The sequence below is a fragment of the Canis lupus genome, chromosome 24 (assembly GCF_003254725.2).
Source record: "Canis lupus dingo isolate Sandy chromosome 24, ASM325472v2, whole genome shotgun sequence".
Taxonomy (NCBI): domain Eukaryota; kingdom Metazoa; phylum Chordata; class Mammalia; order Carnivora; family Canidae; genus Canis; species Canis lupus.
In genome coordinates this window covers 41,995,661-42,067,000 of record NC_064266.1, presented here as the reverse complement: position 1 = coordinate 42,067,000, position 71,340 = coordinate 41,995,661, and the positions used below count along the sequence as shown (strand labels likewise).

General features: G+C 50.9%; 1 long non-coding RNA gene and 1 pseudogene across 8 annotated transcripts; one reads left to right on the top strand and one right to left on the bottom strand.

The window, feature by feature from the left end:
- Positions 1–5,058: 5,058 nt before the first annotated feature.
- LOC112674311 (U2 spliceosomal RNA) lies at positions 5,059–5,197 on the bottom strand (annotated as a pseudogene).
- Positions 5,198–21,385: 16,188 nt separating this feature from the next.
- On the top strand, positions 21,386–50,399 carry LOC112674157 (uncharacterized). 8 transcript variants are annotated; one of them, XR_007405579.1, is made up of 5 exons: positions 21,386–21,655; positions 30,954–31,021; positions 31,308–31,457; positions 31,757–32,805; positions 32,915–33,006. It is a non-coding gene; the product is annotated as an uncharacterized LOC112674157 (long non-coding RNA). The 8 variants fall into 8 exon arrangements; XR_007405578.1 differs by having other exon boundaries at positions 21,388–21,655; positions 31,826–32,805; XR_007405576.1 differs by having other exon boundaries at positions 21,389–21,655; positions 31,829–32,805.
- Positions 50,400–71,340: the final 20,941 nt, after the last annotated feature.

Sequence of the window (71,340 nt, the reverse complement as noted above, 5' to 3'; positions counted from 1 at the left end):
AATTGTGGTGCTCGCGTGTACCGGTTAGCCTCTGCTGCATAACAAGTGATGCCAAACTTAGTGGTGTGAAACAGCAAACGTGTTTGTAAAACTTTTCATGGTTCTTGGGTTAACTGAGAAGTCTTCTTGTCCGAGTCAACTCAGACAGCTAGCTAGTCTGGAATGGCCTCCCTCACATGTCTGGAGTCATGTCCAAGACTCCTGGGATTGTTCTCACGGTGGCAGGAGGGTTTCAGGAGGAGGGGGGAATGGCAAACCCATTGTTCCCCAGTAGCCAAGTGGTATTCACGCAGATATCCACTCTCTACTCTCATGCCTGGAATGAAACACAGTTGAAGAGAAGCAAATCGCCACCACTCAAGTATCTGGCCCTCGTGGAAACTGAGGAAATGGAAATCTCCCATTCTGAGAGAATTACACGGCAGGAGCCAAGAATTCACGGGAAGCGCTCCTCCTGCTTCCCATCACTTCGACTCCACTCAAGTTTTCCAGTTTGGGGAAAATCCATTTTCTGCCCAAAGTTTTCTCTTCTCAACATTCCAAAGTCACTATTGTTGACAACTAAACCAAACTTCTCACGAAATGCAACCATATTCATCTGTCAGAGAAAAGCCATCCTTTCAGACACCTTGACCACCTTTTCATCACAATCTGTAGGCATCTGTCAAAATGTACTGTACCTTATAAATATGTATAATGCCAGTTCTCATATTTTGTGCCAGGAGAGAGTATCAATGCTACAATTAATTAGTCTAATTTGCATTCAAGACTATACATAATTAATTTCTTCATTAAAAGCTTTCAACATTTCTTTGCGGAAAGTGCAAAAGATCATCGATGAGGTTTGAAGAAGCAATTAGTGATAAAATATGTCAATGCTGGGATGGGAGGATTATAACAGGACAGCCCTATGCCATTCAAAGCCAGGATGATCCTGTGACTTGAAGACACTTGTTTTTTCACCGTATTTGTTCCAGGTTGTCATTTTCAGGTAAAGACAATTCTTCCTATTTATTCTTCCACCCAAGCTGTTTTTCTCATATGTGAGTGTCTACAAAGTGCTAGAGAAGAGCTCTAACCAGAGATACCTGACAGATTAGGTGGTTCCTGGCCTATCCTTAATGGATTCTGATGGGCGGGCTGCCAGAAAAATCAAGTATGCTCCTCCTCCTATAACCACTATGATAACACTGATAAAATAATAATAATAATTAATAATAATAATAAACATTTATTGGGTGCTTGGTATTTCTCAGGCACTGCTGAAAGCTTTCTATTTTATTTTATTATTTCATTTAATGCCCACAAAAGAACATTCTGAAGTTGCTATTATAAATCCCTATTGCACACGTGAGGACAGGAGTCAACATACTTCAGCCCATAGGCCAAATCCAGCCACACTCATTCATTTATCAATGATGGCAGGGTTCGAAGATGTTGAAAGCTTTGAAAGAGAACGTGTGACCCACAAAGCTGAAAAGATTTCCTACCTGACTTTGTATGAGGTTCCTCTTGCCACTCTAACAAATGACCACAAACTGGGTGTCTTGAAGCACCAGAAATGTATTACCTTATAGTTCTAGAGGTCTAAAGTCTGAAATGTGCCCCGCTGGACTCTAATGAAGGTGTTGGCAGGGCTGTGTTCCTTCAGGAGATTCTGGGGGGAATCTGGGTCTTTGCCTTCCCCAGCTTCTAGAGGTGCCTACATTTCCTCGCTTGTAGCCCCTTCCTCCATCTGCAAAGCCAGCAATGGCCAGTCGAGTCTCTGTACACCGTACTCTGACATTCTTCTCCTGCCTCTCTTTTCCCTTGTAAGGACCCATGTGGTGAGAGTGGGACCACCCAGGTAATCCAAGATAATCTTCCTGCCTTATGATTCTTGATTTAATCACATCTGCAAAGTCCCTTTGACAGTGAAGCAAAACATATTCACAAGTTCCATGGATTAGGATCTAGACATTGGGACCACTGTTCTGCTGACCACAGGCCCTTTATAGAAAAAGTTCCTGGTTAGGAAGCTGTTTAGTTAGTTGACAGTCTTATAGCCAGGAGCACATATCTCCTGCAGCAAGCAACTCTGTTAATTTTGCTTGGTCCCTATGTTGTTTAACACAGACACAAGGAACTCTGTTGGTTTCTGTTGGAAATGCGTAGTATGTAGTCGGTGTTCTATTAATTTTTGTTGAGTAGATAGATGGATGGGTGGTTGGGTGGGTAGATGGATGAGGACAGCATGACTTGCCCAAGACCCCATAACTAGTTACTGGAGGAAACAGACTTTGAATTAGAAAAGCAGTATTTCCACCCCCCTCTCTACTTATAGTTACGTGCCACTTATAGTTACTTTAGTCTGACTATTTTCCTATTTAAATTTGCAACGGACTGGGATTTTGCTGTATAACTCACAGACAGGAACAGAAAAAATTCTCAATAAATGCTAATTGTCATTATTGTTGTTATTAGCTAATTTCTGCATTCTTTAGGACAGAGATGCCATCTGGCTTAAGGGATGCCATAAAACTAGAGACCAGGATGACCTGATGTCACCCATGCCCTCTGCACACCTCCCTTCTCCCTTCCCTCTGATTCTACGATGTGTTGCCGCAGAAGCTCCTACAGGAAGAGGGTGGTTCCATTTTCCTTGTCAGTCTTTTAACAAATCTTTGCCCCATGGTCAGTAAATGGGCGTTCAAGTACCCTCTGTCTCGCTTGCTGCCACACACAACACACTTCCCCTCCCAAGTCCACAGGTGGGAGGGAAAAGAGAGGGTGAAGATCCTGAACTCTCCCAGAGCAATGTCTCCTGCTGCTTGTCCTTTGGAAGAGTGTAAATAAACCACTTACCCTTCTTGAACCTTCCTTTCTTCCCAGTTAAAAAGTGACAATTGTGTCTCATGGTGTGGACATAAAGACGCCCTCCCTCCACTCCATTTTAAATCAAGTTTCGATTGAAGTGTAATATCCAGAAAGCCTACACTATGGTCAAATTGAGAGCCAGCAGGGAGCCCATGGAAGACATTCTGGAATTGTGATGCTCTCCATGCACTCTTTCCGTCTTAAGAGAAAACATCGTAAGTGAATTCTGCAGGTTCCTGCTCTGCAATACGTGGCACGTGTCTATACACATTATACACTCATAGACACACATTACAATGCAGGTCTGAGCACACAAACCAAGCACTCTAGGGATTTCTCAGAGATTTGGAAGGCTAACTTTCGTCCTAACAGCATTTGCTTCTCTCGCCAACCTCAGCTCTTAGCCTAGTGTTGTGTGCTACCCGGCTAACCCTGCACCTGCCCAGGCTCATATGCACCAAAGACAAGGGCTCTCTGCTGGACCTTTTCTAGCCCATCCAACTATCAAAAATCCCTGACAAATATTTTAATTGAAATAGATGCACCGTCTTTGCATATCAGGGAGGCATTTTGGAGAGTCGAGTCATTCAGAGGGCAACACCTGGCTTCAGGCAGACCTTGCCTATCTCATTGTAGCTGTGACGCAGCCCCAGAATGGTGCCCAGCCCTGGCACAGAGGAGACACTCTGAGGAAATGGAAAAACTGAGGAACAAAAATCTGTTGGACGGATGGATGGATGAATAGGTGGGTGGGTAGATTCCTTCAAAGCAGGAGCTAACTGGCACTTAGAACGAATGAAATGAAGACAGCTACAGATTTAGGATTTTATGCACCAGGAGGTTGGGGGAATAAAGGCAATAGTTGGTAAGATTTCTGGGAATCTCATGCAGCAGAATGAAAGAACAGGAAAGATCTGGTAAAAGGGCAGATGCGTGTCTCCAGTTGAGGCCACGCCTTTCACAAAATCCCGGATGATTTGACTGACAGCCTTAAGAGACTCCTTCATTGTCCTTGGAGCTAAGAAGGAAATTACAGGGTTCTCTCCAAAGCACCGAGCCTTCTGCCCTGGCTATTAGTGGGCCTGCATTCCAACTGCCTCTAGCCCCTCTTCGTAAGAACTTGTGGCCCAAAGGGTTGGAGGGGATGTGGGGTGCTGTTAGCCACTCCATCAAGAAGACTCTCTCCCTCCACAAACACGCCAGAAGCCTGATGCTTGAGCTGCTGGAGAGAAAGACAGAGAAGCATGAAGCCCTGGAGCCAGACTGAATCTGGTGCACACGTCCCTGGCCTGTCTGCACGTCAGGTTCCTCCCCTGTGGACCCAGCGACAGACTCGCTCATGGATTGCCTGGCAAGGTTCATGCCGCCTGCCACCAGGAACTTGGATATTGGGAAAAGAGATGATTAAGAGATGGTCCCTTCCCTGGGGACAATTTAGAAAAGTTTGATTGTTTATTTACACAACTGAGATTCCATTTCTCAAGTTTTGCCAAGTTAAATAATCTACATGAAAAGCTTTAAAAAAAAATCAAATAGGAACATCACAATGAGTGGTGGGGTAGGGCCAAGAGGTGACCTTCCAGTGAAGTCTAGAGTACACATGAAAACCCAAACCGCAGCCGCACCCCACCCCCGCCATTCCTAAATAAAACAACAAATAGCCACAAGCCACATAAAACTGAGAAGCAATGAGCTCAAGTCCCTGCTCAGTCGGAAGAATTTTCCAGAAATAATCCTCTGGCAACAGCTTCTCCACTGAAGAGAGAGATTATTTGGTGGGAACTGAAAACCAGCCCAGGGTCCCGGCAGCCCTCAACCCATACACATTACTCTCTCTGCCCTTGGAAGCCCTGGAGAAGTACCCCCAAAGCATACACTGCTCGGACTTTGTTAGCAATTAATTTGCAGCCCAAATACAACAGAATGTGTGAGTTCAGAATTTGGGGATCACTGAGTAGACCAAAAAAGATGGGGAATAATTCTCAACAATGCATAATCATGATGTTCCAATTGACCAAAAACCCACTTAAACAATAAAGGAATTCATTCATTGGCTCAGAATATGACAAGTCCAGAGCTAATTAGTTTCAGGCGAGCTTGATCCAGCAGCTCCTGCCATATCACCAAGGACTTTATTTCTCTCGACCTCTTCTTCCTTTGGTACCAAAGTGATACGCTCAGTTTTTAAACGCTGTGTACTTACACTCTACATATCCTAACACTCTAGCACAAGGGTGATTGATTTGCCCAGAAGCCCCAATAAATATCATTTCATATCAGATTTTTAAAATAATGTATTTTTTATTTACACTTGATCTTAGCCAAAAGGCCGAGAAGCGATGTGTATTTTTTTTTTATTTAAAATAGTTTTGGATTTATAGAAGAAATCATAAAGCTACTACAGGGAGTTCTCATACACCCCACAGTCTGTTTCTTCTATTATTAGCATCTTAATTTTTAAATTTTTTAAAGATTTTATTTATTTATTTGACAGAGAGAGAACACCAGCAGGGGATGCGGGAGAGGGAGAAGCAGGCTTCCTGCTGAGCAGGGAACCTGATGTGGGACTTGACACCAGGACCCTGGGATCAAGGCCTGATTCGAAGGCAGACACTTAACCTACTGAGCCACCCAGGCACCCCTCTTATTAGCATCTTAAGTGAGGATGGTACATTGCCATAATTAATAACCAATATTGATACAACATTATTAACAAAAGTTTAAAGTTTATTCAGATTCCCTAGCTTTTACCTACTGTTCTTTTTCTTGCCCAGGATCGCATCCAGAACATGACATGACATTGAATGTCATCTCTTCTTAGGCTCCTCTCGGCTGCGACAGTTTCTCAGACTCTCTTCGGTTTTGGTGACCTTGACAGCTCGGAGGAGCGTGGCTCTGGTATTCTGTAGACTATGCCCCAGTTCAAATTTGTCTGATGTTTTCTCATGAATATCCTGAGGTTGTGGGTTTGGGGGAAGAAGACCCCAGAGATCAAAATACCCTTCTCATCCCATCCTATCAAGGACATATATTATCAATGTGATTTATCATTGTTGGTGCTGAGGTCACCTGGCTGAGGCCAAGTTTGCCGGGTTTCTCTGCTGTAAAGTCACTCTTTTTCCCCCATTATGTGCTCTTTGGAAGGAAGTGACAAAGTGCAGACCACTCTTCAGAGATTGGGGTTCTTGGGGGCACCTGGGTGGCTCAGACGGTAAAGTGTCTGCCTTCAGCTCAGGTCCTGATCCCCTGGAATTGAGCCCTAGGATGGAGCACCCCTTAGGGCTCCTGATCAGAGGGGAGTCCTCTTCTCCCTCTCTCTCTGCCCCTCCACCTACTTGTGCTCTCTCTCAAATAAATAAATAAATAAATACTTTTTTTTAAAAAGAAAAAGAAATGAAGATCTGGCCTCCAGGTGTGCTATGGCTACTGGCGTGTCATCACTTCTAGGTCCTCGCAGCTGACAGAGCAAGGAAGGGTGCGCACTTTTCCTGTGTGTTTGACATGGATTTGATGATGCGCACATCCCCTGAGCCAGTCTCTGGGTCCCAGGGGTGGAACACGACAACCGATCTGAGCCACTCAGAGCCTATCCTGAGACAGGCATTAGGACACCCCTTGACTTAAGATTCTGGGCTGAGAATAGAGGAGGTGTGGTTTCCCCAAGAGCACTGGAGGTGCTGATAAGGAAGAGGGCAAAATTGATGTTCAACAGCCAGGACTCACATCCATCACCAGGGGAGGACCCCAACCAGGGACGTCTGGAAAAACCACACAACCTCTTGAATCCTAACATCCCATGAGTGCCCCTTCTTCTGGACTAAGTAACCCAGGAGGATGATCCATTCCTTGAGCACCTCCTCCCAACGTCACGTGTGCATTAATGACATATTTTTAATCTTGTCCTTCAAACCAGCCAGTTTGTCTCCTAATAGATTCCAATTAAATCCTTTTTTTTTTTAAATTACATTGTTGTTAAAGACTTTGCTATCTTTACATGTTGTTCCCCCCCCCACCCCCACCCCCGCCTGTTTTGGCCCCGATCCTCTCAAAATTGCCTTGCCGCCCCCTTCCCTATTAAAAAATGGAAAATTGCACCATCCACCTAATTAGTCAAATTTGAATTGTATGTGGCTATCACAGCCCAATGGTTGAATTTCACACACCATTTGAAAAGATACGGTAGAAATGTCACTGTTGATTTCTTCCCACACTCCAGTGGTACTATTCAATTACAAAAGGAATTATTTGGCTTTCTGTCATTGTGAGGCTCTAGCAATATGCTATTAACCTTTATTGATTTTTGCTTAAATATATTCAAGATGGGTATATTTTTGCAAATCTAATGCGCTGGTATTTAAACGGATATATTTCATTAAATGGATTTTCATTTTAAATGAAATTTGCCAAATGATTATAAATGACAGGGGATGGGTTTTGAACTTAAATGAGATGTTGTGCAAAGGTTTGAGAAGGAGGGTTGCTGTGCTACCCCAGGGGCCGGGGCAGTCAGAGGAGATTTTGAGGGGTATACACATGGCATCCAAGGAAGGATTCTTGCCTTGATGCGCATCTCGGTCAGTGAACATAAAAACAGGTCCTGGCGGAGGCTCTTGTGGGTCTTGACTGGCTGGTACAATCAAAGATGATGATAATCTGGGAGCCCAGGTAGCTCTGTTGGTTAAGCATCATCTGCCTTTGACTCAGGTCATGATCCTGGGGTCCTGGGATCAAGTCCCATATCAGGCTCCCTGCTTAGCATGGAGTCTGCTTCTCCCTTTGTCCCTCACCCCACTCATGTTTTCTCTCTCTCTCTCTCTTTTTTTTTAAATTTTATTTATTTATTCATGAGAGACACAGAGAGAGAGAGAGAGAGGCAGAGACATAAGCAAATAGAGAAGCAGGCTCCACGTAGGGAGCCCGACGTGGGACTTGATCCCAGGACCACAGGATCACGGTCTGGGCCAAAGGCAGGCGCTCAGCCGCTGAGCCATCCAGGCATCCCTCTCTCTCTCTCTCTCTCTCTCTCTCAAGTAATAAATAAAATCTTTAAATTAAAAAAGAAAGATGATGACAATGATACATATTGGCATCTGTCAAGTACCACTCGTGTCTATTGTATATCAACACTAAGAATAGTTTTTTTTTTTTTTTTTTTTTTTTTTTTTTTTAAGAATAGTTTTAGAAGAAATGTCTGCACTTTGGGGGCTCCTGGCTGGCTCAGTCAGGTAAGAGGCTGACTCTTGATCTCAGTTCAGGTCATGATCTCAGGGTTGTGAATTCAAGACCCACGTTGGGCTCCATGCTGGGTGTGGAGCCTACTTTAAAAAAAAAAAAAGGCTACAATGTGAGGGAACCTCACAAAAAGTACAGCCTGCTGTACTTACTGAGCTGGAAACACCAGGGATGCAGCTCTGCCGGGGTGAGACCTCTTCTCCACGGCCCCCCTCCCTCAGGACCTTCATTTACAATTTGCAAAGAGTCCTTACCTTTTGAATAGTGGTGTGTGTGTGTGTGTGTGTGTGTGTGTGTGTGTGTGTGTAGCCAGTTGCCTTTTATTCTTATTCTGTGATATTTAGGAAATGCTTACCAAAGAAGCTCTATCTCAAACAGGGCATGGAGAGAACGCAAGAAAATATTCTGATGGATTTACACATACTTACACATACACCTATGGGCACTTCACATATTCTGCTCTAGCACCATTGGGGGGGGGGAGGGTGGCATTTATATGGAAAATTCGAAACACCAGGTGACCTGCCCTGTTTGGTTTGTCCTTGGGATCCATTAGGTATGAACATGAACTGGGCAGTGGGAGAAAGAGCTGTTTTCCAAACTGCCTTAGAATTTGCACATCTGGACGATCTAGTAAAAAGACGGATGGCTTTTGGCACGTGCCACGAAAGCTGTTTTCTACAGGCATGGACCTAAGTGATTCCTCCTTTGTGGGGCAAATCGGGCTTATCCTTGCTTGACGGTTTTATTCAGTCTAAAACCCTTTGCCTTCCTGAGGCCGGATCCGAGCTACCTGAGGAGCCGGGGCTGGTGGGATTGCTCTGCTGAAACCAAGGTGACAAAATGGCTCAGTGACAAGGACCGCCAGCGGTGTGTTTCCTCTGAGCCCCATGTCTAGGGAAATGGCTGTACTTTGACCTAGTGCCGCACCCTCTCTTGTGCCCCTCGGGGTGCTGGGCATGCCCAGGGGCTGCGGCTCCAGAGGGCACCCAGGATCTGACCATCTCTCATCACCGCCACCATCCCTAACCCTAAGACCCTATCACTTCTCATCAGGCCTCCTCGGCCCCCCAGCGGCCCCCTATGTTTGGCCCTGCCTCCGCCACCCCTCGGCCGATGCCTTCCTCATCCAGCAACCAGTCCGGCTCCCAGGTCGTTTCCCCTCCCCCCACCCCCCACCCCCCTGGAATGAACGGCAAGGCCCACAAACACCTGCTGGCCCAGCGTCCACCCTTCTCCAGCTTCCTCAGTTGCTATGGCCTTGCTCCTCACATTCCAGCCACACTGGCCCTGAACACCCACATGTCTCCTTTCTTCTCTCTTCTCACCTCCGCGGGGAGCATTTCCCATCCTTGCTTCCTAAAGCAGCACGCACAGCACCCTCCCATTCTCCATGCCGTCTCCCTGCTGAATTTGTCCTAAAGATCACATACTACCACGAGGGACACACACCTCTTCACCCTGAAAATTCCCACCGACCCGCCCCTTGAAGCAGGTTCTCCTATCATACCCATTTTACAGGTGAGAAAACTGAGCATTGAAGAGGTCAGCAACTTGAGGGGGGTCTCCCCCCACCGGGCGTTTGCCTGCAGAGGGTGGTAGGTGCCGCGAAGCTGTGAGCACAGCACACCTCCCGCTGGGCAGCTCGCTCCTCAGCATCAGTGTGTGGGCTGGCTGCCTCTCCACCAGCTCAGAGGGGCTTTGTCAGCTTTGTTCTCAGTGGAGCTCTGTGGAGCTCTGTGGATCCAGTGTTTGGCACACAGTAGGTGCTCATTAAGTATTTGCTCGTTAAGGGAATGCCAGACACCAGGCCTAGGGAGTACCTAGCACTCATTCACTTTAGCCCTTCGGCACAGGTACAGTTTGAGCTCTGTTACAGTCAGAGACCGAGGTCCGGGAGGCTTTGTGATTTGCTGTCCACGCGGTCGGTGGGGCCTGCAGTAAAAGCCCTCAGTGGGCTCCGGATCTGGGCTCTGAACCAGGAAGCGCCCCGTCCACAGACCTGGGGCTGGGGTGCCAAGCTGAATGGGATAGCTCCAGCCCCTACCCTCAGGGAGCCCCAATTCAAGAGGGGCTGAGGACATTAAGAAATCATCTAGGGAAAAAAAAATCATCTAGGGATGACGGTGTTTGACTTTTAACCAAGAAAAGTGGCCAAAGGAGGGGCACATGAGCTGGAGGGGGACTTATGGCAGCTGAATAAGTATCATTCACTCCAGGAACCCCTGGGAGTTTCCCTGGGGTTAGTGTTTAGAGAGTGGAGATGGACAGTTCAAAAGTCCTGTGGTAGGAATGGGGGATGCTGCCGAGCACAGGGTGGTGTGGCAGGCAAATGATGAAGAAATGGAGCACAGAGAGGATACTGTCAATAAGCCGTGCCAAAGGCACTGGCCTTCCCCCTAAAAGCACTGGGAAGCCAGCAAGAGATTTTCAACTGTATTGAAGTTGAGAAAATTCCCACCGACCTGCCCCTTGAAGCAGGTTCTCCTATCATGGCCTTCCCCCTAAAAGCACTGGGAAGCCAGCAAGAGATTTTCAACTGTATTGAAGTTGAGAAAATTCCCACCGACCTGCCCCTTGAAGCAGGTTCTCCTATCATGGCCTTCCCCCTAAAAGCACTGGGAAGCCAGCAAGAGATTTTCCACTGTATTGAAGTTGAGAACGTTCACATCTTGAAAACTTACCAGTCCTCACCTTATGTCTCTAATCGTGCACTGCCGTCGGGGAAGGACTCCATAAGAACGCGGAGTCCCAGACCGCACCTAGAGGGTCTCACTGGGAAGCTCTGGGGTGGGCACTGGAGCCTGCATTTCCCAACAGTGTCCTGGGTTCTTCTGGTAGGGGAGGTCCCTGTAAAAAGGACCCTCTGGCCCCAACTTGCTTCTTGTCACCCCACAAGTTTTCCTGGAGCCCCTTCCTATGGGAGTGCAACTGGAAAGCTGGCTTGGAAGAGACATGGAGGAGAAACGAAAGGCTCAAAGCCAACACTGAGAGTGCTGGGGGCCACCCGGAAAATGGTCCCCTTTTCTTCTCCACTTCTCAAAGTCAGCACAGGATTTCCTCTCCTGATTTGCAAAGCAAGGGGCTCTTAAGCTCCTGGCAAGGCTCAGGGAGCTGGAGGCTGGAAAGAGGCCCCCAATTTCTCATGAGTTGGGTTGGGCCAGCCTATTCCAAGGGGGTCCAGGCCACAGGGCAGAGACGGGGCTGCTGAGGCTCCAGGCCCATGGTGGCTGAGTCTGTGCTCCTCCAGCAGGCCTGGATTTTTCTGTCTGGTGCTCCTTCCCCTCCCAAAGCCCCCAGCAGAGCGGGGGATGCGTCCTCGGCATGGACTGTCTAAGGAGGCGCCACAGGTGTAAGCATTCTGCTGGGCCCCAAGGGAGCCTGCCTGTCCCCAGGGTCCTCACTATGGTCTCCGAGACCAGCCCAAGGGGAGGAGGTGGAGGTTTCTCAAGCGACCTGTTACCCAGCACCCAGTGGACATCTTCCATTGCTGGCACAAGGCACCTTCGGGAGTGGTGCCGGGCGCCTACCTTACTGGTGGTGCGTGCAGGCCTGCACGGGGACAAAGGGCTGGTGTGGCGATCGCGACCCCAGACAGGGTCCCCTGAGCCCCTCCTGGGCACGAGGTGCTGGCTCTCCCTTTACCTCTGGTCACCCCCTAACCTGTAAAAGAGCCCTCCCAGAGAAAGATCCAGAATAACTGTGGAAGCACAGAATTGGGTGCTGAGTCTCGAGGCTGGGCTAGGAAAATAGCAGGGCCCCTGTCAGGTGGGCACTGTAAACCCTCAGGTAGGCAAGATTTCCACGGGGACAGAATCGTGGATGGGGACGTGAGGCTGGGGGCCTGCCCCCACCCCGAGGTCCCCTCGAAGCTCTGCCTCAGGTCGGCGGCTGACCTTGAGCGACCCACGTGGCCTCCAGGCCTCCAGTCCTCCCTGGTAAGGACCGAGGCCTGAGGACGGTGACGAAACCCCGGCTGCCAGGGCTGGAGGGGGAGCTCCATGCTGGAGGGGGACACTGATGCGGCTTCACTGCCCCTTTTTGGAGAATAGTGCGCCCCGATGATCGCCTTTGAAACCCCAGTAGGCAGAGACCCCGGTTGCCGCGCCTCCGCTTCCATCCCGCCGCCCAGCGTTGCTAAGCCCATGGCTCCTTCCTCTGTCACCCGATTACTGCCCTAACCCGCCAGGACGTTGGTTCCATCTTGTCACCTGTCAAAAGGCATTTTATCTGCTGCCAGGCTCCCTGAGCAAGCCGCGTACCAGGGAGAGACGGGGAGAGACGGGGAGAGACAGGGAGAGACAGGGAGAGAGCCAGAGAGACAAGGGGCGGGCCATGGCAAAGGAGCTGGGGCCAGAAAACCAGGTCTTCACTCGCAAAGCATCAAAACAGCCCCCCCCCCCAATTAAAAAAGAAAAAAGAAAATCCCAGACTTTCAGCCCATAAATAGTTTCCTGCTGCCTGAAAGTTACAGATCCTGTGTTGTGGGATTAGATTGCGGGATGCCCACTTGGGAAAAAAGAAGCTCACCTTTGTTGGAGAGCTGGGGGGATTTCCTGCTGGAAAACCATCTGTGGAAGGGTCTTGGAAGGGGCCCGTGGCTGCGATTCCCTCCTCCGCTCCCAGGGCAAACCCACGTGGAGAAGGCTGGCGGCCCTGCGGTCCCTGCAGCTCCCTGCAGCTCCGAGCTTCCTCTGTCTGCCTTCAAATTCACCCCCTCGTGTGTTCCCAAAGCACAAGAAGCCACTCAGGTTTGAATTTCAGATAAACGATGGATCCATATGTATATATATTTTTAAACATAAGCATGTCCCACACAATACCCGGGACATACCTACACTTAAGATTTGGGCATAATAAATTTGGAATTTAGCATAATAACTTCAGAATTTTGGTAGAATGATTTTAGAATAATTTTTTAGTGTGAGAATGATCCACGTACTATTGGGGGCAGACTCCTACTCAAAACTTATTTGTGGTCTCTCTGCCATTCAAATTTCCCGGGTGCCCTGTGTTTCTGTTTTCAAGTCTGACAACTGTAGGCAGCATGTGCAGAAGGGGCTTCTGCTGCGTTTGGCGCTCGCAGCCCCAGATGCACGCACATGCCCTCTGATCGGGGAAGGGGGCGAGGGAGCCCCCGGGGTTGTGGCATCTCCCCTCTGAAAGGGGCATTTGTTCCAGCCCTTACCTGCCTTAAGGGCTCCTTTGGTGCTGTATCCAGGGCTGGGCCCTGGGTCATCCAGGTGTCCTTCCTTCCAAAGTCACCGCGGCAGAGACACAGGAGCTGGGAGCAAGTTCCTCTGTGCCAAGGATCTGCAACCTTTTCTGTAAAGGGCCAGATTATAAATATTGTAAGCTTTGAAGGCCCTGTGGTCTCAGTCAGAGCAACGCAGTCCTGCCCTTGGAGCAGGAAAACAGCCCCGAGCCATCCAGGAGCATAGGGGTGTGGCTGGCTTCCGGATAAATTTATTTCCAAAAAAGCAGGCAGAGGGCAGGATTGGGTGCTTGGGCCACAGTGTGAGCACCCTGCTCTAAGGGCCCAGGGTCAGGGTGTGCGCCACGGGGCGCTCGAAGTCACAACGAAAACTAGTGTGGAGTGGGATGAAAGCCTCATGTGGCTTTTTTTTTTTTTTTTTTTTTTTTTTTTTTATGATAGAGAGAGAGAGAGAGAGGGGCAGAGACACAGGCAGAGGGAGAAGCAGGCTCCATGCACCGGGAGCCCGACGTGGGATTCGATCCCGGGTCTCCAGGATTGCGCCCTGGGCCAAAGGCAGGCGCTAAACTGCTGCGCCACCCAGGGATTCCCCTCATGTGGCTTTTTAAGGCAGTAAGTTTATTATCCCAGACGGAGTGGTGCTTACCACACCCTGTCTTACAGGCCAATAAGAGCAGTGGTAAAATTAGCCCGAGTTCAAATTCCAGTTCTTCTGTGTTCTAGCTGTGTGACCCTGGAGAAGTCACGAAGCGCCCCTGAGTCCGTTTCCTCATTTGTTCAATAGGGCCGATGACAATACCACTGTTATTAATACTAATTCCTACTTCGGGGTGCTTGGGTGGCTCAATCAACTAAGCATCTGACTCTGGATTTCAGCTCCAGTCGTGATCCCAGGGTCGTGAGATCGAGCCCTGAGTTGGGCTCCAGGCCCAGCATGGATTCTCTCTCCCTCTCTGTCCCTCCCCCTTCTAAATAATAATTATTATTATTCCTACTTCAAAGGGTTATTGTTAGTTAGGATTACATTTATTTGCAAATGGAAGGAGCTTTAAAGAATATTCAGTCCCTACGTATTTAATTTCCTCAACCTGCCCTGCAGCTAAGGACAGAGGAAGGAGCTTGGAGACTGGCCATCTGACTCTGAGCTCCTGTGTGCTCACTGGGGTCTGCAAAAGTGGTCCCTGGGGTCCTGAGCAGCTGGGGCAGGAGCGCGGGCAAGCGCTGGGTGAGCAGTGGGGCCAGAGGTGAAGCGGATGCCACCTCCCTGCTCTGGTGGCCTTGGCCCCCCACATACACACACATACACACTGGCCTCCCCCGGTTCCCCAGACACAAGCCAGGCTTCCTCCCTCCAAGTCTGCACTCTTGCTATTGTTCTGCTGGGAAAGTTTCTCCAGAAACACACACGCACACCCCTTCACTTCATTCTTGCTTCTTCTCAGGCTGAACCCAGACCACCGGGACCACTCAACCCAAGTCATTCCCACCCCATCACAATCCTCAGGTTGAGCCATCCCATTCCCTGGGTGCAGGTGTCACCACCTGCAATTGTCCTATTGACTGGGCTGTTCTCCTGTCTACTGTCTGACTTCGTCACCAGAATGCAAGCACCCTGAGAAGAGGGACCTAGTTGAAGCAGCTCACGGCGGTGTCACCAGGACCTAGCACAGCGGCTGGCATGATGTGGGCACTCAGTAGATATTCCCACCGAGGATGAATAACCAAACACGAGGGGAGGCGGAAGCAGGGAGCTGGAGTTGGACTCCCCGCAGCTCGGCTGCACCTGATGGGGCTGGGAAGCGGCAGCACAGTGCTTCCCATCTCTGAGCTTCAAATCTCACCCCCTTGGCTTCCGGTAAGAACTAGACAGTGGACAGAACACAAGTAGCAGTGATCTGAGGACCGTGAACAAAAGCTGGCAGCAACGGGAGGGACACACAATGAGTCTCCCATTTTTTATAGTTTGGGGTCCATCCTCGTCTTTGCAGTCTGAGGGATTGAGCTGGGGTAGAAAAGCTTCCTGTGGTTATAAAAACGCATCGAGTTTTTGGTGTGTCTGAAGCATTTTCCCTGCATCATCTCAGTTCATTCTTCCAAAACCTCTATGAGGAAGAGCCTGTTGACATCTCCAGGTGTGGGCGCAGGGGGGGGGGGGCGTGTAAGAGACCTGCCCTTGGCCCTTTCTCTGATAGTGGTGGGCCTGGGACGTGAGCTCAGGCAGGCTAGCTTGACAGTCATCGGAGAGCTGAGCAGGAGTACTAAGTACTAAGTACCTCAGAGACCTCTCTTAGTACCAGACTTCACAAGTTGGAGGGGACCAATCTGGCCCATGCATTTCTCACGCTCACTTACATGCCCTCTCTTTCTCCAGCAGGAGAAAATCGAGATTCCAAATGCACACAGGCTGCAGCCCGGGACTGCTTATTTTGCAAAATCAGCAAACCGGGAGGCTGGGCAGCCTCTGAGTCAGAGCAGTGACGGCACCACCTGCAGGGCAGCGGCTGGAGGCCCGCGAGCCTCACCCTGTCTGCAACCCTGGGTGGAGCCCCCGGCCAGACCGGCTGCTGTGCCAGCTGCTCCCCTGGCTGCGCCGCACCTGGAGACGCAGGGCAGGCGGATTCCTGTGTGGAGACGTCGAGGTGCTGAGAGACGTATGCACCGCCCTTCTCTGCTCTCCTGCACTGAGGCTGGCGGGTTGGTGGAGGCGGGTGGGCTGGTGGAGGCTGTTGGGCTGGTGGAGGCTGTTGGGCTGATGGAGGGAGGTGGGCTGGTGGAGGGAGGTGGGCTGTGGAGGCAGGTGGGCTGGTGGAGGCAGGCGGGCTAGTGGAGGCTGTCAGGCTGGTGGAGGCTGGGGGGCTTGTGGAGGCTGGGGGGCTGATGGAGGGAGGTGGGCTGGTGGAGGCAGGCGGGCTAGTGGAGGCTGTCAGGCTGGTGGAGGCCGTAGGGCTGGTGGAGGCTGGGGGGCTGGTGGAGGCAGGCAGGCTGGTGGAGGCTGGGGGGCTTGTGGAGGCTGGGGGGCTGATGGAGGGAGGTGGGCTGGTGGAGGCAGGCGGGCTAGTGGAGGCTGTCAGGCTGGTGGAGGCCATAGGGCTGGTGGAGGCTGGGTGGCTGGTGGAGGCAGGCAGGCTGGTGGAGGCTGGGGGGCTGATGGAGGGAAGTGGGCTGGTGGAGGGAGGTGGGCTGTGGAGGCAGGCGGGCTAGTGGAGGCTGGGGGGCTTGTGGAGGCTGGGGGGCTGGTGGAGGCAGGTAGGATTGTGCAGCTCCGCGTGGGAGCTGGAGTAACCTGAGCTCCAACTCCTGCTCTGCCACTTCTAACATCTGGGCCCTTAGAAAAATCCCTTGATCTTTCTAAGCATCACTGTCTGTATCTGTATCTGTACAACGGAACAGCGGTCACGAGAGAGCTTCCCTCAGGCCCCGGGAGACGGGGATGGCGTGCTCAGAGCACCCAGCAAGCGGCCGGCCACCTTGTGCGTCCCAGTGACGTTCCCTTCCTCCTCTACCCCTGCTGCGGACTCCTGCCAGCCCTGGTAGCAGATGCCCTTAGGCCCCTGCCCAGAATCCCTCTGCAGACGGCACACCCTCCCCCGGCTGCTGGGATGCTCTGGCTGATGGCTTTATGTGCAACCTTTTTTTTTCTTTTTTAAAGAATTTATTTATTTATTCATGAGACACAGAGAGAGAGGCAAAGACCCAGGCAGAGGGACAAGCAGGCTTCTGAGTGCAGGACTCTATCCTGGGACCCTAGGATCACACCCTAGCCGAAGGCAGATGCTCAATCCCTGAGCCACCCGGCTGCCCCCATGTGCAACCTTCTTGAGAGAATTTTCCCAGGTGACGGCTGCTGCGTGGCCTGGAGCTGCCCAGGGAGAGGCATTCCCCACCCTCCCTTTATTTCTTGGGCATGTAGCACCCAGGGTAGTTACTCCTGAGGGAGGGTGGCTCTACTTGACGCAGGGACACAGGGCCTGTCTAGGCCGTGACCCTGTGGCCACACAATCCACTAGGAAGACGCTGCCATCTGCACGCAGCCAGCAGAAGGGGAGAGAGACACACCGCTTAGAAGCCTGGGCCCCAAAGTGACACTTCTCACCTCTGCTCCTGCTGCACTGGGGACAGTCAGTCACCCCACAACAACCATTCCCAAAGCAGGCCGGGTAGCTGTAGGACCCGTGAAAAAGAAAATTAACTTTGGAAGACAGCTAACTCTGCCACAGGTCCTCCCTCCCTCCCTCGGGCCCTGCCTTCCATGAATCGTTACAGGTGCCATACACCGTGCTACGTGCTGGGGACTCAGTGTTGCCTTGGACCACACGGGGGTCCCTGTCCTCTTGGAGCCTATGGTCTTACTGATTGGTGGTGACTGCCCGGAACTTTCTCCTGAGTTCTGAGGGTACATTCGGGCTGAGAGGGAAGTGTCCTTGGACCATTAGTGATGTCTCCTGTGAGCACAGGAGTGGGGTGGTGACCTGGGAGACCTAGCTCCCAACCCCGACTCCACCCCTCCACCCTCATCTGTATGAATTTGGCCATGTTTTCTGCTTTCTTGGCACTTTGGTTCCCCTGGGGCCCATGTGGGTTTGAGACAACCTGCCTCTCGTGGTCATTTCATGGGGACGTAGAGAAACTGCATGTAAAGACTGTATGTAGTTCTTGCTGAGTCCTGAAACATAAAGCAACAGAGGATTAAGGCCAAATGAGATGAAGCTGAGTGGGGCACAGAGGGGCTCGTGCTCTGGCGTCTTGGTGGCGAGGCCGATTCCTGGACATCCATTCTCCATCCAGCTGGGTAGTCCGGGGAGGATGGACACACCTGGTGGGGGTGGGGTGTCTGGACACACCTGGCGGGGGTGGGGTTGGGGGGACAGTTAGGGAGCTCGTCTTTCCTGGCCTGGCCGTTGTGCTTCTGCTCTTCCATCCAAAGCAATCCCAGCAATGCAGAAGAGCGGGGTCGGCCGCAAAGGACACGTGCAGCCAGCCTGGGGCTGTTAGAGATCATCCAAATCGGGGTGTCATGTTGAGCGAGAGCCCTGTGCTCACCCTCTGCGCAGATCAGGGCTGGCGGCCAGGGCAGCAGCCCGTGGGGACGTTATTTTAATGACTGTGGACACCAGGGCAACGGGGACGTCACTGCAGTGAGTGATGCCCCGGAGGCGCCCCAGGATCACGGAGCGGCTCACACAGGAGCTTTGGCGGCCGGGCCGCCTCTGAGGACGCGCGGGTCACCGGAGTGCAAGCCGGCCTGCCCTCGGAGGGACATCGGAGGGAAAGCAGACGTTTGATCCAAACGAAGGCCGAAGCCCCTCTGGAAATGGGGCACAGGAAACCCACAGCTGACGTGTCTAAGGAGACATCCCTTCCAGTCTCCTGAGCTGTTTCTCTGTTTTATCTTTTCTAAACAACAACACAAATTACACAAATGTCTGCTAATAGCATATGTACACACCATAAAGTCTCAGACTCAATATAAAATGTTATACGGGGCGAGGGGGATGTAAGCCCCCTCCCCCCCGAACCCCCCAGGGTCTCCGCTCCCTCCCAGGGATGAGCCGACCACTGTGATTAGTTCTAAGACAATTCTCTTCAGTTGGCTCCTGTTTCTTACAGACCCACCCGTTTATGTTCCCTTTTGCCCGTGGCACCGAGGGTGGTGTCTCGTCCACCCCATCCCGCATCCTGCTTTTGTGCTCCATACAGCTCGGCAATATTCCCAAATCAGCACAGAAAGAACGTCCCTGTTCTTTATTTTATTTTATTTTATTTTATTTTATTTTATTTTATTTTATTTTATTTATTTTATTTTTTATTTTATTTTATTTTATTTTATTTTATTTTATTTTATTTTATTTTATTTTATTTTATTTTATTTTATTATTTATTTTTGTCCCCGTTCTTTTTTAGAGCAGCATGGCATGGGGCTGTGCAGATGCCCATCTCTCGTGACCTGATTCCCGCCCACCCGCGGCCACTTGGGTTGTTCCTGTCTGCTTGCTGTTAAAAGTCATGCTACCGTGAATAACCTTGCGTGTTTCATTGTCACGCCCGCTCCTGAGGACACCTGAAGGGCGCTCTTGCTGGGTGGGGGGGGGGGGGAGTGTTCTCTAGACACCTGCAGAGATCTGTGGATACAGAAACAGATGCCGCCCACGTGCCCACCTAAGCCATTGCCTTAAAATGCTCCCATCCAGATGCCGCGGGGACCCCTTTAAAGATGCAGCCTGGAAGGGTGACGTCGCTGGAGCATCCACTACCCAAGGCAGGGGGCTCCGGTCTTCGCAGTTAGACCCTCTCTCTCTCCAGGGAGCGTCCCAGCTCTGCCGCTTACGGCTGATGAGAACTCGGGCGAGTTGCTTAGCTTTTCTGGGCCTCGGTTTCCTCATCTGTAAAATGGGAACGTGATCAACTGCCGCGTGGTGAGGCTGAGATGAGGGAGTCCGGGATGGGACTGAGATGGGGCGCCCGTTGGAGCCTGGGCTCAGGTGTCAGCCGTTAATCGTCGTTGCCGTTAGGATTATGGGCATAATCACAGGACTCGGTGGCAGGTACCCAGCGCGTCATACGTTGTCACTCTTACCTTGAGCTTGTTTTCTGACGTGTGCGAATAGTTAACGACTGAAGCTGGTGCCACGGGGGTGGGGAGGTGGTGCATATTGGTGATGGGTAGCCGGGAACACAGGACCCCATAGCAAGGGGTAGAGTGGGGGCGCACGGCCTGTCTCCGCTGCCTCGTTCCCGTAACGGGGAAAATAAGACCGATCTCCTCCGCTGCCAGCACTAACTCAGGCTTCGTGTGTCGCTTCAACGTAGGCTCCCCAGAAGCCCCCCACCCCTTGCCCTGCCCCTCCGGCCTGACTCACCCTGGAACTCTGACCGCACCTTCCTCCGAGTTAAATGGAGAGTCACCTCCTACTGGAGATTGATAGGGTAAATATTCCGAATTTAGCCCCAGATCTCATCATCACTGTCACCTTCTCCTGGACATTGCCGTGCTTGGTGGACAGGCTCCTACAATCCAGTCATTTCTCTAACTTCTCACGATGACACACTACAAACACGATGCGTTTTGGGAACATTTTCCTGCATGCACCGACGCTGGCCAGGGATTTAATTACCCAAGGCGCATTTGGCCCTAGTAAAGCCTCCCGAATGTGGACGCTGCTATTTTTTAAAACTGCATTTACCTTCGGTCATAAACTCCCAAAGCCCTCTTCCTCTGGTGGGCAGAGGCACCAGGGCAGCAAGGACAGGCAGGCACCTGAAACCTGGCCAGCTTTGCGCGCAGACCCTCACAAGGCACAGCTTGTCTGTAGGGATTCCGAGTTGTCCAGGTTCCGTGAATTGCCTTCCGTGCCCATCGATTGGGAAACCACGGACTGATTCTCGAACACGATTCCCAACGGCCACACCTTGGTTTTGGCCTTGTCTGCACATGCCTCCCACCCCCTCACTTGTTTTGGCATCCTGTGTAGCCTCAACAAAAAAATATTTTAGAAAACCATTTGAAGAGCTACAAGTTGCCTTTCCCGATTCTTCTTGGCATTCGTTATATTTACATGATCTTCCCATCTGTTTTCCCATGGCAGATTCTGCGTCTGGCAGCAGAATTACTTTCTAGCCTTTTGCCAGACAAATTAATTTCCTTTATTTCCCACTTTAGTTAGAAATTTCTATCTCGTTGTCACAGGAACTAAATCAACAGGGGTTGGACCCTCCGGTTATATAAGAGGGTGGGATTTGGACACTGACGTCCCCACCAATGCAAGGAGAAAATGCTGGAGATGAGAAACGCCAGGTGAACGTGATCAAAACCGAAAGACAAGCCACGAGATTCGCCGTTCAGGATTTTGTCGCTGTTATTGATTGATTCCGACCCAAGCAGGGAGACAATGAACGGAGTGCACCTGAGGGGGGAAATGTGCCTGGTGGCCAGCTCCAAGGGGGCTCCCGAGGATCCTGGCCTCCTGCGTGGTTCCCCTCACGCTGAATCAGGACTGGCCTCAGTGACCAGTAGAGCACAGTGGGAGTTTGTGACTTCCAGGGTGAGGTCATAAGATGCATCACGGCCTAACCTCATTCTCTGATCACTTGCTCTGGGAGAAACCAGCCACCATGTTGTGAGGTCACATAAACATCTCCATGGAGACACCATGGAGAGAAACTGAGGCCTCCTGCCAAGAGCCACCACCAACCTGGCAGCCATGGGACCGTCCCACCTGAGAAATGGAGCCTCCGGCCACAATCGAACCTTCAGATGATGCAGCCCCAGCTGACATCGTGACTGATGCTGTATGAGATTCTCAGCCAGAGCCACCCAGCGAAGCTGCCACCAAATTCTCGACCCAGAAAAGCTGTGTGAGTTCATAAGTATTTATTGTTGACCAAAGCCACTAAGTTTTGGGGCAATTTGTTATGCAGCAATAGGTAGTCACCTACACAGAGCCTTGGTTATTAAATTATGAGACTTTTTATGAATCATAGATAAGTAAGATTATCCATTGATCTTAGTGGGTACAGGAGAACTGGAAGGGACAGTGAAGGAGGGGTAAAAGGTGAAAAAAATAGACACGTGGGCTCTGTTTCAATTTCAATAACAGCAATTACTGAAAGCTAGCTTATTGTGGCATCTTATTGTCCATCTGCTTCCTTGCTATTTTTCCCAATCTGACCCCACTTCAGGAACTTGGCATTCACTGTTCTTCCCCCTGGACCATCTCCCCAGATCTTCACACGGCTCCTCCCCTCTCACCATTTGGGCTCAGCGCACACAGCACTTTCTTCTCTGACCACCCTTGCCACCCGTTTATTAGCTTAGTTTTATTAGCTACTTTTATTAGCCTAGTACACCTGTCTTCGACACTGATGGGACCCCTGCGGAGTCAGGGTACTAATGTCTCCTGCCCACCGCCCTGACTCCTGCCTGGCACAGAAGGGGACGTTGGTGCTGTCCACGGCCAGGCACCCACTCAAGCACTTTACGTGCATTATTTTATGTAATCTTCCCAAGAGCCTGAGAGTCAGTCCCATGATTATCCTTTTTTTACAGGTAAAGGATCCAAGGTTGGTCATACAGCCAGTAAACATGAGAGTTGGGATTCCAACCTCAACCTGTCCACCTTGACGCTCAGCCAGCATGCTGGGTGTGAACCGACCATTCAAACGGGGTGTGCTGAGGAAATTAAGGCACAATGTGGGAGGCTGAGTCTGGGATTCACGGGGCAGGGTGTGGGGATAGGGGTTAGGCAGGCTGGCATGACGGAAATGAAGAATCCGTGATTATTTGGGTTGTTGGCCCTTCTACAAATTTCATAATTCCTGATTCTATGCCTGAGAACACTTTCAGCTTAAGAGACCTAAAATGTTGTTTTATACACTAAACTCCAACAAATACAGTAGGTGTCAGTAAATGTACACTCATTTGGTCATTTATTAACTGTCTGCTGTGTGCCAGACATAATTCCAGGCACAGGAGATACATCAATAACCAGACAGACAACATTTCCTGCCCTCGTTTCCATCTCCTGTCTTGCCTTTGAGGGAGAGAGAACGGCAGAACAATGAGTAACCAAAGAAAACAAATAACCATATAAAGGAAATAGTAACAGCTTTCAAAAGCCAGTTGGATGAAGCCAGAAGGACTCTGTGGTAGGAATCTCCAGGAGAAATCTCCTTTAGGTGATGTGATTTGGGAGGTTTTTGCCAAAAAGCTTTAACCAGGGAAACGGGGACCAGTTGTCATAGGAGTGCCAAAGGGCCAGCATGTGTGCAAATGCCCTGAGGTGACAAAGAGTTAGACCTGCCTCAGGATATGATGGAAGTCAGCATGGCGAGATTAAAGCCAGCAAACCCGAGCTAGGCGGGAGAAGAGGTTAGACAGATGGACAGGCACAGGCCACGTCAGCCTCTATAAGGACAAGGCAAGGACTTGGGATTTTATTTCAAGTTTCAGAGGATGCCATTGGAAGGTTTGGGGATAGATATGATTTTTTAAAAGATTTTATCTATTTTTTCATGAGAGGCAGAGACACACAGGCAGACGGAGAAGCAGGCTCCATGCAGGGAGCCTGATGTGGGGACTCCATCCCAGGACCCCAGGATCACACCCTGAGCTGAAGGCGGATGCTCAACCACTGAGCCACCCGGGTGTCCCTTCTTTTTTAATTAATAGACTTTTCTATAGCAGTTTTAGGTTTGCAGAAAAGCTGGACAGAAAGTATAGTATCCCCATACCCCTGCTTCCCCCCACCTTGGCCCCCCTATTTTTAACAGCTTGCAATAGTGTGCTACGTTTGTTACAACTATTGTACCAATCCTGATGCATCACTATTAACTCAAGCCTGCAGGGTACATTAGGGTTCGCTCTTGGTGGTGTCCAATCTGTGGGTCTTGGCAAATGGATGATGACATGCGTGCACCTTTGCAGTATCGTACAGAGCAGCCTCACCGCCCCCCAGATGCCCTGCGTGCCACCTCCTCACCCTTCTCATCACCCCCTGCCCCCCAAGTCCCGGCAACCACCGATCTCACTGTCTCTGTATCCTGCTTTTTCCAAAAGTCATATAGTTGGAGTCGTACAGCAAGTGACCCTTCAGACTGATTTCTCTCACTTGGCAACACGCATTCGAGGTCCTTCGCTGTCTCTTCGTGGCTTGAAAGCTCATTTTCTTTTTGCTGAATAATTTTCCACTGTTTCTAGGTCCCGCAGCTTGTTTATCCCTTTGACCGTGTGCTGTGTGGGAAGTAGGGGATCGACTGACTGGTGGGCACGCCTGTGAGGAAGGGGAGAGAGTAGGCTGGGCAGAGTGAGCGAGCGGCCCAGCGACCAGGCCGCGTTCCTGTCCCTGAGACAGCTGGCCACACACACCCCCCGGTCCCCTTGAGCCATCCGCTCACTGGACACAGCCCCCAACCGATGGCAATCAGCCTGCCAGCCCTGGGTTCTCACAGCCTCTCCTGAGGATGTCAGAAGCCTGACTTCCCATGAGCCCCCATGGAATGACAACACAATGAAAATAAAAATACAAAAGGGGCTCTTTATGATGAAACTGTCCTCAAAACCATTGCCACATTCGAAAATAACAATCAGTCAATTTTTCCGCACTCATTCCCAACCCACAATCGTGTCTTGCTGGAAACCCAGAGGACAGGACTTTGAAGATCCCTCTACAGCTCTGGAGGGTGATTCAGAGTTGGGTTTGGTGACTGTGTGTGAGCATGTTTTCAGACAGGCCACCAGAAGCTCCGCATTGTTTTAGGAGCCCTTCAAACACGGGCAATAAATCAAACTCATCCAAGATGCACACTGGGGAAAGGCGCAACCCGATGGGGGTGGCGCTCTTGGCGCTAAGCGGCTCTCATCATAGTGCTTTAGATCAAGGGCCGTGAAGTGGGGTGGGGGTGGGGGGTGGGGGGACTCTCCCTGCTTTTCCATTGCTCAACCCACTCTGTCAGCTTGGGTGTTTGCCACCCAGGCTGGGAAGCAGAGCAGGACTGGACTGATTGGCAGACAACAGACTCCGAATACAGGAAGCAGGGAGGGGCTGCCCCAAATGTCAGGGCTCCGGGCCTGCAGACTGTGAAGAAGCCGCTCGAGTGACAGCAAGTCCAGCCTAGTGGGTACCGGCTCCAGGGCAGGGAGGTGACCTTCAGGAAGTGACGGGGCCCTCTCTGAGCCTTGGCTCTCAGGTCTGTGAAGTGGGAATGGTAACAGTAGTGCCCACCTCCTGACTCTTGATTGTCAGGGGAGATGGATTTTGTGCTCACCTCCCACTACCACCAAAAAATTTTAAAAAGTTTTATTGAGGTATAATTAAGATGCCATGAAATTCATCTATTATAAGTGTGTTGTTCAATGAGCTTTATTTAGTGCATTTGGACAATTGTGCAGACACCTCCCCAGCCCCATTTAGAATACTTTGCTTGCCCTGTAAATTCCATTTAGCGGTCAATCCCGCTCTCACATCCCCTGGGAGCAACCAGTATGTACATAGGTACATTGTGAAAGTGTCTAGGATTAGCAGTATCTTCTTCCAGGCAGGACCATTTACATCGTAGCCCCCAGGCTGGGGCATTACACAACTCCAACAACCATCCACAGCAGCCTGTTTGTGTGCTCCCGTCACTGGCAGTGACTTTTCCCTGCAAATTGTATTTTCTGGGGGGAAATGCTCAGGATACAACAGAAAGTGAAACGGAACTGAAAACTCTGAGAAAGTATGGTCTTCATTCGGTTAAAAATGTGCACATACCCTCAAGTCAAAAATAAAGAGACTAGCAGGAAATACACCAACCTTTTTATAGTCATTGTCTTGGGTGACAGATTTTAGGTATGATCTTGATTTATGTATACTTTTCTGCGCTCTGTAAGACACGTGCTATTTTTATAATGCATGACTTATGTGATTGGAGAAGGAAGGTGATGAACGCATTCGTTTTTCCCTTCCTAGACAGGCAGATTGATTTCCTCTGGTGACATAGTCAAAGAAACTTTGCGGATCCTCACCTCAATTTTGTTTCTGGAGAAAAAGCAGGACGTAATTAATGAAATAACCCACGTCTCTGTTTTGCACATGAAAGCGTGTGCACGCACGCACATGTACACGCTATACTAAATAAGGCTTTTTCTCAAGATGACTTATTACGTTTGGCCAAATGAGATTCTGCAAGACAAATCTTATTTGTCCAATTGCATTAAATGTCCTCTCACTTATGGATTTTTCCCAGACGAATCTGAGAACAAAAAACTTCCTCGTTCTTCAAAGGTCACTTCTTTATTTGTAGGAAATTAGAAATTGTCCCACAATAAACTCTCTGAACATGGCATACTTTCATTAAAATCAGTTAGTCATTCGATGAATAAAATACCTATTTCTGAACCGTCTCAAAGGCAGTCATTGTTCCCTGCAGGGTATCCCTATCTGTGACGGGCTGCGGCAATTCGTCAAGAGCTTTCTCTATTCATCAACAACCGTTTCTCGAGTCTGTTGGGAAAGCTCTCTTTATATCTGATATGGAATAGTATCCCTCAGTCAGGAAACTGGTGGTTAAAAAAAAAAAAGAATAAAAAGCTTAAATTTCCCCAAAACCCCCTTTTTTATTAAATAAAATTAGTAACACAAGAGCAAAGGTAATGCAAGGCTAATTGTAATTAAATGCCATGGATGTTAAAATGTCAGGACGTACACACAAACTCCAACCACATGGAATGGAACATCAGCTGTACTATTATTGCTAGTCCTCTTGCTTAATTAACGATTTTCTTAAGCTGGAACTGTTAAAAAAATGCCATCACATATAATTCCGTATCATAAACTGTAGTTTGGGCTCTGTGGATGCTTGGGGAGATACAAGATGCTGCTTCTGAGAACTTTCTAGAACTTTCTAGTGGTTTGGTTCCTCTACAGCTAGTGATTTTGTTCCCCAAGGACACTCATCTGTAGACGATTTTTGGCTGTCATCGTCAGGGGTTGGGGTGCCAGAGATTTCGGCTGGCATCTAATGGGTGAAGGCCAAGGAGGGCGTTGGGCAACCTGCAGTGCTCAGGACCACCCCATAGCAAAGAACTATCTGGCCCACACGTCAAGATTGCTGAGGTTGAGAAACCACATTGTAAAGGAAATAAAAATGAATTTTGTAAAAAAAAAAACATTAAAATTAAAATATTCACAATTTGACCTCCAGAATGCCAATTTCCTGGAAAACAAGTTCGTACTCTTGAAAAAAACATCAAAAATGACAATCCGTTTGGTGGGGGAGGATCAAGTAAGCCGCATTTTACCACTACTCATTAATCTGATCCAAGTTCTCAAAATCAGAAACAAAAACGAAAGCTCATTCTCTTCACACCTCACCTCTCCTTCGGCCCCCGAACCAGGAACAACTGCCAAGATTCCTGGGTCAAAGCCACCAATGTGCAGCTGAAATGGTGAAATGGTGAGCTGGGATTCATCCCCCCACTTCTGGGCTCTCGAGTCCGGTCCAACGAGAGACCCCAGAGGCCTCCGGTCATGTCTAGGAGGTGGCCTATGAGTAGCATTGATTTTTTTTCTTTCTGATTATCTGCATTTCCTAAACTGACTACCATGAACGTGTTACTTGTTAAAAAGAAAAAACAAAAAAGTTGTTTGTTAACATAAGTCCGTCCCCTCCTCCGGCTGTCCCAGAATCCTCCAAAGACTGCTTCTGCCAACACGAGACAGAAAGACACGACATACAAACTTGTCCCCGGCTGGGTCCCAGGGGGTTAGTCTCCTTTTTTTCATAAGCAATGAGGTTAGAATGGGGATTTTTTAATAAAAGATTTTATTGATTTAAGAGAGAAAGATAGGGAGAGAGAACATGAAGGGGGGAAGGGGAGAGGGAGAAGAAGGTGCCCCGTTGAGTACGGAGCCCGACACGGGGCTCGATCCCAGGACATTGGGACCATGACCTGAGCTGAAGGCAGAGGCTTGACGGACTGAGCCACCCAGATGCCCCAGAATTGGGACACTTTCAGGTTCAGCTGTGAAAGGCAAAGACCTAATGACCACCTGGGATGAGCCCTGATTTCTCCTCTGGCCTCCTGGGGACAGCCCAGCCTGGGGCACCTGCAGGAGGTGGGACACAGGGAGGTTTCTGCAGGGGACAGAGGAAGCAGATGGATGCAGAGATGGGGCTAAAGCCAGCTCCTCAAGAGGGAAGGGGAGCTGCCGGTGGCAAAGGGGGCGTAGGGAAAGTCAAATACTCAAGGATGAAGCTTGTTTGGGCCTGTTTGGGAGTTTGCTTGGAACGAAAGGGGTTCCCAGGTCACAGGACCTCCAGTGCAGAAATGGGCAGGAGACTCTCAGCCAAACCGGGACAGGTTGGTCCCCTTCCTTGCTGAAAGTCACAGTCCCCAGAGCGCTGGCTGGAAACTAGCACCCACCTGCCTCCCCCCGCCACGCTGGGCAGGCTCTCCAGCCTTCAGCCGAGGGGCTTCCCACGTGGGGATAAAGGGGCATCTCCTCATTTCTGTTCTCCTGGAAACCCCTTCTGTGATCTACGCGCAGCCTGGGGATCTGCCCCCTTCACTTCTTAATAGAGTTCATCTGAACCCACGCCAGGAACGTTAACGAATTTAGCCTTGCCCATTAAGACGCAGATAATTGTTTGAAAAAAAAGCATCTGTGTGTAGCAGCTCCATTGTATTCCTCCCCGCTAAGGGTGGCTGCCCCACCCTTGGGGGCACTAGTGAAAGTCCCCCCCCTACCCCATCAGCACACACCCCCTCCCCCCCCCCCCCGCCCCCCGCCACCGCTGGGCCCAGAGAGGGAGTAACATGAAGCCATGATGATCCGAACCAGGTCAGAGTTGGAAGCCTCTTGAAGGCTGGCCTGATACAAGTGAGACCTAGAGGATCCTGGGGGTGCAGAGGGCTGGGTGTGGGTAGGGAGGGAGGGGGAGAGGGAAGGAACCCGAGAGCAGAGAGCTGGGGACCTGGCAGGTGGGAGGGTGGAGGATGCTGGTCACAGAGGTGGGGTGGGGCTTCCCCAGGTAAGGTCAGAAGGGGGGGCATCTGTTCCTGAGCTGGGGAGTGGGACACACAGAGTTGCATTACCAGACGAGCCCCTCCCTTCTGGCAGGTTCTCATTCTGCATCAGCGACAGGTAGAAAGGCCCCATCTTCCTTTCACTTATGAGGCCAACTAGGCGATTCCGAATAGTCCCAAAGAGGGAATGGCATGGGGAGGCGGGCGGCGGCCTTGGGGGCCTTCATGGGTATAGCCTAGGGTAGAAGAGCTCCCCCCTCCAGGAACTGCTATGTGAGCTGAGGCCCGAGGGATGACGATCCTGTCCAGTTAGAGCAAAGGGGTGGCGCCGTGGGCCGTCCTCCAGGCAGAGCGGGAGAACAGAAGTAGAGGAGCAGAAGGAAGGCCCAGGAGCCCAGGAGCGGCCAGGAGGGAGAGAATGAGGGTGAGGTCAGGCAGGAGGCGAGTCTGGGTGAGTCAAATGATCCAGAGCAAAATTAAAAGGCAGACCCAGTGGGTAAACTTACTAAGAATTTCAAGACAGAGATGACAGTGTTTAAATTAGGTGCAGGGTTTTTCTGAGCGCGGGCCTGTGTTACTGACTGGGTTGTCTGTCCACGAAGCTGGTTCTGGGTTCAGACCCCCAGGCTCGTGCAAACTCACCAGTTCACTTGCAGTTTAAGGGCCACTGGAGGCCTTGGAGGAGCCAGACAGGCAGGGGCAAGACCTGACCTGACTTAAAACCAGGAGGGCTTCCTGGAGGCTGTGGCCTTTGTAGGGTGAGAGGCAGCGGTAACCTTGACTTGGACCTTGAACCTGCTGACGTGTGGTGTAGTGAATGGACCAGTCGGACAACAGCCCTGCCCAGACATGCTTGAGGATGGAGCTCCTTTCCACAGAGCATTCCAAGGACCCGGGTTCCACGGGGTCCACTTTGGGAACACCAGTGCTGAGAAATCCCTTAAAGACCAGGCACCTTGGGCAGTCCGGGTGGCTCAGCGGTTTAGCACCACCTTGAACCCAGGGCCTGATCCTGGAGACCCGGGATCGAGTCCCACGTCAGGCTCCCTGCATAGAGCCTGCTTCTCCCTCTGCCTGTGTCTCTGCCTCTGTGTGTGTGTGTGTGTGTGTGTGTGTGTGTGTCTCATGAATAAATAAATAAAATCTTTAAAAAAAAAAAAAAAGACCAGGCGCCTGGGTGGCTCAGTCAGTTACGTGTCCAGGTCAGGATCTCAGGGTCGGGGGATCCAGCCCCGTGTCAGGCTCTGCACTGGGCATGGAGCCTGCTTAAGATTCTCTCTTTCTGCCTCTCCCCTGCCTGTTCCCACTTGCTCACTCTCTCTCTCTCTCTCTCTTTCTTTCTAAAACAAGAACAAAAAAAAAAAAAAGAAAAAGAAAAAGAAACCCCTTAGAGACCAATACTGTCTCATGTCTACAAGGAGAAACAGGCCCAGAGAGGGGCCGGGGGTCAGCTGAGGGCACACAAACATGACAGATGCGGGAGCGAGGTGGTTGCCTTCGGGGTCCCCCCTCGGGGTTCTTTCTGAGCCCAAGGCCAGCACCCGCGGAGCACGTGCAGTCACAGGGCCTGGAAACCGACCAGGTGGCCCCAAATGTCACACTGGACAGGCTACGAGCTCAGACGGGAGAGGGGAAGGGAAGGGGAGGCGGTCGTAGGACATCTGAGCTTCGGGCCCTCTGAGAACAGGCGGATGCATGTGTTCCATTCAGAAAGAGGCTCCAGCCCCCTTCTTCGGGGCGAGCTTGGGTGTGTAATTTAAATCTTATTAAATCATGAATCTGGGTCAGTGGTAATTTATAGATTACCTTCATTAACTGGATAAAAATAATCACCAACTCAACAGTGAGTCATAACAGCAATTTAAAAAAAAAAAAGAAAAACAAGGCACAGCTTAGCACTGGTTGGGGTGTGAGGACATGTCTCCAATTATTGCCCGAAGATTCTGGAGATTGGCAAAAAGCAACACGCACTTGGCCCGAGACAACTCCCTTTTCTTCCCCCTCCCACCTTAATTTTTAAACCCTTCAGGAGAAATGTAATCCATATGGTTTGGATTTGCTTATGTTTAAATCATCAAAACAGCGTTTCTAAAACAGTATTTGATATTTGATGTCCACAAACCCTTTTCTCTTCTTCTTTTTTTAAAGGCTTTTGGTCTTTGAACCAGGAAGTCGTTTTGTGCTGAGATGAAAGGGGGCTGCCCCCCCCCCCTCCGGTAAGAACGCTGGCTGGGCATCCCCTCCCGCCTTCCCAGCCGCCTTCCTGTCCTGGGGGTCGGCCAGGGTCCCCAGCACTGCCCCCCACCTTGGGAAGGCGGCCCCAGAGCAGCTGGTCTCGGTGGAGACGTCCCCTGGGCTCCTGTCCCATAAGTGCGAGTGGCAGCCTGAGTTTAGCGAGAGCTGCCAAGTTCTGAGCCCGGTACAGAGGTCTTATCCACAGCGCAGTGAGGCAGGTGCTCTTATCATCCGCATGTTTTTAAATTGGCAAACTGATTCCAATAGGGATTGAGCCCGTGAGCACAAAGCCAGAGCATGGCTCCAGAGTGGAGGAGAGACCTTAAACATTTTCGAGAAGGTATCTGACGCGGAGATAAAGGATGCAAATATTCTGGAGGGTATTAACTGCTACGCACATGGAGTCACATCACCCCGGTGAGTGGCCTGCCCTCCCTCCCGCTCTCCTCCCCCTTCCCCTCCCTTTCCTGTATTTATGTTTTATTTTTTTTAAGATTTTATTTATTTATTCATGACAGACCCAGAGAGAGAGGCAGAGACACAGGCAGAGGGAGAAGCAGGCTCCCTGTGGGGAGCCTGATGCGGGATTCGATCCCAGGACCTTGGGATCACACCCCGAGCCAGAGGCAGATGCTTAATCACTGAGTCGCCTAGGCATCCCTATTTACGGGTTTAAGTTGCTTTTCCTATGACTGTTTCTTGATGTTTTCTTTCAGCCTTTTCCCTACATTTATTTCTACACAATTGTGACCATTCTGCCCATATGATTTTTTTTTTAATTTAAGTAGGCTCCACACCCAGCGTGGAGCCTGACGCAGAGCGGGGCTCGAACTCATGACCCTGAGATCAAGACCTCAGCTGAGATCAAGAGTTGGATGCTTAAGGGACTGGGCCCCCGGGGCACCCTGCACGTACAATTTTGTATCCTTCCTTTAGCTACTCAGCCTCAGCACTGAGAATGTTTTCATACTTATCAAGACATCTCCTGAGTGTCCTTCAGTGACCACGCAGCCCTCCTCCCCACACTCTCTCACTCCCCAGCGTGCGTGACTCTGCCCTTTTGGGGGAATATGGGCTCGTTCCCACATTTTTGTCGTTGTTCTAGGACCAATGGCCCGTGAATATCTTTGTGCACAGAACCTGAACAATGTGTTTTGGCCTCAGTTTTGATTCTGACTCAGCACCCCTGGGGATACATTTCAGATTTAAAAAAAAGTAAAGAGAGTTAACATTCACGGAGCACTTACCAGGTGGCAGGTGCCCAGCCGAGTGCTTGCATTTGTTGTTTCATTTAATCCCCACCACAACCTGGTGTATTTTGGGCTAGAATCCCCACTTCACAGAGGAGAAAACTGGGCCCGGGGGAGCAGAAGTAAGCTGTATTCATCTCCTGAGGCCGCCCCAATAAACCGCCACATAGTGGGTGGCTTAAAACAACGGACGTTTATTCTCTCACGGTTCTGGAGACCAGAAGTTCAAAATCAAGGTGTTGGCAGGATTGGCTCTTTCTAGAGGCTCTGAGGGGAACTCAGGCACATGCCTCGCTCTGGCTTCTGGTGGTCCCTGGCTCCCCGACTTGGAGACACATGGCTCCACTCTCCACCTCCATCCCTACCCGGCCTCCTCCCTGGGTGTTTCTCTGTCTTTTCTCCTCTTCTGTCTTGAGGATGATCTCATCTCGGGATCCTTACCATAATACCATCTGCAAAGACCCCTCCAAACCAGGTCCCATTCTGAGGCTCCAGACGGATGTATCTTCTGGAAGGTACCACTCAACTCACAAGAGTTGCATTGTCCCGAAGGTGGTCCTATTGGAGAAGGGGACACCACAATGCAGTTGACCCACAACTTATCCTATGGCTTTCCTCCCACAGATGTACAAGGACCTGTGTGATCTCACCTGTTCATCTTATGTGAACCTTCTGATATGTACCCTATACCCTCTGATAAATACTCTTATCCCAGACCTGTTTGCTCATCCGTTAAGTCTTTCCCAGGCACACACTCCTAGGCTAGGAATTGTTGGGTTGATGAGCAAACGTGCCTCGAAGGCTTTTGCTGCGAACTTTTACAAGGCTGCAGGGCAGCTCAACAGGCAGCCTGATTAAGTCTCAGTAGGTGTTTGACCTTGGCAGTTACACCGTCTTGTTGAACCGTAGTGTCCTTCTCTGTGGATTGGACCTAATAATGGTTGTCACCTCTTCAGGCAGTGGTGGGATCTACAGCATGAATGCAGAGCCCACAGCACAATGACCGGCACCCAGAAGCAGTGTGGTTCTCACACAGCCCTCGGGCACTATCCTATCATCCCACTTCCACACTCACAGCAGCGGGGGTCCCAGTGGCCCTATTCCCTCTGGAATGACCAATCTCATTCACCTGTGCCAGTCAGATCACTAAAGCTTTTTTTTTTTTTTAAGATTTTATTTATTTATTCATCAGAGACGCACAGAAAGAGAGAGGCAGAGACACAGGCAGAGGGAGAAGCAAGCTCCCCATGGGGAGCCCAGTGCAGGACTCGATCCCAGGACCCTGGGATCACTCTCTGAGCTGAAGGCAGATGCTCAAACACTGAGCCACCCAGCTGCCCCCTAAAACTGGTTTTAATTGGTATGTATCAAGGGATCTCTGCCAGTCATGTGAACAAAGAGGTGGTTTACATCTGGGAAGGGAGAGGGTCGGTACAGTGATGGCTGTGGGATGGGCAAATAATGGGCCTGCATGACTGTACCCCCTTCATGTAAATGCCTAAGAAAATTCATCTTTCAAGAATCCCGAGTGTTATGTGACCACATATGACAGAATGGTATATGTACATATATACATACAGATTTGTAATGTGTATGTATTTTACAAATTTTATGTTATAAATATGTATATAGATTTTAAGCAGCTGAAAAATGAAGTGGTTTACAAGCTGAGCTGCTCAAGAAAACCCTATAAATGTTGTGGCTGCCTATTTTAGTCAAAGTTTCTCTCCATGAGCTTTTATTGAGAATGTGGAAGTGGACCGAGTGACAAAAATAAGGTGAGATTCCTGCCGCACAGCATGTGCTAAAATTTATTCCTGGTGGACCAAGGATTAAAATGTTAAGTAATTAAATAAGCAAATAAGTTAACGACATCATGGAATTCAAGGACTGGGAAAGTAGACCTGAATGAGTATCTTATAATCTTAGGGATGGAAAGAATCTTTTGAGGTATGGCACTGAAGATTGAAACGATAAAGAACAGTGTTGAGGGCCTAAAAATTAAAAGAAAAAACTCTGAACGGCAACTAAAATAAACAAGTTGAGGGTAACAAAATTGGTAAAATTAAGAAAAATATGAAAAATGTGACCTACAGTGTGGAACCTTAACATATAAAGAGTAATTGCTATTCAATAAGAAAAAAAGGGCCAAATATACGAATAGGATACTAACAGGTGACTAGACAAGAAATGCAAATGGCAAAGAGACACTTCATCCAGTTCACTGCCTTCCACACTATAGATGTTCAGTGAAATGACTGTTTGATCCTGAGCCTGTCCTGAGTCACTTAATAAGTGCTCACTAAGCCCTTCCCTGAGGACCACAGAGTCAGGACAAGCAGAGAACTCAGCTCTGTCCTCAGACCTGCAGAACGTCAGTGTAGTCACAGCGGCCACCGGGGAGGTTCCTGTCACTTTTGAACTGTGTGACTTCGGCCACGTGCCTCAACTTCTCTTCGCCTGATGAGTAAACAAGGATAAATGAGGACAGTGTTAATACCTACCTCACGAGGCTGTTGCAAGCATTCAGCAAGTTCGTACACGTCAAGTGCTTAGAGAACAGTGCCTGGCTCATCGTAAAGACTCAGCACTGTACTCCGCGGCGCAGAAATGGAGCTAAGATGGGGAGCAAGGAAACACCCACCATTCACAGATCTGTGCATTCAACAAATCCCTGGCCGGTGCCAAGTACATGCCAGGCGTTGGCAGAGCCACGACAAAACGCTCCTTAGATATTAAAACAGAAACTGAAGCAGGCCCGGGGAAGGGGAGACGAGCTGTGGCGGGGGAAATACCCAGGTGGTGGAAAGGAGCCCAGGGTCAGGGCCTGACTCAACTCAACTGCCGGGGATGGGGTGAGGGTGGGGGTGGGGTGGGGGGTGCTTCCTGGAGTCTGCAGCCTGGACACACGAGGAGGAGCTTCCCAGGCAGAGGTTGCTCCCGGAGGAGAAGGCAGTCAGAATCCAAGCTCTCAGGTGTGCAAGAGAACGCAGAATAATTTCAGCCCGTATTTTCTCACGGTGTAGCCCTGTCATTAGGGGGCGGGTTCGGGAGCCAGATCGCCCGAGTCATATCCAGGGTCTGCCAAAGCCCTGGTGCCAGTGTGTGTGTGTGGGGGGGGCGGGCAGGGCACTCTGTCTTGGTCTCACCTGTGGAATGAGGACAACAGTGGTATTTCTGGTGGGGTTGTGGGAGGTTTGGTGATCGCAGGCAGGTGAAACCCTCGCCGGAAGGCTGGCGCGTTGGCAAGACACACGCAGGTGGCCTCTCAGCCAGAAACCCGGGTGAGAGGGTTCTGCGGGTGGCCTTTTCAATGGGGCCACGTAGCTGAGCCCTGAAGGCCGTTGCTCAAGGGTCAGGACTTTGGACAGCTTGCAGCTGGCCTTCCCAAATTGGTTTCGGGATGATTCTACTTCAGGTTTCTCACTACTGACACCTGGAGCCAGAGCGTTCTTTTTTTTTTTTTTTTTTTAAGTAGACTCTACCCAAAGGTGAGGCTCAAACTCATGACCCTGAGATGGGGTCTCGCGCCCTGCTAACTGAGGCAGGCGGGCCCCTCCCGATCACTCTCCACCATGGGGAGACGGCGGCTATCTTGTGCGGTGTAGATGCGCAGCAGCCTCCCTGGCCTCCACTCAGCTGCCAGTAACACCCAGTTTTGATCATTGAAAAGGTCTCCAGACATTGCCAGGAGTCCCTCGGGGGCACAAAGTGGCTTCGCGGAGAACCACTGCTCCAGGTCAATGCAGGGCTTTCTGGGAACAGCCCAGCCTGGTAGGGAAGCCCTTTTTCCACCACAGAAAATATATACACCACACCGGGTGTCCACAGGCCAAATTCCAGCCCTGGGTGTGTTTTGTTTGATCCAGGAGACATTTTAAATCTCCTTGATGAGCTGACAATAGAGTCTTAAGAGTCAGGACATTGCACAGAAAAATCCAACTTTCTGGCTTCGCTTGAGAAATGGGATGATCTGATAACCCAGGGTCTGCATTCCAGCGGGGGCAGCGGTTGGGAAGACGGGAGCTGCACCTGCCCCCTTCGGATGGACCTGGCTTCCTGCGTGGCACACGCCCCACACTCTCCACTGTCCCCCAATTCCAAGGGCTGTCTACCTACCCGCTTCCATGTCCTCAGTCCTGCCAGCCCTTGAAAGGGTTTGAATTTGGAACTTGGTCTAATGTGCTTGGCGGGCAAGCATGCGCACACGCACGCAGACATATACGTACACACATGTACACACCCACACACGCACACGCATGCATAAAACATGTATAAAATGTGTGCATATAAACGGACACACATGTACACATACGTGTGCACGCACACACACGCACATGCACCAAACTCACCTATGCCCACCCCCCACAGCCCAGGACACAGTGTCCCTGTTGTGCACACCTGGCTACAAGGCTCTGCCCTTTGAAGCCATGCCTTCCTCCCCACAGGGAGTCTCTGGGTGTCAGGCCCGATTGATGGATGGGACAGCTCGGCTCTCAAAACTGCCGCATGTGTTTATTATGGCGATGAGTGTGGGCCAGGCCGCTTCTGGCTTGTGTAAGTGTCAACTGGTGACAACATGTGCTCTACAGAAGGCAGATGTCAAAGCAGACTGGGGCAGCGGATGGCCGCCTGCGCGCCGGGACCACCCAGGGTCAGCGCCCAGGCTGGCCGGGACTCTGGTCACCGTGCTGCTCCCCTGGCCTTTGGCGACAGAAATAAGAGTATGGAAAGTGACACTGGGCCACCAGGGCAGTCCGACTGGAAGACCACAGCCCGCTGGGCGAGTGGGGAGAGCTGCCAGCCGTGGCCCCGGGGCCCAGGCCAGCCCTGGAGGAGCCCGGGAGCCTGCACAGTGCCCCTTTGGCTCTCTTGGGAAGGTTCTCTGGCCCCATCCAGCCCCCTTGAGGCCACAGACACAGACAGAGGGACTGTCACACCGCCGTTTGAATAATAGTTACGCACTGAGGTCTGACTTGGTACCGGGCACTTCCTATTCACTTCAAGGACCTTATCACCCTAACTCTATAAAGAAGGCAGCTTAGTACCCAAACTTGTTGAAGCTCAACAGGTTGTATCAACAGCTAAGGCTTACTGCCACGTAGTATGTGCTGAGCGTGTGCTGGGCGTAAGGCTAAGCACGGAGCACGTCCTGTCAAGTGATCTTTGCTACAATCTTATGAATGATGTTCTATTAGTCCTGCTTTATGGTTAACAAAATCAAAGCTGGAAGGTTCTCTCCTCCTCCTCCTCCTCCTCCTCCTCCTCTCTTCTCCTCATGGTTACTCTTCAGGCTTAGCCCTACGGAGCCCTTATATACACCAGGCCCTGTGTCAGGCGCTCGGCTGCCCCCACCTGAGTCAGTGCCTGCCCCCCACCCCGCCAGCCCTGTGGGGGCTGTGGTCACCAAGTCACAGACCAAGGAACCCAGGCTGGGCTCAGGGGTCCGGGGGGCCGTCCGCCGGCCTCAGCAGATGCAGGGGCCTCACCACCAGCGCGGCCAGGAGCACCGGCCGAGGGTCCCAGCGCGGAAGCAGGCATTGGGCCTCCAGGAGGCCCCTCTGCGGGGACGGAGCCTCGGATTTGGGGACCTTCTGCCGGCCCCGTCGCCGCGGGTCTCTTCTTTTAGAAGGTGCTAAAACTCGCCTCGCCACTTCTCATCTGTGAAATCGGGCCTGGGAATCCGGGCGGTGACGGGGAGGCTGGCTGCCAGCAACCCAGAGCAATGCGAGGGAACAGCGAGACCCACGATGACGTTTGTTATCCTAACAACGTGGGGCATTCGAAATGGCCCGATGCACCGAGGAACCTATAAATGGTCAGGAGTTACAAACTGCCGCGCTTTTGATCACCTCTCCAGGTGCTGCTGGGCAGATCTGGGCACAGCGGGCGTCCTCACCTCCTCCTTTTCCTGTTCCTACAAACCCATGGGGCAGCTTGGCCAAATCCAGGAAGCAGCTTGGATTAACCGGACTCTAGAACCAGCCGGATGTGGGTTCAGACCCCAGCCACCCGCCCCCCCACTTCCCAGCTGCGTGAACTTAGCAAATTATTTGGCCTCCAGAATCTTGAGGTTCCTCAGTGGGAACCTGAGTGTAGAATAATCGCAAAGATGCAAAACACCGAATGGGGTAATTTAGCCTGATGGGTATTTGCTGGCGACTTCTGACGCTGCTCATGGGAGAAACCGTGGGCCGAGTTCGTGCTTGCTTGCAAGCCCTGCCCGCTCTCTCAGAGGGGGGCACATTTTGCCCCCCACATTCCTACCTCTTTCCTCCAAATCTGGAGATTTTGCAAAAGCCTATTAGCTTATCATGTAAACGAACCTGCAAAGTATAGAGTTTTAGATGCAAAGCAACCACCACAGGCACTTGGGAAGCTTTGCCGGGGAAGAGAGAAGCCTGCAGAGAAAACTTGAGCATCTAATTTTATTCCTAATTGAGGCAGAGTTTTCTCAGCCTGGTAGATATGGATCAAATAATTACAGCTCAACTGCTGTAATTTAGCACCTGGGCTATGGTGAAATTATTTTTTAATGCATCACCTGGGCTGTTTGATGTTTGATTTACGCTCAGATGTCAAGGTACTAGACGCAAATCCAACGCCGTGTTCCTAAGGCGGCTGCGGTGGTGGAGCCAGGAGGCTGGTGTGCAGGAGACGGCAGGTTGCTTAGCAACAGGGTGACCAAGCCCGGGGATGCGGGAGCCGAGCATTTCCTGGGACGCTGGACTGGTGGTTCCAAATCAGGAAAGTTCTGGGCAAACCTGGATGACAGGCCACTCAACATCAAAGATGTATTCCGGTTTCTTCTAAACACGCAAAAACACGATTTAGTCAGGGCAACAGCACATCCTGCTAAAAAAAAATGGTGTTTCTCTTGCAGCATGAGGGATGGTCTCATAATACAGGTCTGGCCAATGAGATGTGAGGGGAAGTCGCAAATAGGGCTTCCAGGGAAGCTAATTCAGCAGGTTCTTGTCCTTTTACATTTTCACTTCCCTGGATCTTCCCTGCCTGGGATGTGGATATAATGGCTGGAGCTGCTGCCTCTATCTTGGGACCGCGAGGTGATCTTGAGGACTGAGCTATGATTTTAGGATGACAGGACAGAAAGCAAGGAGCTCAGGCCCCTGACAACATTATGGAGCCACCATCCAGCACCCGGATTTTTTCTTTTACATAAGAGAGAAGTAGACCCCACATTTCTTGAAGCCACTGTCTTACATTCTGTCAGTAGCCTCCAAATCAATAAAGGGATCAAGCATCCTGGTTTCCTTGGGGTTGTCCCAGCTTTAGCAACAAAACCCCTCCATCCCAGGCAAAGCAGGATCGTTGGTCACTCGAGAATGGGATTACTCATGGACACAGCTGGGATTTGAGGGCTTGGGGGGTTGGGCTTCATTTGGGGGAAGATTTTTAGAGAAAAGATAATCCTGGAGGAGGCCCATGGGTGTGACAGGGTAGAGTGCAGCCTCCCCTGCCCTCGGCCAAGGACCAGAGAGAACATACCGCAGCCTACACTGGCATGAATGCAAAAAATCATAAGTGAGCAGAATCCATGGGGCTGGCACTCGTGCGTGAGGGGAGGTGGGGGCACGAGGTGGGGCAGGGAAACAGGCCCCTACCCCTCGACTCACTTGAAGGTCTCACTTTGAATTTCAGTCCGGCCGCTCAGCCGCTGGGTGGCTGTGAGGAAGTTGCTTAACCTCCCTGAGCCTTGATTCTCTCACTTGTGAAGGGAAATAATCCCAGGGCGGTTTTGAGGTGAAGAAACAGAGATACCGGGCAGTCGGCCCGTCGAGGAAATGGAGACAACCTTTCTCGCCTGCCCCTGCGGTAGAACCGTCTCCCCAGAGGGTCACTATTCAGTCAACGATCCATCCGGAGGAGTGAAGTGCCCCGGTTGTGCAAACGCAGCCTTGCCGAAGCAAGAGCACTTTTGTGCAGAGAAGCTTCCACAAAGGTTCACCTTCGGGCCCCGGCAGCAGCTCCCCCGCTCCGTCGGGGGGAGGCAAGCCCTGAACGGGTCTTTACAGCCGTGAAGACGGAGGGCGGACGTTGTCGAGTTTGTGGACTATGCCCCCACCCCCCCACCCCCCCGTAATTCTCGTCCGTGGCAGCACGGGGTGGATTTCCTACCAGTTACCCCACGGACACTGGGAGGGAGAGGCCAGGCCGTCGCTTGGCTGAAGGCCCTGCCGTCCCCAACGCCCGGCCCCCACGCTGTGCCCTCTGCTTTCCCCAGACACCACCTGCGGGCCACGCAGGACGCCGTGCAAGATGCTCTCGAACTTTCCTCGTGGCATCTGCTGGGCCGTGGGGAACCACGGAAACACTCCGAGGTAAATTATAAGCCCAAATACTCTGACGCTTTCTCCGTAAAGGACCTTATGGAAGACGTCTACAAGGGCCTGTGCTGCTCCCGCCTCTGGGGTTAGAGCCTGCTTTCCGGGGAAGGAGAAGCCGCTGCGGGCCTGCGTGGACAGCTCTCCGGTCAGCTCCAAGGCAGTGACCCCGCCGACCCTGGAACTTACGATGCCAACTCCGCCTGCCTCCTCCCCCCTCCGCAGGTGCCTTCCCTGGCCATCCCCCCGTTCTCCTCGGGTCCCCCTCTAAACTCCTGCCAGTGGCATCTGTCCTAGGTCAGGCTCCCCAGAAGCAGGACCTGACCTGAGAGTTCGCAGGCACATGGTTTACTAAGGACGGGCGGCCAGGGCAGGCCAGGGAGGACGTAGGGCGGCAGGCCTGGGGCGGGAGGAGAAGTAAGGTGTGATTTCAGGCGAGCCCGGGGAAGGTGGTTCCGGGGTGGCTTTGGCCTGACCCCACCGCAGGGACCCCGGGAGGGTAAGCCACCCCATGAGCCTTTCCTGACCTGGGGTGAGAGGCCCAAGTTTGCAGAACCCTGACCAGACCGTCTCCAGCTAAGGGCCGTGCTGGGCGTGCAAACTCACAAGACCATCCGGACCCCTGGGCCGGCCCCCGAAGTGCCGGGGGGACGAGCACCCAGGCACAGTGCAAGGGACATGTGGGAACCTGCAAGGAGCACCGTGACCACTGCTCCTCCTGCCTGGACATTTCAGGGGCCCAATATTTGCCCTCGTCCCCATAGATTACAGGCCCCCGAGCAAGGGCTCACATACATCGGACGTGTTTCTTTCCTCCATCCCTGAGCCCAGCCGACCCTCACCCTTGGTGGGTGAGTACAGGCATTAATCATCACGGGACAAATCTCATGACTGGCTTTGGGGTGCCCCCTCGCCCAGGCCCGCCTGGCCCGACTGCGCCCCTGTCCTACCTGCCGGGATGGCAAGGGCCTTCGGGGACACCAGCTCTCACGTCCTCCAGACCCGTGGTGTGCTAAGCAATGTCCCCGGACCAGCGACGCCGGCCTCGCCTGGGAACTTGTTGGAAATGCAGAACCTGAACCTCGAAGGAATCAGAAACCCTGGGCACGGGCCCAGAAATCTCCGCTGTCACCAGTCCCCTGCGATGAAGCACCACAGCCACAGCACGCTCGCTGGAGCCCTGCACACAGCTGGGGATGCCGAGGGGGCCGTCAGGCTGTTGCGGTCAAGGCATCTGTGGTGCTGGGGGGGTGGATGGGCAATGGCCCAGTGGAGATCCTGCCTTCCTGTGTGTCTTCAAGGCCACAGCTCATGTCACTATTCACTCGGTCACTCATCCAACCACCCTGTGCCTGTTTACCCTGTGCCAGGCTCTGTCCCGGGTGCTGGGGACGTGGTGTGAGCAACGCAAGTCTGGGGCAGGTGTTCTAGTCACAGAACAGATTTTGGAGAAGAAGAAACCCACTCAGGCCGGCTCAGGTTGAAAGGGAGTTTGCGGTAGGAACGCACAGGACCCTTGAAGACGCCGAGGGCAAGAGGTACCCTGGGCCTCCGGGATTTGGAGCTGGGTGTCTAGAAGCCAGCGTCCTGCCATGACCCCCAGAGCAAATGCTCTCAGCACCTCCAGCCTCTCTGTCCGTGACCCAGCTCTCCCCCTGGCTCCCTCTGCCAGGGCAGGGTCCCGGCTTTGCCCTCAGACAGTCTAGTCTCCCCAGAGGTCATAAAATAGACATTGCGGTTCTGGTTTCTGGACAAGCACATCCAAAGAATCACCACCTCCTCTCCGGTGCGTCCCTTGCTAACAGCACGCGAGGCTTTCCGGGAGCCCGGCGGCTCACTGGCCCACTCAGACCACACGTCCACTCCTTAACCAGCCTTGCAAGGGCAGCAGGGCCCAGGCAAACTTGCCACAGACCTGTCCTGTTTCTCCCAGTGCTCCCCTAAGCCCCATACCACTGCCTGGTCCCTCCTAGCACCTCGTCCTGCCTTCCATCTGCCCTCACCTGTATCTACCTACAGATAGCTACTGAGCCTTCCAAGAAGATCATTTATCATCAAGAACCAACGGTGACTCCTTATTACTTAGGGAGTAAGCAGCTGATCCTAGCACCCCGTCTAGTGATCCCCCGACGACCCTGACGAGTGGCGATGCTTCCTGGCATATCCTAATGTCCACCACTTGGTCAAATCCTATTGCTCTTGCATAGTGTCCAAGCGCTATGCCAGCTTCTACTTCTTGACTTTTCTCAGGCTTGTCCTAACCACTTGAAATACTCTCTCTGCAAATGAAGACCTGCCCATTCCTTAAATCTGGTTTTAAGAGGTGCTGGACACAGGGGCCAGTACCCCAGATAGCACACAAGGGCAACAGAAAAGATTTTCAAGCACAATGACTTGGGTTTGCATCCCATTTCCACCAGGACTGTGTGCCCTTGGCATGCCGAAGACCCATCTGAGTGTCGGTTTTCTCTTATTTAAAACAGCTCCAACAAATAAAATTAAAACAAAAAACCAGACAGCAATATAAGACATATCTCGTGGTGCTGTCTTGATGGTTAAGGAGGCAAAACACACTTAAGGCCCTTGGTGCCTGGCACATACTACATGCTCAATAGACTAAAATGCTCAGAAAACTCCCAAATCAGCAACTGGTGGCACTGCCGCTGTGGTTGCTCTTTATCCTGGGACCTGCCTGTTGCCCAGCAGACTTCCTGGCCTCCTGGCCTCATCTGCCTCAAAAGCCAGAGTGAATCTGAATCTGCTGCTGGCCTCTGGGTGGCTTTGTTCATGGGTGTGGAGCAGAGAAGACCCTGCCCAGGTGGTGCACCCGGACCTGGGCTCACATCCCAGCTCACGTGAGTCTGGCTGAAGTGAGCTCTGTTGGAGGTGTCTGGACTCTGCTTCCCTGTACCGCCCGGCAGTTTGCAGTCCTTATGTGATCGTCTCTGGACGTCCTTCCGCTTGCCCAGCCAGGGCACAACTACAGACTCTGAAATGTGCTCCCCGAGGCAGAAAGGCAGCACCAGGCTCTGTGAAGCGGCATGGAACAGGGTGAGACCCCTTCTCCACAAGGTAGAGGGTGGGTTGGAGAGTCCTGACCACCATCTGCCCTTCCCAGGGGAAGACAGAAGCTGCCCACGTCTGAGGCCTCCCAGAATGGGACAACAGCTTCTCTTTCTCCCTCCCTCTGCCGCTCCGAACTCGGAGGTTGTCAGAGGTAGACACTGTGATGCCATTAGGCCTGAGCCAGAGCTCATCGCCGCCTGCAGAGAACTTGTCTGGGTGGGAAGACTCAAGACTTTCAAACATGTCCCCAGACTCCAGGAGCATTTTGGGTGCCCTGACCTCAGCTCCCAAAGCCAGGCCGACAGCCTTTCCCTGTGTTTGGAGTAGAGGTGAAGTGCGTTGGGGAGGTGTGGTTGACAATGGTTGAACCATAGGAGAAACCCAAGGCTTCTAGAGGCTGTGGGCTCAGTGCTCCAGCTTGCTGGGTCTGTCTGCTTTTCTGCACGGGTTGGATCAACACAGGGCGAGCGGTTCCAGCTCCCCTGCCGGCTCCCACTGATGGGTAGCAACGGCCCCGTGTGCTTCTGCAGCTGAATCTGACCTGGCAGGGCTGCGCTGCTGCTGCTAGCTCACATGCACGTGGCATTACTGCACGCCAGACGACGCTAAGTGCTTTACATAGATCTGTTTTTCCCCATGATAACTCTGTGAGGTGACATATTTATACCTATGCTGCAGACAAGGAAACAGAAGCGCAGGTAACTGAAATCACCTGCCCCAGGACACACAGCCAGAAAGTGAAAGGTCCCAGATTCAAAGCCAGCCAGTCTGGTTTGGGCCCAGAAGTTTCTTAACCTCTGTGCTTTGTGGAGTGCTACAACGGACCGGTAATGTCTGCCACGGGCACTGTGCAAGGGATGTGGCATCTCCACATTTGTCAGTCTCTGATTCCAAGATTGTGAGACTTCCCATCCCGCTGAGACCCAAGCCGTCCTGTCCTTGTACAGAAGCTCCCTATTTGCATAGCAGTACTGGGACCATGAAAATGACCTCGGCATGTTGGAACCGTACAAGGCAACCTTCGTAGCCAACGGGGGGAATTACGATCATTTCATCACCTTTAAAATATTTTTGTCGACACATTGAAGACTCCCTTTCTGTTGGTCGTGAATGTGTGAAAAAATAGTAAAGTAATAGTTACTTAGTCCACTGTAATTTAAAACATTAGAAATAGTAAGAATTAAAGTGTTTTATTTCTTGGTACAAAAACCTTTTGATACCATGCCTTGGAGAATCATTATATTCCTTTCTCGATGTGGACAAGTTTCTGACTTTGAATCTTAGGGCTTTCAACATCGTGAAAAACATCTGAGAGTTCCAAAATGTGACATTTTTGCTTTTCCTTAGGGACATGTTCCTCCTTCTTGTCACGGATACTTTCCTCGTTTACTGACACGTTTGTCCCCACTGAGGTCCTCCGGCTGTGCACGGAGAGCTTCTCGAGCAGCAGTAGCACCACATTCCCCCCGGGCAGCTGTTTCTCCAAAAACTCCACTCACGCTCAATGCCAACTTCACTGCTGGAGTCAGTTGTCATTTCTTTGCTGTACTTTCATCTTAGTGGGCCGATTCCCTCCTGGGGTTGCTCACATTCCTGAAATGTCATGTGGGTTTTCCACTGGGAGACAAAGAGGCAGCACCACCACACACTTTGCTGTCTGTGTGCAGAAACCAGTCATCAGCAGGCAGAGGAAGGGACAAGATGGGTCCCTACTAGGGGCGCACCTCTGCCCCCTGGGTGGTGATCCTTGGCCTGAAGAGCTAGCAGTGAAGTTTGTACTTGATGTAATCATTCACCATGAATATACCATGGTAACTCGGAATCGCATCATGCTGTTGAGGGCCAGGTGTTAATTAACTAAAACACACTAACTGAAACTTCTGCATAGCAGAACTATGCAAAGAAAGGAATTTTCTAAAAAAAAAAAAAAAGAAAAAAAGAAGGAAAGAAAGAAAGAAAGAAAGAAAGAGAAAGAAAGAAAGAAAGAAAGAAAGAAAGAAAGAAAGAAAGAAAGAAAGGAATTTTCTGAAAAGAGCTCAGGAAGAAAGACCCCTCCCAGAAACAAATCAGTCAGGGAAGCCTCAGGAAGCCTTCTCAGAAGAGGCAGGGCAGGGGTATAGACAGGCAGAGCAGAGAACTGAGCCTAGTTGCTCTGGACAGTACCCTCTGTACCCTTGGCAGCAGAGGAGATGCATCTAGATCTCTTCCTCTTCATATTCGTACAGTGGCTTCCATTCGGAAGCCCTTGGTGTTCTCAAGAATAGGCTTACTTTTCTTCTGTCTTCCCAATTCTAGATGCATCTCCTCTGCTGCCAAGGGTACAGAGGGCACTGTCCAGAACAAGGGGGTACACGACATGGTCTCAGATGGTACACAGATGAACAATTCTGCTCTTATCACTATTTTATTTTTATGCCTGGCTTCTGTGTATGGAAACCAACACTTGTTTCCCATTTATGGAGAGGTTCTTTTTCAATGAATGCATATACCTGAGAAGAGGGAGTCAATTATTACTACGGATTGTATTAAGAATACACCAAAATGTGGGGCGCCTGGATGGCTCAGTTGGTTACACGTCGGACTCTTGATTTCAGCTCAGGTCATGATCTCAGGGTGAGGAGATCGAGCCCTGCCATCAGCCTCCACACGCAGCAGGGAGTCTGCTTGAGATTTTCTATCTCCTTCTGCCCCTACCCAAATAAATAAATAAATCTTAAAAAAAAAAAAGAATATATCGAAATTTGCTGCATGAATCACCCTGCAACATTGTCACTGTGCATCTCATGGACTTTGACTCAAGGTTCATACATGAGAGTGTAAGGGCACAGCCCAGCACATGGATCTACTAGGACTCGCGTTATGAGGAATAAAACCCCAACTCAAGTTCCTCAGAAGGGAAAAAAGGGTCTGCATCTCAGGGGTGGTGAGGGGAGACAACGGTTTAGTTATTGTTGACTCAAATAGCTAAAATGCCTAGTGATTGCTCTGGCTTGGTGTAATCCCATTCCTGAGATGCAATCTCTCTCCCTGGCTTGGCTCTACTGCTCTTGAGTTGCTTTACCCTTAGTCTGTTCCCCCCACCATGGAGGCCCCTGACGATTCCGGCCTCAACATCTATACCATGTTGTCTTCAAACATCCATTCCTCCAACTTCCTTGCAAATATATCTCTGATTTTATTTTGATTAGCATTATGCCAACTAAAAATATTGCCCAGACTCACTTGCAGTGAGGATTAGCATGTGACCCAGCTCTGATCTAGGTCAGAGATAAGGTGGGGCCTCAGGAAAGCCGTTCCTTTTTTTCAGATTAAAAGGTGATAGAAATGAACAATTACCGTTTCCTTTCAGTCCTCCCTCTGTTTTTTCCTGGAGTATGGATGCAATTGCTGGAAGTCTGGCAGCCAAATTGCAACCATGAGTATAAGAGACAGAGAAGCAGGGAACCAGAAGGGGCCTGGGTCCTTGATGGGTTTTTTTGATGCAGCTTCATCAGCCTAGACTGTTGACCTCCAGTGGGGAGTAAGAAAAATAAACCCTTCTTACTTACGCCACTATGGTTTCTATGCATGCAGCCTAAAGAATCCAAAAGAGAGGGGATCCTTGGGTGGCTCAGAGGTTTGGCGCCTGCCTTCAGCCCAGGGCGTGATCCTGGAGACCCGGGATCAAGTCCCACATCAGGCTCCCTGCGTGGAGCCTGCTTCTCCCTCTGCCTGTGTCTCTGCCTCTCTCTTTCTCTCTCTCCCTGTGTCTCTCATGAATAAATAAATAAAATATTTTTTTAAAAAAAGGGAACCCTGGGTGGCGCAGCGGTTTAGCGCCTGCCTTTGGCCCAGGGCGCGATCCTGGAGACCCGGGATCGAATCCCACGTCGGGCTCCCGGTGCATGGATCCTGCTTCTCCCTCTTCCTCTGCCTATGTCTCTGCCTCTCTCTCTCTCTCTCTCTCTGTATGACTATCATAAATAAATAAAAATTTAAAAAAATAATAAAAAAAAAGAATCCAAAAGAGAATGTCTTCTACCCAATAGGCCCAGCCAAAATTCCAGGGCTGTCACTCACTGGATCACTTTAAACTGACTCCAGTCATGTGTCAGCCCTTAAACCAATTGCCTCAGCCATGGGCGTGGACGGTGCCAATTGGCCAGTCATGGGATACAAGCCTATTCCAGGGTATGGTCAGCCCCACTGATTCCCTCTGGAAAAGTGGAGAGCTGATACCTACATGGAAGTGATGGATGAATGCAAGGCCCAGCAGCTGCTGCAGTACACAGCAGGGGACAACCTGGCCCTGATGCAGACCCCACGTTCTCAGGGATTCTCCACCAGCCTTGCCAACCGGATTTCCTCCTGGCTCTTTTGTCTCCCCGATCCTAGAATTTGGTGCCACTTTCTCCCTTCCTTTGTTCCCCTCTTGCTTTAGCAGCCAACATACAAGACCCTAATCCTCTTCCTTTATTTTGTCAAACAGTCCCAAACTCCATCACCATCCCGATATAGACCTCCGCCCCATCTTAGTCTATACAAAAAATAAGTTATAAGAGTTTCCTTTCCAACCAAGTGGTCTCTACTGTGGGTCTCCACACCTGGGAAATGGCAGGAACTTTGACAAGAAAGTTTCTTCCTTTCATCCATCAATATCCTCATTTAGTCCTGGGCCGACCCCCCTCCAACCCCTTCAGCCTCTAGAAGCAGTTTGGACAGGACACCCCAGCAGTAAACAGTGGCAGCTTGGAAGGCATGTCATCTGACTTTGAATCCTATGCCCTGTGTCATCTTAGTAGACTTGTCAGATTTAGCAAAAAAGAGTAAGAATATCCAGTGAAATATGAGTTTCAGATAAATAATGAGTAACTCGTTAGTATCAGCCCAAATTGCACGTGTCCTGAACTTCCCCCCGGCAGCCAGAGAAAATGCTCCAGGCTCACACAGCCTCCTTTCCAAGATCTAGAAATTAAGTGAATTCCCAATCTGGCGAAGAGTGAGTGATATGATGTCACGGTCCGTAGCACATAGTAGGGGCTCAGGACATTGCTGATAATGCAGCCACAGCCAAGTCCTGGGAGGTGTGAGTGGGTTTTATCTCCCTTCCAGGTACACAGAGTTATGCGTTCAGCATATATTGGTTGACACATTGGGTGGTTTTCACAAGGAATGGAGACGGTGGCCAGCTGTGTGGCCAGAACCTAAGGAGACTATCAGAAAGTAGTAGTTGAATGGCCACCAGCCCATTTTTCTAGTTACCAGCATGAAACAACCAGCCCTTCTAGGACCCTGCCAATGATGACATGACCAGAATCATCGCCTCACGGGGCATTGAGGAGGTAGGAGAGGATGTGGTGGGAACAAGCACAGAGTTAAGATCCGGATTCCACACATAATTAGTTCCCTGGCCTTGGGCGAATCATTTCAACTTTTGTGGACCTCAATTTTCTCATCTGTCAAATGGGGGATCAATAAGGGTTGCTCAGCCTGCCTTGTAGCTCAGACAAAAGAAATGAAGGTTGTCCCAGAGGGTGGAAGTGAAAGCATTTCGGAAAATCAATGTGCCAACAATGTCCCTTACCACCGGTCACCTGTGAGGGAGGTGGGCAGAAGCCATGTGGCCTCCGAGGGTTTAATACTCTCCTCTGCTTCTCTGATCTCCATCCTTGTCCACATAAGTCTCGGGAACTTAACAAGAGAGTCCCTACTATTTGTTCCAGAGCCCAGTACCGTGCCTGGAGTGACAGAGAAACAGAAACCAGGAGCGGGTTGCATGCTTATTCAGGATGATTCAGTTTGGTACGAAGGGCTGTCTCCAGCAGCCTCCTGGCATCCAGAGAGTGGCCAGAATCAGAATAATAATCGCAGTGATCATAATAGCCGGCTTTGAACCGGAGTGTACCGGGTGGCTGACCTGCCCTGAGCACTTGACATGGATTATTTCCTTTACCCCGAGAAAGCGCTTGTACTGTCCTCACTGCACAGGTGAGGAGAATGAAGCCCAGAGCGGTGACTCAGTCACTGGCCCAAGTCACCCCGCCAGACCCAGAGCCCCCACCACACGCGTGTTCCAGCCTCTCTGCGCCTCCTCCTTCCTGGAGCCAGGAGGCCGCTCAGGGTCACGACTCCACCCTTTCTCACCAGGTGTTTCCAGCCGGATGGGACCTTCCGCGTCTCCATTCCCTCACCTCTCCAGCTGCACAGTAAAGATGCTCCCTGAGCAAAGCATCCCCAAAGCACCACAGCCCGATGCGCGGGGATGGAACCCCGGGATTGCCATTGACCTGCTGTGTGACTGGGAGCACATGACCTCATCTCTCTGAGCCTCTCTTTCCTCCTCTGCACACATGGGAACAGTAATGAGAGGCCACCCCATGAGCTACCTTGAGGCCTCGGTGAGATGGAGCCACAACGAACACGGAGCCTTGTTACCAGAAGGCCGATCGGGCCGCGCCAACAACGCACAGCGGACTTTGCAGAAAAAGCGCTGCCTCTTGTCCTTCCAGGCTTCCCAGCTAAAGCTCTCCCCTGAAGGGGAGGAAATCCCCCTCCACCTCTTCTGTTCAGCCCGTGGACATAGAATGCGCCTTTCTACTGATCAAAAGCACACTTTCCCACATGCCAAACACGCGGGGCATCTTCCTTACAATTGCTGCGGGGAAAGCTAAGGGTCGGGGGCCTTCAAACACTCAGAATATAGAATTTTTTAAGTGATTACAAAAATGATCATGTGTCTATGCTCTTTGCTCAACCAGGTAATTTTCATTGTTTAAGAGCAGGGCAAAAAAAAAAAAAGAGCAGGGCTATATATTTGGCTGGAAATGCAGCACCGGGGAATCAGAAGACTTTTTAGTCTGGATTCGTTTTAATTCCTATGGAAACAATGTTCTCCGTTCCAGCGCTCGCTTGGCTTTCTTCTAATTAGCACCGAATAACAAAAGTATAACAGTAGCACCTCTCCTCCCAACTCTTCCAACAGCCTGTCAGAGACGGAACAGTGTGAAAAACAGCTCGGTTTATGAGCGACTTTGTCATTTTTTTCTGTCTAGAATAAAACACACTCACCTGCGGGGGGTGGGGGGCTGAAAAAAGGCCCTGAGGATGTCACTGTAGGAAAACAGGCCCAGGGTGGAAGCCGGGAGGTTGGAGGGTGGGAAGCGAGGGCATGAGGCAGCTGGGGCTTTTACCTCAATCAGAAAACTGATTAACTGTGCGACCATCGACAAGGCACCTTCTTTCCCTCCTCTGGCCCGATGGAAGGATGAATGCAGAGATGCAGGGATGCATAGATAAATAGAAACAAATATATCCATGCCCCCCCACCCCGTGCTAGCGCAGCTGGGTCCTTCTAAGTATGGTGCATGCTTTGCCTCAGCAATGCCCCCGTCCCCGTTCCCCCGCGAATTCTTCCTACTTTACAGATGAGCATCTGAAGCCCAGGATCACAACTATCAACAGACAGCAGACCTGAGGCTGCAACTCTGTCCTGCCAGGCTTCAAAACCCATGCCATCCCCGCCTCCCATCCTCAAGCTGCACAGACAGGAGGCTGAGAAACGGAGCCCCTCCTGGATCTTTCCATTGCCATCAGGGACTAGCGTGGCCTTTAAAATCATTCATTCAGGGGCACCTGGGTGGCTCAGTTGTTGAGCACCTGCCTTCGGCTCAGGGCATGATCCCAGGGTCCTGGGATCGAGTCCTGCATGGGGCTCCCACAGGGAGGCTACTTCTCCCTCTGCCTGTGTTTCTGTTTCTGTGTGTGTGTGTGTGTGTGTGTCTCTCATGAATAAATAAATAAAATCTCTTTTTAAAAAATCATTCATTCATTCAACACCGAGGCGTCATTCAGCAGCCCCTGGACCCCAGGGTTCAAAAGGAATTAAGACAGGCACCTGCCCTCCAGGGACTCACAGTCTACAGAGGAAGCCAGGAATGGAAATAACTCTTATTGGTGTGACAAGGTATTTCTCAACCATCTACTGTGCGGATGGAATTTCTGAGGGGCTGAGGACGGTGACAAAGGATGAAGATCCCATGTTTATGGGCTTACCTGGTGGGAGCGGGAGGGGGGAAGGGACAGATATCGAGCACACAGTGCAGATGGTTTTGGAGGGTGATAGTGGCTGTGAATGAAATAAAGCCAGGGTGCTGATAGGAAGGGTGGCTGCCAAGGGTGAGGTGGGGAGGTCTCCCAGAAGAGGGGGCCCCTGAGAAGAGACCTGTGTTGTAAGGCGTGAGCCACGAGAAGATCCTGGGGAGCATGATCCAAGCAGAGGGACCTGAAAGGGCGACGATGGGAACCAGCTCAGCATGAATCGCACACAAGGGTGCGCTCCAGGAGGGCCGAGGGAAGGCACAAGAGGGGTAACCACAGCAATGGGGCGCCCATTAAAAGCTCCTCAAGAGGGAGCTTGGGTAGTGTTGAAGTAAACACTTTGCTTCTTACAACACACCCAGTTTGCTCGTTTATCCCCCTCTCTGACCATTCCGCTTCCAGCCCTCCAGGGGCCTGCACACCCACCAGAAAGCCCCTGGGGGGAAGAGATGGCCTCCGAACTCAACACTACCATTCAGGGGGAGCCTGGGTGGCTCAGTGGTTAGTGGCTGGACAGGTTTTTTTTTTTTTTTTTAAAGATTTTATTTATTTATTCATGAGAGACACAGAGAGAGAGGCAGAGGGAGAAGCAGGGTCCTCACAGGGAGCCCAAGGCAGAACTCAATCCCAGGACCTTGGGATCACCCCCTGAGCCAAAGGCAGATGCTCAATTGCTGAGCCCTCCAGGTGTCCCCTAATGGGCTGACTCTTCACTGTGGCTCAGATCATGATCTCAGGGTCCTGGGATCGAGCCCTACCAGGGCTAGGAGCTCAGGGTGAAGTCTGCTTAAGATTCTCTCTCTCCCTCTCCCTCTGCCCCTCCTCCCCTGCTCAGATGCTCTCTCTCTCTCCTCTCTCTTTCTCTCTCTCTCCCAAAGAGAAAAGACACTACTGTTTAGTTGAAGAAGCAAGAGCAATCCCAGCAATAATAATACGTAACGTTTACTGAACACTTAGGGTAGGCGGGGCACACCACAGCCATTTCACGGGCCCCTTTGGCCCCTTTGGCTGGTCACAGCAGAAACCCCAACTCAACCAATGTGGTATCGGCTTATGCACAGAAAAGTCCAGGGTGGAGATAGCTTTAGGGATAGTCCAGCAGGAATGAGTTTGCTCTCCCCATCCCTCAGCTCTGCGTTATTCCCCGTCAGCAACCCCCACCTGCCTCCAGGAGAGATGCCAGCAGCCTGTGAGTTCAGGTTCAGGGCGCTCAGAGCCTGGCTCTGAAAAGTCCCTGCAAAAAAACACTGGGTCTCCCGTAGGCTCCATTCGAGTCACATGGTGCTTGATCCACGAGCCAATCCCTGTGCCTGGAGGAATGTGTTCTCTGATTGGCCAAGCCTAGGGCCAGGGATGGCTCCTGGGCCCCAGGATGGGGAGGGATGGTCCCTGGGGAGCTGGGGTTTAGTGACAGCGCAGCTCTGAGCAGGTTCTGGCACTCACCTGCCCAGTAAAGCCTTGTCTCATTGAATCTTCTGAAGAATGAGATGGGCCCAGACGTGATGACCTTCCTCACTGAAGACAGGAAGGTTCCAAGAATATAAATGGTTTTCCTGAGATAATATGGCCAAGAACGGGGCAGACCAGAGACCAGAAGCAGTTACCCCCCCCAGAAGTGTTTTTCCCCCAAGTCAGTGGGTCTCAAGGAGGGTGGGGGATGGGGGTGGTGATGACCTTCCAGGTAGGATTGCCATATTTAGCGAACAGAAAATATAGGATGCTCGGTTGAATGGGAGTTTCGGATAAACCAGGGGTAATTGCTAGGCATGTTGCAAGCAGCGCACAAGGTATAATACAGACAAAAATATTCATCGTGTATCTGAAATTCAAATTTAACCAGGGATCCTATATTTTATCTGGCAACTCTACCCCTAGGGGATATTCGGCAATCTCTGGAAAAGTTTTCTATTGTCATGGCTTGGGAGGTGGTGGGAGAGTGGGTTGTTCTATTGGCTGCTAGTGGGTTGAGGCCAGGGATGTGGCTACGCATCCTGTGACGTACAGGACGGCCACACAGCAAAGGGTTCCCCTGTGCATGTTGTCAACCGTGCTGAGATTGAGCGACCCAGCCGCGCCTGATAAGGCTGCTTCATATCCCCAGCACCGATGATGTAGAAGCAGCAGGCAAAGTAGCAATTCTCAGACAACATAAGAGGGCCCATAAGGTGCGTGCATGTGTGTGAACACCACCCACGTCACCAGTTAATGAGCCTGAGGCATGAGGGGGTCACAGCCGCAGCCACGAGCCCCATCGTGGATGGGAACCTCGGCTTTACCATTTGGGATCCAACTTGGAAATGTTTAGAGGAAGTTAACCAGAATGTTTGAACTGGGTTTTGGCATCCGCATCCAGCAGCCTGAGATAAACACAACCTGCTAATACTCACTGGAGAAAGGAGAACATTGAAAGGACATTAAAAAAAAAAAAAAAAGTGCTTTTCTATTTGTTGTCAAAATCTCCAAGAGACAGCTCGGAAAATGAATCACCATTTGCAAAGGAACGTGCCCCAGCCTCTCCCGCCTGCATTCATCACAAGCCCCTGTTGTCAGGATGGATGTGCTGTGCCTTGTCCCAGGGCCGGGCTGGACGGGGGAGGTGGCAGGTGGGGAGGGCCCGGCCCTCCCTCCCCACCCATCCACCTGGCTAGCTCTGCTTTGGGGAAGAACAAGGGAGCCGGCCTCTTAGGCTGGGTTGGCGTCACTCTCTTGAGGGCTGGAGAAACATTTATCACGTCTCCAATCAGACCTACTAATTTTGCTCCACGTTTCACAATGCACAAAAACCTCATGTTGTAACCGGGCGTGTGACATCATGGACCGTGGCCACAGTGTTTCAACCCGACAGCCATCCAGGGCCATCCTTGGGTTGTTAAATGAACTTTTATTAGTTTTGGGGGGTTTTTTTTGTTTTGTTTTGTTTTGCGTTGGGTTGTGTTTGAGCAGGGAGGGCATGGAGAGACACATTGGCTGTGTGTGTGTTGCATCGCTGTAGCTCGGTCTTTGAAGTTTAAGACCAGTTGTAAATTCCTTGAAGTCCGTCCTATTTCCTTTTATATTAGCATGTTAACAAGCTTTGGAAAACTGACAGAGCTTACAGGAAAGCACAGCTGGGTTGATCCTTCAGCCTGGGTTTTAATTCAAACCAGAGCCGGGCCTAGCTCTGTGGCCGGGCTGGTGTTTACAAATGCAGCAGGAAGGGCCCGCACGGTGATGAAGCCATCAACCCCGATGCTTCCTCTAGACGCGGCCCCAGTTGGAATTAATTAAGAAAGGAAATGCCACGATGCTCTAAATTACTTCTCTACTAGAAACCTTTGCATCAGATGAAATTCAACAATAAAAATGGAAGAAAAGAAAAAAAAAAAAAAAACAGGGGGTGGGGGACACCTCCCAGAAATGTGTCTAATGTGAATTCAGGTCTTCGTCAGGGAGGGCGACCAAAGAAACCAGCTCCCGGTTCCTTGCAAGGGAGGCGTGTGACAATTCACACCGGCCGGCAAGGAGCGGGCCCTGGTTACACCGCAAACTCTCACGATGTGAAGGATTCCGAGCTGCCTTCGTCAGAGGCCCGTTGGTGGGAGGGAGTCGAGGTGTGAAGCCTTCACCCCATGGCAAGTCGGAAGGAGAGATCTTATCTGAAGGTCACTGTGCCCGGGTGACTTGGCAGGGGGACTTCTAAGGGAAAAGGCGGCTTCACTCGCTGTGTGTCCATTTGCACACGGCTGGCCTGACACAGTCTGAAGAGGACAGAGCTGCGTAAAAGCGAAGTGAGTAGATGGCTGCAGACGGTGAAGGTCAAGGTTTAAGAGTTGCTGGCAACGCGGTTTCCCAAAGAATTCATCGCCCTCTGTTTGACACTAAGTCTGCTCGGATCAGCTGTCTTTTTGCCCCGCACCGTCCCCTGCACAGGGCATCTGTGTTAGGATAGAGAAAAGGAGGGGCGCCTGGGTGGCTCAGTGCTTGAGCCTCTCCCTTTAGCTCAGGGTGTGAGGGTCTCTCATGAATAAATAAATAAAATCTTAAAAAAAAATAGAGAAAAGGTTCCCTTCCCTCCCAATGATGGCCCGCCCGTCCACCCCACCACCCCACATTCCCATTTTGCTGCCGTCTGGCCCCCTAACAGGAAATGATGTCCAGGGCACCTCCCACACATACAAAGGGCTTCGGGGCAACATGGTTGATTTTTATTTTGATGGGATTTCAGGAAAAATAAATAAGTAAGACGTAAACACTGATGATGAACGTATACTTTCCCAAACTTAGCCAACATATGTTGAGTTTTCACGCACTCTTGGACTTTTTGATTGTTACCAAAATTCCACGTGCACCTGGTTACGGGACCAAAATATTCCTCCAGGAAGATAAACAATGGCAGTGGAGATTCAAGCTCATTGGAACCATCTTGTTCAACAGAGACCTCGTTTGAGGGGACCGGGAGGGGAGTTCGTGTTTGGGCGAGCGGCACCCTTTGTCATGCCCCTACTAGGAGGAGTCAGGGATGAGTGGTTAAGCTAGGGGGTGGGGGTGCCCATCACACAGCTCTGGATCAGACCCCCTCAACCTTCCCTTACTGGCTGGGTGACAAGTGACCTGCCCTGTCCACGCCTCACATTTCAAAAGGCGGTGATGACATAACCTACCTCAGAGGATTATTATTGAGGACTGAATGGGGAGCACACGTGGAGTCCCCCCCAGGGCCAGCCACCCAGTGAGCCCCCCGTAAATGGCAGCCACTGCAAGGAAGCCACTCAGACAGCTGGACAGAGACAGAATCCACAGGTGCTCATCAAGATCAAACATTCTAGAAACAAGACCATTTTGATGTCCCCGGGAACCTGGAGGGGATTCTAATTTTTCCATGCTTCTAGCCCTGAATTATGAATCAGGAGAGGTTGATTTAAAGCCTATTTATGTGAGATGAAATTAGAGTAAGCTACCTGACTGGCCCTTGCCTTCTCCTGCCCATCATTCTGTGTATGTATGTGTGTGTTTGAAATATCTTTATTGAGCTTTATATTGTGAAAGTCTTGCCTGTGCAGGGTAAAAATTTCAAAACATTACAGAAGTGTAAAAGATTCCCTCCCACTACGTGTTTCAGCCCCAAACTCAACATAACCACTTATGAGGGAAGGAGGAACAGCTTTTCAGACTCTAGTCGTACTTACATAAACACACAATTATGTATCTTTTTTTTTTAAGATTCTATTTATTTATTCATGAGCGACACACAGAGAGAGGCCGAGACACAGGCAGAGCGAGAAGCAGGCTCCCTGCAGGGAGCCCCCTGCGGGACTCGATCCCAGAACCCCGGGATCATGCCCTGAGCTGAAGGCAGACGCTCAACCACTGAGCCACCCAGGTGCCCCCACAATCATATATCTTGAGCAAACTTCACATCCATCCATAAATTTCTACCTCATTTTTTAGAATAGAAATTATTATTTTTTGGAACAGGTCTAGATTTACAGGAAAATTGCAAAGATAGGACAGAGATACGTCTGACACATAGTTTCTTCTGTTGTTAAGTGACTTACGTTAGTTAGTCCACTTCCTGTAAATGATGAACCAATGTTGATATATTATTCAGATTTGCCTAATTTTTCCTGCATGTCCTTTTCTGGCCCAGGATCCCAACCAGGGCACCACGTGGCACTTAGCCATCTTGTGTCCTCGGGCTCCTCTCACCTGGGACCGTCTCTTAGACTTTCCTTGTTTTTGATGACCTTGAGGGTTTGGACGGGGACTGGTCAGGTATTTTGTAAAATGGCCTTCTTGGAATTTCTCTGACGTTTCCCTCATGGTTAGACTGGGGTGATGGGTTTGGGGGGAGGACGACCCCAAAGGTGAAGTGTCCTTCTCAGCGTAGCATATCAAGGCCACGCATCCTTGGCATGATTCATTGTGGTTGATGTTGACCTGCACCACCTGGCTGAGGTCTATTTATTTTTAAACAGCTACAAAATCTCCTGTTGCTGGGAAGTATAATGATATTTTAAAATCAATTGAGGGTTAAATGAGGTAATGCGTGCACAGATAACACATACATATATACGAAACCAAGCCCGGGACACATCCTAGCACTATCGTCTCTGCTCAGTATGTCAGATGTTTCTGTGACATGATTCCTGAAAGTCATTCCTCAGCTTGAAGGATAAGCTTATTTTAAGTTTTGCCAGGTCCTGCCAAACCGCCGTCGGAAAAGATGCTCCCATTTATCCAGCTCAGAACAGGTGCCAATTGCCCACATCTTCCCCAATATTCTCTGCTGTCTCTTTCATCTTTGTCCATGTCTTGGGGGAAAAAATAAACTATATGCTAAGTCTGTTGGCTTTCGGGACACCTGGGTGGCTCAGTGGTTACGCATTTGCCTTGGGCTCAGGGCATGATCCTGGAGTCCTGGGATCAAGTCCTCTATTGGGTTCCCCACAGAGATCCTGCTTCTCCCTCTGCCTGTGTCTCTGCCTCACTCTCTGTGTTTCTCATGAAAAACAAATAAATAAATAAATAAATAAATAAATAAATAAATAAATAAATAAATAAAATCTTAAAAAAAAAAGTCTGTTGGCTTTTGTGGAATTCAAGTATTTAGGTTGGTACCCCAAAGTCTAATTTCAGAAAAGAATAAGTTGTTGGAGCCAGTCCCTAAAGGAAATATGCTTAATGCTAAATATCTGGAAGCCATAGAGATCCCTGGGTGGCGCAGTGGTTTGGCGCCTGCCTTTGGCCCAGGGCGCGATCCTGGAGACCTGGGATCGAATCCCACATCGGGCTCCCGGTGCATGGAGCCTGCTTCTCCCTCTGCCTGTGTCTCTGCCTCTCTCTCTCTCTGTGACTATCATAAATAAATAAAAATTAAAAAAAAAATATCTGGAAGCCATAAAGAAAATATAAGGATTAAAATCAAACTGTATTTTTCATCTAAGAATCCCAAAGCATCAAATCTCTATTTCTGAGCATTTCTACGCTCCTCAAGGGGAAGATGTGTCTGTTGCACGTGGGACACGTTTGACCTTTCTTGGTTATCCTCATTTATTTTAGCTCGTCTCTACCTTTGAATTTAATTCCCATCCAGGTTTGTATCTTTGAAACCCAGGCCTGCCCCTCACATGGAGAGACCTGGTTTTCTGTGCATGCGGCCTCATCTCTGTTCTAGAATTTATACAAATCACAGGGAACCAGTCCTTTCAAAATTGAAGATCTGACAACTATTTACATGCTGAATGAGAGCCAAGCTACATCCACTTTTAAATGTTTATATCGGCTCGACAGCTGCTCCAAAGCAAAGGCAATGGTGGGCACTGGCGGCCAGGGCCCAGAGACCGCCAGCCCAGACACACGCACCCCCACCCCACTATTCCACACATGCCACAGTGGGCAAACAGAACTAAATTCTCTGCCTCCTCCAGGCCAGGCCTCCCTCATCATCTCTCTCCTGGATTAGGCCTCAGGCTAAAATAGCGCCCACCACCATCACCCTCTCTGCCCTTCTTCCCTTGTGACAGTTTTCTGCGTAGCCCTTACTGAATGCGACGTAGCATCCTAAATCTATGTTCTTATTTATTTTATTACTGCATGTGTGCCTAGCAAAAGGCAAACTCCAGGACAATGAGAGCTTTTTTTTGTTCATTTCTGTGTCCCCTGTGCCTAGAACAGTGCCTGGCACACGGCGGACACTCAACAAACATATGCCCTCCTCCAAACCCTTGTCCCTACTGCAGCCAGCATCCTCTTCCCCAAACCCAAGACTGACCCGGAGGCTCCCCGACTCCGCTGAAATCCTCAGATGCCTCCCTCTTGTCGTGAGGGTCCATTTCCTGCTCCTGAGCCAGAGTCCCGGGTTCTGTGGGACTGGACCCTGGTTACGTTTTCAGGCCATCACCTCTCCCCGTGCTCCCGACACTGGGAGTGTGGTGGGTTTCTTGAAGGTGAAGACCCTGTGACTTCCAGACCTCAGCACTGCATCCTTGCCTGGGCTCAACTTCTGCACAGGCCAGCCCGGTGTCATCCTGCGGGGTTCCAGGGAGGGAACACCTCCCCCAGGAAGCTCTCCCCTCAGCCTTCTCCAGGTAGACAGGGTCCGCGGGGGCCAGCCACCAGGGGCTGTTGCTCTGGTACAAGTCTGAGACCCTTGAGAAGTATTGAGAGACGGAGTTTGGGAGTGAGAACTGGGCTCCACTAATCTCAAGGCACCTTCTCACATTCTCTGAGCCCATTTCCTCAAATGGCTACAAAATGGGATTAATGGTCTCTTCCTTGTAGGATTCTGAAGATTGCGTTGTGCTTTGTTCTGTTTTGGGGAGGGGTTTTTTTTCAGGTATTTATTTCAAAACATTCAACATGTATGGCGATGATGGACTCATGTTCCAGAAGGAGAGCTAATTCAAACCTGGACGCACATCCTGGTTCTGAGCTAAGCAGCTGTTCCTTTTTGGCTGTCAGCACCCAGGTCCGGGTTCTCCAGCTTTTGGTAACAGATCGCACTTCATGACAGGTGACTCAGGCCGAACCAGAGTGGCCTATTTCATGGGCTCACCATTGGTTCAAAGATGAGTATGTGACCCCAAAAGAGAGCCAGTAGGATTCCTTCCTCGGAAAACGGGGGTGAGCCAGCACAGGGTGGTTCAGGTGTGTGACACTTGGGATCTGGGCTGCCCAGAGTCCCTCCACGGAGAAGGCAGGGAGTAGGGGGAGGCGGGCGGCCGAGGCTCGGCTCTCCTGCTGCTCTTCCCTGGTTTTGTACTTCACAGTAGATGTTCCCATCTTCAGGGCCAATCCTTTGGGCAAAGCAAGCTCTCGGTAGGTACATGACGCACATAACTGAGAAAGTCACATAAGAAACCCTGTCACTGTAAGAAAGTCCCTCTGAGACTCAGTGTCCTCAGCCTGCAAGTGGGCATTAGTTCTCAGCTGCAACTGTGGCTCTGTGCGGGTTCCTAGGCAGAGCTGGGGGTGCATGTGCCCCGTCTACATGCGTTCGTTTAAACTCAGTATTGATCTATCACTTTTTATGCAGGCATCGCATAAGCCTACGGTGTGATTTTCCAGGCCTGTTTTGTTGAAGTCAGGGAATAGTGATGCTCTTCTTCCTTATGCACAATCTAATGGCACCATGACACTTTGGCAGCTCGATGGTAGAGCTTGGAAATTGCCTTTGCTTTGTGCTTCAAATTACCTTTGACCAGAAGTTCTTAAGGAGAGGTTTCCCTCGTGTCTGTACCTGAGGAGTGAATAACTTACTGGGAGTTGGGGCACACTTGGCCAGGCCCACCCAGTCGTATCCCAACTCCCCGACACAGGATTGCTGGTTATAAAGAACAGTGCTGGGGATCCCTGGGTGGCTCAGCGGTTTAGCGCCTGCCTTTGGCCCTGGACGCGATCCTGGAGCCTGCTTCTCCCTCCTCCTGTGTCTCTGCCTCTCTCTCTCTCTCCCTAAGTCTATCATAAATAAATAAATCTTAAAAAAAAAAAAAAAAAAAAGAGCAGTGCTTCTCACCCAGGGATGATTTTGTTCCCTGGAGGGACATTCAGTAGTGTCTACAGACATCTTTGTCGTCACAACCAGAGTTGTGCTACTAGCCCGTAGTAGATGGAGGTCAAGGATGCTGCTGACCATCCCACATGCACAGGACAGGAGAGCCCATTACCGAGAACCATCCAGCCCCAACTATTACAGACATCCTGAGTGAGAAACTCTAGTGTAGAGCATCCTGGCAGCCGAATTTTTACTTTAGCCTAAGACATTGGCCATCAGTTAATTAATCACAACAGAATTGATCAGAATACGGCAGTCCCTCCCTTCTGATCTACCTGGGATACATCCCCAGGAGATCCTTGGAAAGGTGGATGGTACCCAACACTCTAGACACCATGTTTTCTCCTATATGTACATACCTATGAAAATCCTTAACTTTCAAATTAGGCACAGTATGAGATTAAACAGCAACAGTAGAACAATTGTAGCATATACTGTAATAAAAGCTATGTGTGAGCGGTCTTTCTCAAAATGTCTTGTACTGTACTCATCCTTCTGGTGGTGATGTGAGATGATGCAATGCCCACCTGATGAGATGAAGCAAACTGGATGACGTAGGTGTTGTGAGGCAGGGTTAGGCTGCTCTTGACCTTCTAATAATAAGTCAGAAGGAGGTTCATCTGCTTCCAGACCTGCCTAACCACAGGTTGCTTATTATTATTTCCTCTTCATTATTTCATATGCAAACAAGGTTGCAGTGAGTTGCATCAGGGTAAAAGTAATTACTTTGTCTTTCTGGCCCTCAACTTCCTTCTCTTATAACAATCAAATAATAAGAGATCTATTTCATAGAAGTGGGAGAAGGGTTAGTGAGATTAGTTAAGATTGTGTAGAAGGAGTGGTGGGCCTCCAACAGAACACAATAAATGTTAGCTTCTCTTCTCTAGGAGTAAATTAGAGTTTTAGAACCAGAAGCATCTGGGTGGATCATGAAGTTACAATATGGATAATACAACATCCTCTATAGAAGTGTTGCTCAGGGACACTTGAGTGACTCAGTTGGTTAAGCATCTGACTCTTGACTTCAGCTTAGGTCATGATCCCAGGGTCATGAGATTGAGCCCCACATTGAGCTCCATGCTCATCAGGGAGTCTGCTTCCCTATCTCTCCCTCTGCCCCTCCCTCCCCTTGCTCTCTCTTCTCTCTCTCTCTCTCTCTCTCTCTCTCAATAAATAAATAGGGGCACCTGGGTGGCACCCAGTCAGTTGAGCATCTGACCCAGTCAGTTGAGCATCTGACCCTTGGGTCAGGTTATGATCTCAGGGTCGTGGGATCTAGCCCTGCCTCTGACTCCACAGTCAGTGGGAAGTCTGCTTGAGATTCTCTCTCTCCTTCTCCTTCCGCCCCCCCCCCTTGCACTCTCTCTCTTTCTCTCAAATAAATAAATATTTTTAAAATAAATAAATGTTAAAAAAAGAAGAAGAATTGCAAACCTTTTTCATTGACTGCATCTTGAAGAACCTTTTTTCTAAGTATCCTCCTCCCAAGACATCTTACTACCGCAGATATACCGCACATGTCTCTATGTTCCACGGCCTTTTGGAGAACTACAAACCACCGCAATCTCTAAGACTGTTTTTACCACATTCACAACATTGTCCCCCTTGGTAGTGCGTGCTTTAGAGTGAGAGTCAGCAAACATTTTCCATAAGGAGCCAGGTAGAAAACGTTTACAGCTTTGGGCACCATATGGTCTCTGTCGCAGATGCTCCAATCTGCCATCGTAGTGCCAGAGCAGCCCCGGACATGACAGTGGCCGTGCGCCAATCCAACTGCATTTGTGGACGATGAAATTTAAATTTCATATACTGTTCGTGTCACAAAATATTCTTCCTTCGTTTTCTTCCAGCCGTCTAAAAAAGTACAAAACCACGCTGAGGTCACGGGCTCTATGAAAACAGATGGTGAGCCGTGGGCCGCCGACCTCGGCTCGAGGTCAGCACTGCCTGATTGAGACACAGTGTTAGCCACAGATGCAAGTCATCTCTATCACTTAGGTTTCTCCAGTTGTCACAGCAACAAGTAAAAAGGAGTGGTTGAACTTAATTCTGAAAGTATCTTTAACCAACATATACAAAATACTACTATTTCAACATGTAATTATTACTAAAAGTTATAAAGAAGAGCGTTGTCCTGCTTGGGTCCGTCCAGCAAGACTCGGAGCTTTCCTAAAGGAGACAAACAACCTCCTTGAACCTGATGCCGTGCATGTTCATTTACTCATTTATTCATTCGTTCATTTGTTCATTCATTCACCCAACGAGTGTATGCTGAGTGGGTACACGGCAGCAACAAAACCTCTCTCTAGTTTTGTCATCAATGTCCCCAGGGACATTGTAATGTCTGGAGACATTTTGAGTTGTCACAACAGGTGGGGTGATGCTACTGGCGTCTAGTGGGTAGAGGCCAGAGATGCTCTTACTGTCCCACACGAGACAGCCAATGGCAAATAATTACCCAGCCCCAAATGTCAATAGTGCCAAGGCTGAGAAACACCGAGGGGGACAGATAAAGTGTCAATACAACAGGGTGGTACGTCTCTAATGAGAACAGCCCAGTGGCCTCGGAGGAGAGAAGGCCCTTTGCCAGGGATGTCTGTGCTGAAACCAAAAGAATATTCAGTGTGGTTGCGCAAAGAGAAAACAAAGTGCCTCAAGCATGTGGAACAGCATGTGCAAAACCCAGAGACAGGGGAGCGCTGGTTTCCTTGGAGGAGCCATAGTTAAAGAGCTTGCCTCCATTTCAAGGGCAATGGTGAGCCACAGAAGGTTCTGAACGGAGGGAGTGACCGGCTCAGATTTGCCTTCTCGAAAACCAGGTCGTTTTGCAGTCAGTTGTAGTCATTCAGCAGTATTTAAAGATCTCAAAGTGGCTTGCAGGGGGTCGCAAGTCTGCAGCCTTGGACCCACTTCTTCCTAATATGCTGCTGCTCTTGTTGTGGGTCCAGACCACGTATTTTTTAAACATCCATCGGATGCATTCGACAAGGCATTAGCCCTCACTTCCCCGAGCGCAGCATCTGACCGTGACCCCCAGAGGCTTTTGCAGTTTGCTTTGGAGGAGCTGGGAAACCGGAGGGCACTTGCAGCTGCCCCCTTCCTCTCCGAACCCCGCTGCAGCCGGGCTGGGCTTGTTGCTAAACTCAGTCCTCACGAGGCCTGGCCTTAGGAACAAAAGCCCCAAACCATTTCCAGTAATGCAATTTCATGCTCTGAAGTCTTTCACCACCCTCGGAGCCTTTTGATTCCAAAAAGAGCATGTTCTGGGGAAAGACAAAACAAAGTTCAGCATTTCTGTTTAGTTCCAGTAAGCTCTTTGAAAAGTCCCAGCCCTCCTTTTGACAACTGCGCTTCCTTTGTGAGCTGCTGCCACCAGACCTAATTGGGCTTTTTCCCCCCCCTCTTAAAAATGAGTTTCCTTGGCTGAAAGGTTTTTTTTTTTTTTAATTATTAATCCTCTTGCCCTTCCCCTTTCCTTATCACTTTTATTCCAGTATGACTCTAGCTTGTTCTTGCTACTCTCTGAAGCCCAGTAACTGACCTGGGGAAGGACAGGAGAGGACGAGCAGAAGGACAGGAGGGGCTTGGGTGTCACGCTGCCCAGGAAAATGGAAGCGGGCACACACTCTTGGCTTAAGTCTCATTTACCCTGGAAACAACCCAATGTCCCTCGACAGAGGATTGACTGGATAAACGAAATATGGTCTATACATACAAAAGAATACGATTCAGCCTTAAAAGGAAGGAAATTTTGACTCATGCAATGACATGGATGAAACTTAAGAACATTATGCTCCACGAATAAGCCAGTCACAAAAAGACAAATAACGGGGCATCTGGGTGGCTCAGTGGTTGAGCACCTGCCTTTGGCTTAGGGTCGTGATCCCATGGTCCTGAGATCAAGTCCCGCATTGGGCTCCCCATGAGGAGCCTGCCTCTCCCTCTGCCTGTGTCTCTGCCTCTCTCTGTGTGTCCCTCATGAATAAATAAAATCTCTAAACAAAACAAAACAAACCCAAAAAGACAAATACCATAATGATGTCACCCATGTGTGATAGCTAGAAGAGGCCAATGCAAAGAGAGAAGGAATGATGGTGCCAGGGGCTGGGGACTTAGTGTGTCGTGCATATTGCATTTCAATTAGGGAAAATAAAGAGTTGTGGAGACGGATGGCGGTGAGGGTTGCACCACACACAACCATGCGGATGTGCTTGATGCCACTGAACCGACCACTTAAAGACGGTTAAGCTGATTGGCGGGCAGAGCATGAGTGTAGCGAGTTGTTGAGTCACTACATGGTGCACGTAAAACTAATGTAACATTGTGCGTCCACTACACTTCAGGAAAAAATAATTTGTTATAGTTGAAACAGTAAATTTTATGTGATGTGTATATTGCCACAGGTGTGTTTTGTTTTTGTTTTTGTTTTTTTTACAAAGTCATTCTCCCTTGACAAGTTTTTGACATTTACCTGGGCAAATGTAACCCAGGGCTTATCTTCTGTGAAGCTGCTTTTCTTAGGGGTGAGTACGGGGTGCTGGTGGGGACAGCTGTTGAAAGTGTTTATGGTAGACGCTGTGGTTGTCTGTCCAGATGTTACCTCACTGCTTCTAAGGACAGATCCTCAGTTTCCCTTGAAGCCCCTGCCCCCTCTCACACGTACCCACCACGTCAGCCATGTGGGTGGGTGGAGCTGATTGCAGCTCCATGTTCGGGGCTGGATACACCTGACCCAGGTCTGGCCACTCAGCATAAGCCACCCCTTGGTTACGCTCTAGGTGTAGGAATGGGTCCAGGACCCAACAGACTGGCTGCCAAACCAACAAGAGGTACCGTCTCCTTCGAGCCTGCTGAAATAATAGGCCGCGGGGCTGCACCTGCTGGCAATCATAAGGAAAACGCTTAGCAGAAAGTAATGCCAATGGAAGGAAAAGAGACAAAACATAGAGAGAGACCAAATCCTGATGATATCACTTGAGCTCCTGGATCCAGCCCTGCCTGAAGTCATTATTCCTTCCCCTTTCATGGGCAAGAGCCAAAGAATTCACTCTTTTGCTTAAGCCAGTCTGAATGGGGTTTCTGTACTGACAACCAGTAGAGTTGACTACATGCAACAATCCTTTGGGAAGGGCATTATTACCACCTTTCTGTAGTCTACCAATTAGGAAACTGAGGCTCATATTGCTTAAGCGATTTGTCCAAGATCACCCAGGTAGAAAGTAAGTGGAATCAGAAACTCCATCCTATGTGGCCTCGCAGGACAATGTGAGGGATCAAAGAGGGGTATGAAGGATGACTCGTAGCCTTGAAGCTTTTACTACTTTCCCCCTCCTCTCCTCAATCCTGTCTCTTTTCTCTTACCTCCCTCATCTTCATGGAATAATCTTCTCTGTCTCGCTCTAGATTCGTGTCCTTCCTTTCTTGACCTGTCTTCTCCAGCATCTGACCCCTGGAATTCCCACTCTGATCCCACTTGCTCTTGATGTTAGAGCATAAACAGGCAGGAAACACTCCTCTTCGTAGCAGAGCTTCTGGAGCTCTCCCTGCCCCAAACTCAGAGATGAACCAGGGCAGGAGAAAGGCGGGATGGGAGGGGAAAGTAACTGAAGGCCAAACTCAAAATGCTTTGAACAGTAGGCGGTTTGCTACGTCGCTGAAGTAGGGTGAGCCAAGGAGTCTCATAATCAGCGTCTCATAACATATGAACCAAGTTCCTCTCTCTCTCTTCCAGTTCTGCTGTGTTCCGGCCACTCCCTCAGAGTCACAAAATGGCTGCAGTTGCCCAGGCATTACCTCCTTACAGAGCTTCATCTGGAGGCCGAAAAAGATTGCATCTTCTTCATAATTTCCTTTCAAAATCAGGGAAGGCTTCCTGAGAAGTCACCTCTACCTCTACATGTCCCCTTTCTTCTTTTTGGCCAGGATTGGGCCCCAAGTCAACGCTCAAACCAACTCCCAACAACTGGAATGGGCTTATCAGACAACTCATGGTCTAGCAGAGTCACCCAGTTACTATGGCTGCATAACAGTTACCCCAAAACCCGGTGACCCAAAACATCATTCATCATGCTGATGGATTCTGCGAGTCAAGAATTCAGACCGAGCACCGCAGGGGCTGGAATCAGCTCTTTCACTCCTGTCTGGACGGTGATGTCAGCTGTTGGCTCGAGGCTACTCTCCACCTGTTATGCATCCACACGGGTTGGTCCCGGCCTCCTCGCAGCACGGTGGCTGGGCGCGAGTTGAGAGACGGAGAGAATGGGATCACCAGCCACATCCCCCTTCTTTGACCTAGCCTCAGAGGCCACGCGGCATCTCTCCTACTGCTCTGTATTCATCAAGGCAGCCACAAAACCCACCCAGGCTCCAAGGAACAGGAAACAGACCCTGCCCCTTAACTGGGAGCAGATATTTGGGAAAAGGTGAGTTGGAACCTGCCTCCCCTGGTGCACCACCTCACTTGTGTGGTGCCACTGGTCAGATGGAAGACGGGCGAATGATGGCAGCGTCTGCTAGAGAAGGGGACGTGATTGGAGTGCAGAGCTCCAGCCACAGGAACCTTCGTGCTTGCCTTCAATATGCCCAGTTCTTACTGCCTCAGGACCTTGGCACCTGCTGTTCCCTCTTCCTGTTCTTTGCCTGGCTGGTGCCTCCCCATCTTCCCAAGTGCAGCCGCAAGGGCATCTCCTGAGACACTCTTGCTGACCTCCAGCCTAAACCAGGGCCCCTTTCCAGAATCACCCAGAGCATCACCTGCGGTGTCACTTTCGGTGACATATCCCCAGGGTGTACAGGGTCCTGGTTACAGGTGTGGCCTCTGGAACCGGGAGGCAGGGGCTCAAATCCAGGCCCTGCTACTCATGAGCTGTGAGACCTTGGACAGACCACTCTACCTCGGTTTCCTAAATGGAAATAAGAGAAATCAAGCAACCTGATCAGGTTTTCACAAAAATTGGATGAGGCGCCCGAGGAAGAGCACTCTGCCTGGCACACAGTGAGTGCCCCGGTCCTCCTGTTCTTTGTCTAACGCCTCCTGTGTCCCCTGGCAAGCTGGGTGGGCGTCCGATGTACTCACCTCACTGTTCCTAATCTCTAGCTTGGCCCAGTGACCCACCCGGGGTCAGCAGTGCATCCACATTTAGAGAACGAATGAATAAGTGAACAAACGATCCTACAGCCAGAGTGGATCTTCCTTCCAGGGAAATGGCCTCGGACCCGGGCTTCGGCAGGAAGCCAGGCGAACGCATGGGGTCAAACAATGCATTTCTGGCCAATGTGTGAATTCCATGCCTTGAGTACACACGAACCACAGAGCTTGAGGGGGGCAGTGCCAGTGTCAGGGCAGGGGAGGTGGGTCAGCCGCAAGGACACCCCACTTTCCCTGGGAAAAGCACAGGGGCAGGAGCAGCCCCATCTGAAGGATGATTGTGTCTCAAAAGGCAGAGGCTGGGCGCCTGGGTGGCTCAGTTAAGTGTCTGCCTTCGGCTCAGGTGGTGATCCCAGGGTCCTGGAATCAAGTCCTGCATGGGGTTCCCTGCTCCGGGGGGGAGCCTGCTTCTCCCTCACCTTCTACCTGCTACTCCCCTGCTTGTGCTCTCTCTCTCTTTCTGCCAAATAAATACATAAAATTTTTAAAAAATAAAATAAAAGGCAGAAGCTGAGCGGTAAGTAGAGGCATGTCCCCTTTTTTTAACCTGGTGGACTTCTCGACCTTTGTATCTCATGTCTGCCTCACTGCCTCTTCCAGTGGGGGACTGGGAGGCGGCTGGAGGCCCCAAGTAGGAGGGGCTCTTCATCCCCCCTCCCCCCTCCACCTTCACCAGAAGTGATTGCAGATGATACCTACCAGCCATAAAATGAAGAAAGAATGCTTTTTCAGCAAACAAGTTATTCCCCAGAGGGAAGGTTTGTGAGATGGGCAGATAAGCATCTTCAGGGAACCAAGGATCTCACTCCTGCAGGCCCTCTGGCCCACCTCCCTCTTCCCCTTCACCTCCCCACGGCAGCCAATGGGCAGACTCTGCAGGAAACTTAGCCAGCAGGTGCAGGGAGAACCTGAGAGGGCGGGATGACACCCCTGCACCCCCCCACCCACCCACCCCTAAGGGCCTGAGAGGCTGCAGTCCCGATGATGGGTAGGGACTGCTTCTTCCTTCCTTGATTCAGCACATTTAACCCAGCAGCTACTCCACACAGGCACTAGGGACCATATCATCAGGGCTCAGATGTCCCATTCCCCCGGCCTGCGGCCACCTCAGCAGGACACTGGGTGAGATGGAGGCTCACCTGGCAAGAAGGCCAGGGAGCCCGGCCGGGAATACCTGCGCTCACCTTTGCCCCAGCGCACGGCCACCCCAGCCGCCTCCTCCCTGCCCGGCCTTGCCTCTGAGCGGTGAGATGTTCATCTGGTTCCCGGAGGGGTGAGAAATTACCAGCAGAAACTCCCAAGAGCTGTGGCAGACAAATTCATGCCACCTCAACCACCCCTTCCCCTGATTCAGCAGCAACCCGGGAAAGCTCCCGTTTGTCACCACGGGTCAGGAGCAGCCCGGTCACAATTGCTTCATTTTACAGATGAATAAGTGGAGGCTCGGTGTGGTTATGAAGCGATTGGCTAAGCGTGCAGGGCTGTTTTGTAACCAGAGACTCACATCGCAGTTGAAGAGGTGGCCGGAGGACTGGGGATTGATTATTCCAGAAGGATGGAGGAGGCCAATGAGCCCCTGAGATCACTCAGTAAGTGAATGAGCGGGATGGAGGAGAGTCAGAGCTCCTGCAGTCCAGCCTGGCGGGGGCGGGGGGGTGTTCAGGATTTCTATAAGGATGGGGTGCTCGGGAATAAGGGGCTGGGCTTGTCCTAAGACTGTGCTTCAGAGGAAGCACTTTTTACTTAGAGAGTATGTTCATTAGCAGAGACCAGAGGAAGGTGTCAGGGGTGCGTACGCATGGCACCATGGGCATCGGTCCTGGGGATGGCGGTGTGGACACCTCCGAGGCCGTCGTCCTGCCTACCACAGTGACCAGCGCCGATGTGTGTATTTCTCTGTTGTCCTGATGGGAGACTTTGCTGCTGCTTCTAGTTTTCCCTACTTGATGAGGAGTTTCTTCCTTGCCGCCCTTTCTCTGGGTGCCCGGGGAATACCCACTCTCAGCTCCTCCCGCTTAGGCCACAGAGGGGCCGCCCGGTGTGCCACGTGGCCTCGGCCAGCGGCTGGGGGGGAGCACCCGCCCACCACCGCCCTCCGAGGGACACTGGGGCCCATTCGCCTGCAGCCAGCGTGGGAAAGCGCGGGCCCCACCGTGGCCTTTTTCCTCTAAACCAACAGAAGGGAGAGCCCCGGGGGTCAGGAGATCACCCTCAGTGGCCGAACCACTGGCTTTATTGCTACAAATCCTCTACTGAGCAAGGCGACCACAAAAACGGGGCCTCAAACTTCAAACCCCTTGTGAGTCACAAAATACTAATTTTACAAGGGGAGAAAAAAAAGATATGGGAACTTGACTTTGTCGAATTCGGGAATCTAATCCCATTCTCCACGCTGGGGCAGCCGGCCTCGTAAACAAGCAAATTTGATGGTGTCCCCCCACTCCACCCCCCGTCATTAATGTCGTAGATGGCACCCACAGCTCCCCAGGTGAACCGTGTCCCCAGGTGCTCCATGCGTGTGTCCCTGGTGCCCCATGCGGGGCCGGCTGGCGGTGCGGGGGTGATGGTCAAGAGCTTCTCCTTGCACCCCAAGGATGTCCACCTGGACACCCCCCTTCTGACCCCCCCGGCTCCTCAAGGATCCCGTCCCTGGCCCGGCCCTACCGTTCATCCTGCCCCGGCCAAGGTGCTCCTCACCGGCTGACACGAGCCGTCACCCTCCGGGGAGGCTTCACATCTCTGACCCGTAGGGCGGTCCCCGCCACGTCCCCTCCCCCAGCACCCTCCGACCTCTCCGGTTTAATGCCCATCTCCCCTGGGCGCCCGCTGGAGGCCACGGGGCAGGACACCCGCCCAGAGCCTGGCTCGCCATTCGGAGAGGCCG